General features: G+C 42.6%; 1 long non-coding RNA gene across 2 annotated transcripts; it reads right to left on the bottom strand.

Moving 5' to 3' along the window:
* Positions 1 to 15,494: 15,494 nt before the first annotated feature.
* Positions 15,495 to 19,209, bottom strand: LOC106385893. 2 transcript variants are annotated; one of them, XR_002656477.2, is made up of 8 exons: positions 18,194 to 19,209; positions 17,624 to 18,109; positions 17,453 to 17,522; positions 17,038 to 17,213; positions 16,517 to 16,704; positions 16,365 to 16,450; positions 16,076 to 16,285; positions 15,495 to 15,923 (listed from the first exon to the last, which is right to left on the bottom strand). It is a non-coding gene; the product is annotated as an uncharacterized LOC106385893 (long non-coding RNA). The 2 variants fall into 2 exon arrangements; XR_002656476.2 differs by having other exon boundaries at positions 16,365 to 16,439; positions 18,194 to 19,201.
* Between the last annotated feature and the right edge of the window lie 41,739 nt (positions 19,210 to 60,948).

Raw genomic sequence — 60,948 nt, 5'->3', positions numbered from 1 at the left:
GAAAACATTTGTGACGAAGAAAACTCGAGAATAGATGTAGCATCGTGCACAAAGAGACGCTTTCCTCTCGATGGTGGCTAGATCCACGTCTGGTCGACCAATTCGTTCCAGAAACGAATGTGTCATGAGAATCCTTTAATAAAACCTATGAAAAACGTTCTGCGACTAGATCGTAATGAAATAAACTTCGGTAACACTCCATGAGTAACTCCAAGCAAGTTTCACCTAGGATCGAAATCATAGCAGAAACATTTCTCGTGAAACCCACAGAAATAACGCTACTTTAACATATGTTTACATATGACCGATCTACAACCTTCGTAAAACCGGTCCCCGTTACTTACGCGAAAAATCCTTCGTACAATCAGACCAAGTCTTACGAAGAAACTTTCTAAAGTTAACATAACAGGCTTTACGAAGAACCATGCGGCTTGCTGGCTTATGCTTTTCTTTTTCCTCGGTCACATCCGAGAAGGCAGTCGTCCTGCCACTGACTCCACACTGGTTATGTAGCAAAACCTCTTGGGCTTCGTCTTCCTCAGGCAAAAAAGATTCGATTTTCATAAGACTACAGGTCACATTATATGAAATATTCGTCGTATAACTGAAACCTAGAGCGGAGAATCGTTTTCTACGGCTATCGGCCATATTAGCATGGATAACCCCAGCAAACTTGGCCTATCAATCTCAACAAGCGCTCTTTGGCCCTCGGTCAATTACGCCTTCCACTAAAGGTCCAAACCAATATTTGCCATCCCCAGGAAGAACAATCGTAAACTAACATGACCTTAAATGTTAAAGTACCATGGTATAATCTTTGACCTACAACATCCTTGGCTATCTGAGTGAACATATCCCTCACGCCAAGCCAAACTATTTGAGAAACCATCGCTCCATCATTTAACGGCTAAATGACAATCTACGATTTGTCTAAAAACGTCGTGTAACTATTAAGAGAATAATTATCGTATAGCCTACAGTCGGAAGTCATATGATAAATTCTTCGTAACGAAACTCAGTCCTAACAACCAAATGGTTAAAGAAAGATCTAAACTTTTCGAAAATTGACCGAGTTCAATACGCTTGACAATTCACTTTAAGCCCGCAACGTTTTACCCATAATACGCGGCATGTAAGGAAAAATCCGTAACAAAGCTTCAAGAGCTATACGAAATATCCTAAAAAATGCACGAAATAGATCTCGGAAAGCCAACACTTCACAAAGCACTATAAAGGAAAACGCTTCTTCCCATGAAAAAATTTACGCGACACCTCAGTCCGAATTCCTCGATCGCAAATCAAATTATTAGCATCCAAACAGGAACAACAATTTTGGCTGCGAACAACCGTAGTCAAACAATAACGTTTCTCAAACGCAGGGCTAAGACTAAACCCTTGCAACATCGCAAAACATCTTCAAGCCCGCGAACATTTCAAGTACGAAACGCGGCATACAAAAGAATAACAAATCTTCAGCCTCGCGAGACGTCGCAGACGCCTGAAGATTTGTTCATTGACGAAATTTCCTTCCTCGATAAAAACCCTTTCTTGGAAGACCAGACAGTCGTACGCACTAACATCTTCTCAAAACATATCCTTCGCGAAGATTCAAAACGGTATTTTTTACCATTAAGTTTGTTGCTGATCACAACGAACTCTTAACGTCCTAAATAGACTTAGCCATCTCGTGGAGATGACTCACGTACATCCGACAAGGATAATAGCGTTACAAAAGAAACCCAAAATTTTTTGTCAGCACTTCCAGGAGGCTTAAAAATTGTCCTTGGAGAGATGCTCGGTTCCAACCATACAAGTCGTATAAGACGAGAACCTATCGCGGACTTTAAATCGGTATGGAATACGGATGAAACTGAAATGGGATACGTAAGTCGAATTAGTCATCGCACCCTCTAAAACCAGGAGTAAACCTAGGTCTTGCCCTAAACCCAGCGCACTGGTCTCTAACATCTCTAGGCATAGTATCAAAAACCTTGATACGGGATCCCAAAATTTGTCTCTTTGCCAATATTCGAGCGTCTTCTGAAATCCCGCAAGATTTACACACTGCGGAAAACTCTCGAAACAGATCACGGATATAGCAGTTCAAACAGAGTTAGATTACGAGATGACAACTCGTAGTCTTCCTTCTACACCCATATAAAATGCCATCGGCAGTAGCACGCCTGATAACCGCTACATAAAAACTAGACCGTAAAGGTCTCGCTGGAAAACAAGTCATAAGAACCTTCACTCCAAGACGAACTACGAAAGGCTTGATCCCTTCAACAAGGGTACGTAGGCAGCCGTCATAAGGCGCAGCCCCAATCTTATCGCGTTCTACTCTTTGAAGAGCGAGAAGACCACTTACCACGAACCTTTTCGACCATTAATTCCGCCTAACTCACCTAACTTGCTAAGCCACTCGCTAAAACCTCACGCTAGAAGCTCATGGTTCTAACAAGCAGGGGGGCTAACTGTTGGGGTCAAAATCGGTCACGATGGAATCAATGTCTGAAAGTCCGTAAAAATCGGCATGAACATTTTTACGAAAAATAAATCTTAGAAAAAGATTTATTTTTACGAAGAATCTTGCGGAGAAAACACATTCACGAAAAATCAGAGAAAGACTCGAACAAGGTTGCCGCGTAGCAACCAGCGCAAAAGCTGGTCGCTACGTAGCTACCAAGCACATACACGGCTCGGTCGTTAACCAAGCTCTCACCGAAGCTCGGTCGCTACGTAGCGACCGAGCACGTACATGGCTCGGTCGCTACGTAGCGACCGAGCTCTCCCCAAAGCTCGGTCGCTACGTAGTGTTGGGGTCAAAAACGGTTACGACGAAGTTAACGTCCAAATCCCCGAAGAAGAAAAACGTAGAAAAATTCTTCGACAAATACTTTTTCGAAATAGATTCTTCTTTACGAAAAGCTTTGCGGAAGAAACGCGAGTCATCGGACAAGAGCTCGAAAAGGATCGTTACGCAGCAACCAAACACGTGATCCGCTCGGTCGCTACGTAGCGACCGAGTTCGAGCCAAAGCTCAGTCGCTAAGTAGCGACCAAACGTCCATTCCACTCGGTCGCTACGTAGCGACCGAGCTCTTCCGAAACGTCGATACGACATCAGTTCATGCATTCTCGTCTACCCTTCGATGCTATCTCCCGAATACCGTAGCAAACCCATCTCACGTTCCCCGCCATTTCTAAGTTATCAGTCAAACTTTACCGTAAAAACCGCGGAAAGTTCATTCTTTATCGAAAGAAGCCGTAATAAACACTTCGAGTCGGAAGACGGCCCAAAGGGACCTAAGACATGACTCGAGGCCCAACTTACGATTTCTTAACCAACAGCCCGTAAACCGCATGTCGGTTTACGCTTGGTTTGCAAGGGAAGATAAATGTCAAGTTTCTGCGGATAAATACAAAATTTTGAAGATAATTACGAAGATCGGAAAAAATGGAATATCTCCATTTTTATGCTATGGCGGCTTAAGGGCAGAAGAGGAAAAGCGTAAACCGACCTTGGAGCCAGTATATAAGGGGTCCTAGGCGAGAGGCATGAAGAGGACTTTTTTCAGAGCAAACTTAGCACTTTGAGCAATTAGGCAACTTTCCGTTTTTGTTATTTCGAGCTGCGACTCAACTAGGTTTTGCAGTCTTAGGTTTTTAGAACTAGGAATCTCGCCGACAGCTCTCGTAGCCAAGGCTTTTACCTTGTTGTAACGCTCATACGTGGATTCAGAATAAAACTCCTTTTGCTCTCTTTTACGATTTCTTATTTCTTTTGGTCTTTAATCGCGTGTTCTGATTGCTTGGCGTGTGGTTTAACAGATATCCGGGACCTCTGGGAAATTAGGGTTACTTTCAAATCTTTCATATTGATTGTGTTGTGCGTGGCCCATCAGATAACCGAGACCTTCACGGAAGGCTAGGTTAACTTGGCTTTCCTCCGATTAACAAAACTCGACGGTGTGAATTTCGGTTCCCACAGTTTGGTGCTAGAAGGAGGGGGGGGGGGGTACGGATTTATCTCTCTCGCAACCACACACGCTCAGTTCGATATGACGACCAACGCTGACAAAGACCCGGAAACGCACAACGGGACTCCCGTCGATGCCAACGCTGATAAAACTCCAGCTGGAAACGTATCAACGGTCACTGCCGACACCGCGATACTAGACCAGATGAAGGAAATGTTCGCCTCCGCTCAGAAAAATACGGACGAACAAGGAAAACTCGTGGCCTCTCTCGCAAAACAGGTGGAAACCTTAACGGCGAAGGTCTGGAGCAAAGCCCCGCGCGGAACCACAAGAGCCCGCAGCGGTAGAAGACTTGATTTCAAGACTCCGGGCAATCAAGCTGCACACGCGGACAAGGCTTCCTCAAGCCAAAACCATGATGAAACGCTCCACCCAGGTGCACAGCCAACTGCAGAAAACCTTCCACCTCCTACCTAGAGCAACGAAGGAGAAGAAATCGAGCGCATCGACCTGGATATAAGCGACCAGTCCGATCACTCGGACGACGGTGCTGACATCCACCCAAGAAGAACGCAAAAACCAGTTTGCTCGGCAGGACGCGTCCTTCGAAAAACCCATGACCAAGGAAGAAGAAAACCTTTATTGGGTAGAACAGGAGGAGCTGGCCGAAAAGCAGGCCAGGATCCACCGTGGCCAACACAGACAAGCTCGCAAGGCTGCCAGAAATTCTTATGAGATCCACGATCTCCGCGAGTAGATCGCGAAAACCGCAGCGGAGGTGAAAGCGGTGAAATCACAAATCCACCACGCGACAAGCGCTGCACCCGAGATCGACAGACTTCTCGAGGAAGCACGCAAAACCCCATTCACTGCCCGGATTACTGAGACCAATGTCTCGGACCCGGGGAAGATCAAAATTCCCATCTACGATGGCACCACCGACCCGAAAGCGCAGCTGCAGTCTTTCCAGATCGCGATGGGGAGGTGCAAACTCAAGGAACGCGAACGAGACTCTGGCTACTGCCTCCTCTTCGTCGAAAAACTCAAAGGAGCCGCGCTCGAATGGTTTTCTCGCCTAAAACAAAATTCCATCGGAAGTTTCCGCCAACTTGCTTCAGAGTTTCTCAAGCAGTATTCCATGTTCATGGACAGAGAAACCTTGGACGTCGATCTCTGGAGCCTGTCTCAAAGAGAAGACAAGCTACTTCGCGAGTTCATGAACAGATTCAAGCTAGTAATGGCAAGAGTCACCGGGATCAGCGAAAAAGTGGCAATCGATGCTCTGAAGAAAACTATCTGGTACCGGTCGAAATTCCAGCAATGGGTATCCCTCAAAAAATCGAGAATGATTCAGGATGCTCTTCATAAGGCAACGGACTTCATCGTAATGGAAGAGGAGATGAAAATCCTCTCCAAGAAGTACAACCTGCAGAAGACGCCCACAAAAAAAGAAAAGCTCTCGAAACGACAAGTATGTCCACCACGAGGGAGAAGACATCCAGGGCGAGCACAACTACACTATCAATTCCGAACAAGGGAAGACCTCCGGAAACACCTGGTCCAGGAACCAGCATAAGGATAACTCCTACAGCAAGTTCCACCAGACCAAAGGTCATTCCACTACGAACTGCAAAGTTCTCGGCGCAAGGCTAGCCGCAAAACTCCTCGCTGGTGACCTCTCGAAGGTCACTAGCATAAAAGACCTCATCATGGATTCCGACCGCCCTCCCAGGACTGATAAAGAGTCTCCCGAGAGGGACGTACGGGCAAATCAGTATGGCGATAAACATGGAAGAAGGCAGGATGACCTTGGAGACAATAGTACCCGCCGGAGGATAAACATGATCACTGGAGAATCGAAATTCTACCGCGACTCTGTTTCATCCATCAAGGCCTACGAAAGAAAGGCGGAAACAAGTTCTAACTGGACGACTCGGTCCCTGACCGACAACGCTCCAAACGATACAATTGTTTTCGAGGAGGAGGAAACCGTCGGACTCGATAAACCTCACTGCGACCCGCTGGTCATCGACTTGGTGATTCGAGACCTCGAAGTGGGAAGAATCCTCATCGACACAGGCAGCACGGTCAATGTCATTTTCCGCGACACTCTCCGGAGAATGAACATCAAACTCTGGGAAATCATCCCGGAACCAAAACCACTGACCGGTTTTTCGGGCACAACATCAATGACCCTCGGATCGATCAAAATTCTGGTCATGGCAAGTGAAGTCACGAAAATCGTTGACTTCACCGTAGTCGATAACCCGGCCATCTATAATGTTATCATGGTAACCCCATGGATCAACGCAATGAAGGCGGTACCGTCGACTTACCACCTTAGCATCAAGTTCCCAACACCAAACAGAACAGCAGTAATCTGGGATGCCCGAAATAATCTAGGCTTTGCTTTTTGGCCGAGCATATGCTACGACAAACTCGGAACACCCCTTCGGTTAGCCCGAAGCGAGTCAGGAAAACTCAGAGTACTCCTGAAGGTTCCACAAAGAGCGATTCGGAATCACTCTCCCAGGTAACAGCTCCGGACAGCGACGCGATCCCGGAGTTCATCGCCCTACCAGCGGAAAACCCGACTCACGAAACGGCCGCCGATTTAACTAAAGCCTCAACGGCCAAAGTAACAGAATAGGCCCTATCCAACGAGTAGGAACGCCCGCAACAACAAAGCAGAACTACGAGATGGCTTGATCCTCGAAAGAGGTACGTAGGCAGCTTGTCCTATTGACAAGTTCAGCTATCCCCCTCTCCAAAAGGGGGGGGGGGAGTGGGTACGTATACTCGTATACTCCCACAAAGTTCGGAATATCAAAACATGTACTCGATATTTTCGAAACTTTTCCAATAAACTCATTTCATTTCGGTCTCCTGATTCACTTGCAATAAGCCATAACAATCGGAGATTGACCAGAGAAACACCCAAAACAAGGGTCGCCAAAAACGCATACCTTTCAAGCAGTCCTTGGATGGGAACTAACTTAAACAACAATCACTGCGTATCAATGGTCAAGCAAGACCAAATGCATCTTCTCTACAAACGAAGATCGTAAATTTCTCACTACAAAGGATACACCTTTCGGAAAAAGCGAGACGTCGTAAATATTTTCGAGAGATATTATCCAAACACACGGTCCGTCCGCGACTCTAAAAATTTCCCGTCGATTGCCCCGATGGACAAACCCGAAACGTTCTCAAAAAAAGAACTCGTAGTCTAACCTTTCGTAAAAATAAAGGTTCTCTTACATCCGACGAGGATACCATAGCGCGCTATACAAGAAATCCGTAATTTTGGTCAGCCCTCCAGATGGTCTCTGGAGAGTGCTCGGTTCGTTCCATACAAGTCATATAAGCCGGCGCCAAGTCGCGGATATTAAATCGGAAAGAACCAGGTGGAAATCGCCCACAGGCAAAACCAGAGCCGATCAGTCGTCACACAGCCTTAGAGCCGAAAGTAAACCTAGGTCTTGCCCTAAACCCAGTCCTACTGGTCCACTAACATCTCAAGACATGATATGAGATCTTAAAAGTTTATATCTAATATGCTCACGAAACTTCGCGAAACTCCTAAAAGTTTCCGAACGCCCTCTTTCAGTAAGAGAAAACAAACAAGACGATAAACTAAGAGTTAAGATACGAAGTGACTACTCGTATCTTTCCCTCACACTTGGCAGAAGTATATACTAAAACGCACAGAATGTCAATCATTCATCATATATATAGAAGCCGCAAAATAACGGCTAGGACCCAAAGCCACCAAATGGCCGGTCTCAAAAATATAGTTCACATAGCCTCGCAAGGCCATAACACACATAAATCAAATACGGCCACACTCGGCCTAGATACATCAAACCTCGAAATAAAACTAAGGGAAATAATCCCAACAATCCTCAAAGCTCGAAGTCGAGGAACCCGGACATGGAGATCCTGAACGACCTCACGGGCTGATCCACCTCTCCGTCCGCGACTCCGGCACCTTCATCACCGACACCGATTCCCGCTTCCGCTGTGTCCTCTGAGACCTCGATGGAATCCCAAAGTTGTCGGACCCTTCCTTCGATCGGAGGAACCAAGGATTCGGCATGGGCACACCCGTTCATAAGACCCGACATCTCAGCGACCTCGGCAGGAAAAGAGAAGTCCTCGTTCTGTGACTTGTAGAGGGTAGCAACCGAGCCATGGCACTCACGAAAATTGCCCACGAATTCTTGAGCGTCCTTAAACTCTCGAATTATGTGGCAAACAAAGCAGCCCTCCGCTTCATTTCGGCGACAATCGCTCTCTTTCCTCTCCTCTCCGCACGGACAAGGGCCCGAGAATGGAGCTCAGCCTGTCTTCGGCTCTGTTCTTCGACCTCCTTCCAAAACCGAAAGAGTTCTCTTTCAGCCTCCTCGGCTTTGAAGTGAGAGATACGCGACTCCCAGAAACTTCCGTCGAGCGCCGCATTGAACACCCTCATCCTCTGCACGAACTTAAGATCGGAAAAGGAAACAAAAAAAAAATATAATTTGGATCAAAGTTCAAAGGATAAACCTCGTTGATTAAGCTGGAGCCTTCGGCGACTACTTTCCTCCTCGACTCTTCGTCCAGCAACTTATGAGTAGTAAAACCGGAAGGGAGGTCGACAAAAAAGTCACTAGGACGGGGAACCTCTCTGGTTCCACTCCATTCCCATGGGGAGAAACTAGGGTTCCATTCTGGCAGCGGAAGGTTTCCCAAGACGTTCCCGGAGGCGACTCCCTTGCCTTTCCGAGACCTGATTCTCTGCCTCTGAGCGGGCACGACATCAATGACCGGTTCTACGTCATACGGAACGTCCAGAGGCTGAGAGACGGCTCGAGATCGACGGAGCTCCACGGCGCTTCGAATCCATTCGATGGTGAAGGAATTCCAGAAGAACGGCCTGCTGCGGAGAAGATCTCGCTTGGCAAAAAGATCGGTAGGAGTCGGCGGAAGGATCCTGTCACTGGAAGATAATAAAAAAATCATCTTCGCATGTCTTCAAGGTATCAAATCGAAAAATATAGCTATTCGTATTACCACGGGTGAAGTTCCACTCCCGACGGAATAAGTGGAGGTAGCTCTCCTCGACAGACTCCCCATCTATCCGGACAAAGAAAAAGCGCTCGAACCATGCCTTAGGATGTGAAGTGTGCCCCTGAATTATAGTCATACCCTTCTTTGGCGCCATGCGGTATGAGCCATCGATCCCCGTTCCTCTCGTAAACAAAAATCCCTCGAAGTCGCCAGGGTTAAGATCCATTCCTAGCTCGTAACTCGAGATCAACACGCCGAGCCAATGCTGCAAGGCCGGAACGCTTAGCTGGCTGATCGAAAGCCCAAAGTGGCGAAGCGCGCGGACGATGGTACCAGGGATCGGAAACCACATACGGCAATACACCAGGAAGGCCTCGTAGGAAGTAAAGAAACCTTCTGGAGGGTTCTTCGCACTCTCGTTGCCACTCGGGATCCGAAATACGACTCCACTTGGGATCTGGTAAAAGTCCCTGAGAGTCGTGAGGTAGAGTCGGGAGAGACCATGCTCGGCGTAAGGGGCGCGTTTGGCGACCTCACGGGCCTCTTAAGAATCAGAATTTCTTTAGAAGGCGGAGGCGAGCCGCAAAGAGCTTTGTAGTACGCATCCTTTGCTTCTTCCTCAACTTCAAACTCTTCTTTCAGGGCGATCACCTCATTGGCAGAAGAGTCACCAGAAGATGAGTGTGAGGAAGAATTCCTCTTTGAAGATCCTTTTCTTGAAGACATTTTCTTTGAACAAAGAGAGATCTTGGAGAAAAAATTTCTATCTTGGAGGAATCTTTTCTTAAGGGAAGAAGTGAGTAAAGAATTTGAAAAACTTACTAATATAATTTTTTTTCTTTTTTATTATTCACCTTCAATCTTTCGACAAACGATTACGTCTAAATTTCACCTAGAACAGACCATACCGCAAGCTAGGACCTAACACCCAGGTCCACGGATCCTAGCTAGCTGGGGGGCTAACTGTTGGGTCAAAATCGGTCACGACGGAATCGATGTCCGAAATTCCTCAGAAAAAAACCGAATCTCAGTCAAAACTTCAAAAGCCGAGAAAACAAACAGCCGAAGCGGATTGCCAAAGGAGCTCGGCCGCGACACGAGCCAGCTCGCCCGGCGAGCATGGCCGTGTTGCCGGTCGAGTCGCCGGCGGGCTCGGCCGTGACACGGGCCAGCTCGCCCGGCGAGCACGGCGGTGTTGCCGGTCGACTCACCGGCGAGCTTGGCCGTGACACGGGCCAGCTCGCCCGGCGAGCACGGCCATGTTACCGGTCGGCTCGCCGGCGAGCTCGATCGTGCCACGGATCAGCTCGCCCGGCGAACACGACCAATTCTCCATGGACCATTCCGAACCCGGTCCCATCCCATAACCATGCATCTTCATCCAAAGTTTCCGTAACTCAGTCTTCGGGTCCGTGGATACGACACCAATGTTCCGTCTTAAAAACATCATCGAAAGTATTCAGGAAGTTGGGAAGGTTATGTCTCTCGAACAGTTTCCTATTCTTCGTAGTTGAGCAGGTTACGGTTAACTTAACACCAACTGCCTCGGCTATGCGAAGAAACAGGGTTCCGTTGGAAGAACCATGCCTATACCAACGGCTACTTCTCGAGTAAAATCGTAAAAATGCTTAAGTCTCGATACGGCCCAAAGAGGGTCCGAATTGCGGACAACGGTCCATCTTTGGTCCCAAAAGACTTGAACCCAAAGACTGGTAAGACGGTTTATCTCGTCCGCGGGGAGAGATAAATGTCAATTTTCCGAAGATAATCACAAAGAAGAAGGAAATATAGAAAAACCCGCTTCACGACAAATCTGGCCCGAGAAGAGATAAACCGGCCTAAGGAGGAATATATAAGGAGGACCTGGGACGAAGAGAAAAAGGGGCATTCTAAGAGCAAACTTAATATTTAGAGCAATTTAGGCTTTTTTCCGTTTTTACTATCGAGCTGCGACTCGACTAGGTTAGAACTTAGGTGGCTAGACTAGCGAACATACCGACAGCTCTTGTGGCCTAGGATCTTACCTGTTGTTCACGCTCAAACGCGAATTCGGAAATAAGACATCTTTGTTCTCTTTTCGCTCTTTTATGATTTATCACTTTCGAATCTTTCATATTGATTGTGTTGTGCGTGGCCAAACAGATAACCGGGACCTTCAGGGAAGGCTAGGTTAACTTGGTTTTCCTCCGATTAACGAAACTCGACTGTGTAAATTTTGGTTCCCACAAACTCCATTAATATCTATTTACTGCTCTAATGAAGTTTTCATACTTAATTTCTGTTATGAATTGCTTAGCGATGTTTGAGTAGTTCCATTTTTAGATTTTAGGGTTTAAATAGGTTAGGAGGGATTAGCCCCAACTATAGATTGATTAGTTGTGATAATCATCTTTAGGATTGTTCATTAATGCTTGTGCCTAGATTAGCTACTTAGAACCTGCCCTTGGTTTGATTGATAAAAGCGAGAGCTTTATTCTCATCCTGAAAACATTCTAATAGAACTATGTTTACTGCTATGAGCAAGGCGAGAGCTGATCTAGTGAGCTTAGTAAGCTATTATTCAACCGGCGCATAAAGCTTGACTAGAGCGCGTCGATCGATATCACACTTGAATAATCGATCGACGGAGTAAAATGTGTATCGATCGATATCCCTATAGGATTATCGATCGACACTTTCTATTGATCAAAATACGACAGTTGAGATCAATAAATCTAGTTAATAGACAAGTCAATACATGCGAGAGCTGATTATCAAGTAGTTGAGCTTTACATTATCATGCATGCAACTCATTAGGCATCTGTAGGATTATAATCCCAATTATCCTGAATAAAAATCCTAAGCCTAACTATTTCCTTTTTAAGCACCAAAACCTCAAACTAGCAATTTATATTAAAAACTCTAAAACCATCTTGCTTAACAAATCATATTAGATTTCTTAGGTTCCCTAGCTCCCTGTGAATTCGATCCCTAAGTACTACAACTCGACCTCTTATTTGAGAGAGTATAAATCACTCCTTAGGGTAATTTGAGTGGTATCAAATTTGGCGCTGTTGCAGGGGAGCTTTTGATTGCCTATTTATCTAATTTTTGTTAAGTTTCTGACATAAAATTTTTCTTGGATTTTCAGGTACATGCCCAACAATACCAGAAGCAACAAGGAAACTCAACTGCTATTCTCACCAGATCCTGCAAGTTTGGAACGTTTGATCCGCAAGGAAGCGCGCTCCTCATCGAGTGACAACAACACTTGTGTGTCGCTCGATTCTGCTCAACCATCGTCGACCCTGACTGATACTCGCTCACCACTGTCGACCGACAACACTCACCTTTCGTCGACCAACATCCTTCATCCGACATCGATCGATACTGAGCCGCAAGAGATTGTGTTGCCTTTGATACTTGTACAAGATAACAATGGAGACCTGCATGACTATGAGGGTCATCAGCGTAATACAGCAAGTCATAGGATAGATGCTCAGGGGGCTGCAATCCCTGAGCCTAATGTTAATGCTACAGGTACTACTTTACCTGTGGATGAGGCTGCGCAACCCAAAACGTTGGATGACTACAACCGTCCAGATCGATACTACACCAAAAGATCAGCCATTCGTTCTCCCACTATCGAGAGGGATTTTGAGTTGAAAGTGCAGTACTACACGCTTGTGGGACAGCTACCCTACCATGGATTAGCCCACGAGCATCCTATGAACCATCTGGAGAGGTTCGAAGATCTGATTTCTGCTATTAGAGTCGAGGGAGTCTCTGAGGACTACCTGTTATGCAAGCTCTTCAGGTACTCACTTGCTGGAGAAGTTCTGCATTGGCTCAAGCAGTTACAACCTAGATCTCTTAAATTCTAGAGAGACATCAAGAATGCATTCTTATGCAATTTCATTGATGAAGTGCGTCTGAGGACTTGAGGAGCAAGATTGCTACATTCACTCAGGAGCCTGCAGAATCTTTCAAGGGGCTCTTGGATCAGATTCAAGTTCAATCAGAGAGACTGTCCACACCATGGATTCAATGAGGTACAACTGCTCAGTACTTTCTGCAGAGGCATCGCAGTGCAGTACCAGATGGCTCTTGATGCTTCCAGCAATGGAAACTTCAATACCAGGAATCCAGAGGAGGCAGTCAAGGTTATTGAAAACCTAGCATCCAGCAAAAGCACAAAGAACATTGATTTTGAGAGGAAAAGATCTGCCACCATCCTTGGGAATGATCAGATGGTTGAGGTGAAGGCAAAGCTGGATAGTGTTCACAAGCTTCTCAGGAAGCAGGTTAGCTTTGTTGAAGATGCAGAAGCTGTAAAGGGTAGAGCATAGGAAGAAGAAGTGAACTACATTGGTGGAGCTAGATTCCAAGGTTCTGGAAGCCAGGGTGGAAACAGAAACTCCTATGGAAATAGGAGTAATTTCAACCAAAATTCACAGTACCATAAACCCTACAACAACAGCTACAGCAACAACAAGAATTATGGAAGTTCCTACTATCAGAAGCCACCGCCGCCTACTCAAGAGAGCAAGATTGAAGAGATGATCGATAGGGTTCTTGAGGCACAGTAGCGAATGACAGTGGACTGCAATGGGAAGATAGATTCTGTCTACACCAACCTGAACACAAAATTTGAGACTTTGAGCACTCATGTGAAGAAGCTGGAGATGCAGGTTGTGCAGACAGGAGATGCTGTTAAGAGGCAGGAAGCTTCGACAAGAGGAGTAGGGGATGATGTGATGAAACACCATGTGAATGCCATCATTGAGGATGATTTTTGGCAAGTGGTGAAGGAAGAAAAGCTGCAAGAAGTAGATTTCGAGATAGAAAGTTTGATGAGTTTCGGCGGATCACACTGGTGTCGATCGACGCCAGACCTCGAACATCGATCTACATACACCAGTCCAAATCGATCGACAGGAACTCCAGAGCATCGATCGACGACGCCTAAGGAGTCAACCGCATCTTGCAATGTCGTGAAGATTCTAACTCACGAGGAGTCGCACCAAAATAAACACATCCGCCCAGCCCTGTTAACGTACGAATCGATCGACATGCTAAAAATAACATCGATCGATACGAAGAGGCCGACATCGATCGACGACCTCCAGCGCCTATCGATCGACGAGCACCTATTACCTAGCAAGTGCAGATGCCAAAGATAGATGTTGCACGACTTAATGCACTCATGCCCAAACCCAAACCTTCAGAATACCCACCAGAGCCCGTCAAGACACTTTCAGATGATGGAGAAGATCCTATGGAAGATGATAAGGTTCCTACTGGAAGAACCCTAAGGAGAAGAAAAAAATGTGGCGAAACATCTGAAGAGGGGGGCCAATGATAAGAAAACGGAAAGTTTCCGGAAGAGAGTCTTCAGGATTCCTATAGATAAGCCATTCGAGGATGCTTATTAAACCCACAAATTGTGGATGTTCTTCAGAGAAACCAGAGAGAAAGACGAAGACATCAGGAGAATGTTCTGTGAAGCTGGAGAAAAGATGAGGAAGAGGGTTACACTGAAGAAGAAGAGTGATCCTGGGCAATTCGCAATACCATGCACGGTGAAGGGTATTGAGTTCCCACATGCCTTGTGCGACACAAGAGAATCAGTCAGCATCCTACCTTGGGTTATGGCAGACCATCTGGGTGTGCAGGTGGAGCCTTCGCATGAATTGTACACTACAAGAAAATAAGGGTATTGTGACAAAATTTTCCGTCACAATAGAAAAGAATTCGTAACAATATCATCATTGTTACGTTTTTGTTACCAATTATTAATGGTTGCAATACGTGTGTCACAAATGTTCTGGAGTAACAAAAATGTCACAATTTCTTGCGACTAATTTTTTGTAACAAATCGTCACACATAGTTACGTTGTATATTAGTAACATAACCGTTACAATTTCTTACTTATCAAATTGTCTCAAACTGTCTTAATTTGTGACTGTTTAATGTGACAACTACGTCACCTGTAGTGAAGAATCTATTGTCACAAAATGTCACTAATATAGACGACATAATAGTCTTTTTTACCGTCACCAATTCTGACATTATATATTGTCCCAAACCATCACTATTCATAACTAATTTAAAGTCTTAATTTTGTAGCCTATTATAACCAAAAAATCAGTCACAAACGTAATAATCAAAGACTAAAAAAGGTATGTATCCGTCTTCAATACATACTATAATTGTGTTAAAAAATTGTTGTATTTTGTAACATTCATTATGTTATTAATTTGTCACTTTTTATTACGAAAGCAATGTAACTAAATGTCACAAACTATGACCGTAAAATGGTAACATTTCAGTTTGAATTGGTTACAATTTCATAACGCAACTTTTCTTTATTTAAAATCTGTCACATATTTTTAAAATATTATTAAATTATTGGAACACTAGAAACTATAAATAAAAACTGAAATCAAATATCAAATTTGCAAATAATATGATATACATAAATTTCTCATAGAACTGCTTGAATTTTATTTAAATAAACGTAAGCATAAAACAACAATTCGTTTACTAAGTAAACTGAAACTGCTTGGTAAACAAAAGAAAACCAAATGAAAACCAAACTAGAAACACCAAGCTAAAACACCAAACTGAGAAACAACTTCATATGGCTGTGGTAGTATCTGTTGGAGTCAACACATTTTCACCAAAAGCAGACATCAATATTTTCTCTATTGCTTGAATCCTATTCTGAAACTGAACATTTTCTTCATTACTCTTTTGCAAGTCTGACTCCAGCTCTTTGACTCGGTGAGTTAAAGTACCATCATCTTCATCAGCTTGTGGTGAAACTGTAGAACCATCTAGTGGCATATAAACTCCACATTGAAGTGATCCAAGTCCAAACACCCGACCTTGTTTTGATATTCCAGCAACCTACCAAACATATAACAGTTACATAAACACATATACAATTAAAATGCAAAGACAACTTTAATTAAGCAAAGCTATGCAAAGAATCAATCGTATCTCCAAATATAAGAAAAATCAGGAAAAAAAAACAAATTTGAAATGTGATAGAAAATTACCTTCACATAGATTTCATTTCTTTCCTCGACAGTAAGAGGCTCTGTCAAAACCTCTCCATTAGAAGGCTCAACCAGTGACAATCTTTCTTGCACATATGCATCATATTTTTCTGCAATTAAGTATGCTCTTTCATCAACATATGTTCCATCAGATTTCTGGTGGGTTTTCTTCATCACAGCAATGAAGGAAGAGTCTTCGTTGTTTGCCACCTAAAAAATTAACATAAGCTGTAACTTCATTTTAAAAGTAAAAGTAAATTATTTTGAAGTAAAATAATATGTACACTACCAGATTATCTTGAAATTTAGCATAGGAACGTGAGCCTGATCTGTGGCTGTTGATATTTCAGTGTTGTTCTTGAACCTGTACGGATACTGTTGAGTTTGTTATATATATACTTTGTAAATCAGAAAAGAGTAATCCAGAATATATCACAATACCATTTAGCTCCATTCTTTCTGGATGAAGCACTCGAGAGTCGAGAATCTCGTTCAACAGGTACGAATTCTTCCCTTTGTTCACGTGGTTGGGCATTTGCAGCAACTCCTTCCCTCTGTCTTTGGAGACCAACAGATTGAATAGATGATCTTCCAAACAAGCGACCGCCCAACATCATTGGTGGACGCATCTATAATAGTACAAAAGAAACCATAGAAAAAGATGCAGCTCAAAAGTATTAGATCATGACATAACAAACAATAAACAAAAACAAACACGATTAACTGCAAAAAAATAAAGAAAACCAATGAGATCTGAGACCTTGACGGCTTTGATTCAGTCTAAGATGTAGTTTAGGTTTTAGGTTTAACGTGAGAAGAGGTAACTAATATTACTTCCTTTATATACTAGTTAAAAATCTAAATATCTCCACAACTTAAAAATGTGCCATTAAGAGGTTAAGGCGCGATTAGGAAAAAGATAGCAAAAAAGAAAACAAAATAAACAAGTAATCAAAGTATACCTATCTAGTCTATTCAACGGCGTTGACCTGGCACAAGATAAAAGCAATTCGTTCAGAATCTGCAACAGACGCCATATAACTTCTTCGAGTCTTTTCCCATGGGAGAGATCATCACCTTGATTAGTATAAGGTCCCCCTTTCCGCCTCACAGATGAAATCATAGCTTTTATATATTCCTGTTAATAACACATGCTATGAGACGAGCTAAACCATAAATTGTAGTCTATACAATTAGAAATTCACAAGACAAGGGAGAAAAGCTTCTCAATTTGAGATCAAACGTCACTCTGATATGATTTCTTTCAAGTTAACTAAGAGACCCAAGTACTGTTCTGCCCTAACATTTCTATACACAAATCAACCAAACCAAGATTGACATAATTTTCAACAAGCGCTTAGTTAGAATCTCAAGTACCTGAAGCAAACAAACCAAGATTGACATAATCTTCTCCTTTTGTTAGAAACTCAATCTCCTCTTCACAAATCTTACAAAAAAAAAAACAAATAGCAAAGCCAAGTTTTTGATTTGAGAATGAATGAAAGGAGAAGATATGATTTAACCAAACATATAGATAGAGCAGGGCACCTTAATGATATCAGCAGTATCCCAAGTTCTGAAGATTTCATCCCTAGTGTTGTCTGCATAAGGCCACAAGGGGATCCTAAGGTTAGGAGGGTCATATGAAAGGATCGCACCAACATCCTTAGCAGTCTTTGCTGCAGCTATGTGAGCTGACTTGCATTGTGATAAGACTTATCGAACCGTAATGTAATATCTTCGCCTGCCACAAGATCAAAATGATGATTTCATAAAAGTAAAATGTTTCAAGTAACAGCTAAAAATGTTTTTATAGTTAATCTTTTTAATCAAATCCAAATCAAGCGTAGATAGTTAGCCTCAGTTACAAAAAAAAAACACATTCACAGATAGTTCAAAATCCAAAAAGGGAAACAATGGTTTTTATCTCTTCACTTTGCCAATGAAAGCTGAAGAACCACCCAGACGAGCAGTCCCAATCAAAGAAGACTGAAGCTGCTGCATGCCAATCTTCTCCACAGAAGAACGCCTGATCTGTAAAAAAAGTGAGCTTTTTAAGACTTGTAGTTGTTTCAAAATCAGAGATGAATCCAGAACAAAACAGAGATGAACACTTACTTGAACCAAAACGAAGAGTCCCACAGTGAAGTGCCTGGCTTCGGAATTCATGGTTTGATCTCCGACACTGAACCTGCTTTACGTGCCAATCTAAGAAGAAATCAAGAAGCAAATTCGATCTCTTCCTCTATTAGTCTCTGGTCGAGATTTGGATTGATTCTTCATTTCTTCTTCGTTCCGATCTAAAAAGGGTTAGTCGAAAAAAAAAAAGTAAATGAACAATGCAAGCTGCCTTTCAGTTATATAAACCATCTCAAAACTTAAAAGACATCAAAGATTAAATAAATAAAATAGTTTAAATTTAGTTCCAAAACCAACACCATAATCATATAAAATATAAAACTATAACACCAAATTTAGTTAGATTCTTCATCTGTTAACTCATAATCATTATTTTCATCATCAGCATCTGATCTTAATTCCGCTTCTTCTTCTTTTACATCTTCGAGATTTTTAGTTTGACCATTTTGATTGACTAATGTCTCGACATGTAGTACATCAGTAGAAACAACCAAATTATCATCGCTATGTTGCATTGCAATGTTATCATATGTGCATATCATGTTTAAATACAGAGAAGAAGAAAACTAAATGGGAAAGTATACAATCATAATCACGAGTAATGAGATAATATACTAATTTAATGATTCCTAACTTTATCATTGAAATCTTGAACAAGATGAGATCCAACGAGCCACTTGCATAGTGTAGCGAAACCAGCTATTGTAACGTATTTGCTATATTTTTAAGTCACAACTTACAACATTTTTTTTGTCATTGTTTCGTAGGAATTCGTGACAACCATTTAATTTTTCTATCGTCATAAACGACGACACAAGATACAGTCACATATTCGTCGTATTGGTAATAGTAAACGTAGTCACCATTTTGTCACGACAATTATTACGTTTATTTTCGTCTTATATATGTCACTAATTGTGACAACATTTTGTTACAAAACAAACAGTCACGATATTGTGACGAAGAAGCTACTTTTTTGTAACGTAAAATATAAGTAACAAAATAGTTTCTATTATGTCACAAATATGTGACTGGAAATTTTAGTCTCAAAAAATTGTAACAATAGCCCCTTTTTTTTGTAGTGTGTTCACTTTTGTGGATTGTTCCCAGAGGAATTCAGGAGGAATTGTGAGAGACCTAGAGGTGCAGATTGGTGATGCTCTAGTTCCAGTTGATCTCCATGTATTGGACATCAAGTTAAATTGGAACTCTTCTCTACTACTTGGGAGAGCTTTCTTGTCAACAGTGGGAGCAGTGTGCAACTTGCAAACCAACCAGTTGTGTCTAACACTCATCGATCCTAATGCCCACTACGACCCTATCCTAGTCAAGACACCACAGACGATCTTCAGAAGAATCAACGTACCAAGAATCATTGGAGCTTGCCATTGTGGAGCCGAGTACGAGACAGAATACTCAGCATCGATCGAGACTCACACAGCAACATCGATCAACAGTGGCCATCAGAAATCGACCGACATACCACAATGAGAATCGGTCGATAGTCGTCCAGATGATTGGGAGAATGACTACTACAATCCCGCTATTGCCGCATACACCAGACAACACATGCACACAGAAGAGTCTGATGAAGACTATGTTGAGGAACGAGCTACTGAGTACAGAGCCATCCTTGATGAGGAAGATAAACTATTACATCATTCCTCCTGGAAAAGGAATGCACCATCGATCGACATGACAAGCTGGCCATCGATCGACACTCAACCTCATCAACGATACATAAAACGAGCATCGACCAACACTGAAGTCAACCGTGCACAAGAAGGAGACTACTCGATTGGCAGTTTGGCAGATGAACACCACCACGAAAGCTTTCAGTAGAAACAGCAACCTACACCAGTAGTAGATAAACTACAAGACAGTTTCACAGACGAGGAGCTGCTCAACATGCAAAGACGCGATGAAACAGATCAGATTCTAGCAGAAGCTGCTTGGGAAAGAACTCGTTTCAGCCATTCGATCAACAGGGCAATCCTCCCATCGATCGACACTCATTACCAACAATCGATCGACAACAACAATGCAACATCGATCGACAACCGTCCAATACCGAAAACCACCGTAAGCGAAAAAAATAAATTCATTAACCAATATCTAACTCCAGACGAATTTGGTATTTTCAGAGAACCTGATGGCTACGCAAAAGCAATAGACGGCCGCACACTACATGTATCTCGAGAAGATATCGCAGATATCCTTCAGACAGCCAATGGGGCAGACAATCTGTTCATGCATCAACGCAGCAATCCAGAACAGAAGGCTACAATGGAGTTCTATGACACAGCTGGTGGCATAGACAACGGATTCATACAAAGATCTCGCCATCCAACTTAAACATCGATCGACGTTGCCGTCCCAACATCGGTCGACAGACAGCTAGAATTCTGCAGAAGAGCTTTTGATTCCCACAGTACCAGGAGATTCTACTGGGAAGAAAAGGATCAGTATGGCGTCTACAGAGATGAACAGGGATACGCCCGAGATCTAGATGGAAACACCATTCGCCTTCACAACACGGATGTCAGAAGAGTTCTGAAAGAGCTTCGAGAGATGATCCAAGCTACATATGTCTTTCTAAACATGCTAACCTATTCACACAGACAAAGCTGGTACCAGAGATCTACACCAAGGGCGAGATCAATGAGATGTTCTATAGAGTATGTGGAGAACATGAGAAGAACAAAGAAGCTTTCCAGATGAAGCTTGATGGTGTCTACTATCCATTGAATGATAGTATCAGTTGGCTAACTACTTGCATCGAGGAGATGAAGCAAGACATAGCCAGAATTCAGCACGCGACCGACGTTGCTCGACCTCCATCGATCGACAGCAGACAACCTCCATCGATCGACAGCAGACAACCTCCATCGATCGGCAGGCATCATCGCACATCGATCGACAATCAGATGCCAACATTGGTCGACAATGATCCACCACGCCCACATACGATGAAGTCTCAACAAAACTTTCACACCAGGGAAGAGATAAATCAGTTGGTAGAAGAGATCTATAGAGCTCTGGAAACTACAGAAGAGATGCTTGATGGGAGATGTCATGACATCTATTTCCCGCTGGATCTTAGCATTGGTGCTTTGACTTCCAAGATTGAAGCTATACAAGGGGAATTGGTGTAAATTCAGAGTTACATTGCCCGTCGACCAGAAGCATTGTTATCGATCGACAGACGCAATAACATATCGACCGACATTCGCCATCGAACATTAGTCAACGACGCTACAAACGAGGCCGGCTAGTACCAAAGATGACATCAGACAAGTCCGACACACATTACCATGGAGAGGAGATCTCAGCTGATACTTACGCCACACTTAGGAGACATCAGTTCAACCTGGGGGTCTTGAAGAAAGATTGCAGAGGATGGAAAACACAACTACAACAATGAAAGAAAAATGGCGTAGAGGGGATGAAGCTATGAGAGACTTCACTGGTACATGGTCCAACAAGCGCAAAGAAGAAATGGATACTTGTTTTCCAACAAGTCCCAGTTCTCAACACTATAGCCAATTCACCTCCAAAGTCAAGCTAAATGACTATAACAAAGCGTTGAGTGGGAGGCAACCCACTATTAAGTAATATTCATTAAGTTTTTATTAATATACTATTTATGTTGGTTTTTAATTATTGGCATGAGAAGATCCAAGTAGACGATTGCCATGAGAATCGACGAACGAGAAGCTGTCGACATCGATCGACATTTTCTAACCTGCCGTGACCAATATCAACATCCCTACATCGGTCGATATCCATTCCGGTCTGGTATATCGTTCTTACTTGTTACATTGAGTCCTTATGATTTATTTCTCACCATAACTCCGACTGAGTTTACACTGGGGACAGTGTAGTTTAAGTCTGGGGGAAGGTTTACTGATATTTATTTACTTATTAGTCTTATCAATATGTTTTCAAAATTAGGTTATTATTGAGTCAAGAAAGGGATTATGAACTTTTAGATTTTTCTAGATATCTAACCACTCTTTAGCACCATTCTAGCCTTACTAGGTGCAGATGGTACTAAAGATACTAAAGTGGATCAACCTGTCAAGTATCCACTCTTGCTGAGAATGTTTTGAAGGAACCAAAGCTGACCTCCAACACTAAACTTGACACAACTACTTGTCTTGGGGCTTGGTATGCATGGGATCAGATTCTTCAAACAAGTCTGGAAGGTAAAGCCTTGTGTATATAGATTTACCACCTTTTCTCTCTCTATTTTCGAAATTATAGATATATAGAATTAAAAAAAAAATTATTATTATAATATATATATAGAGATTTATTAGAAAGGAATTCGAACATGACTTGGTGGCTACAACCACTAAGGCTTGCTTCATAAGAATTTCATAGGTAAAGGATTAGAACAAGACTTGGTGGCTACAACTGTTGAGGCTTGCTTCACAAAGAATACTAGGATATAGGTCAAAAAGAAGTGAACAGGACTTTGTGGCAACCACCATTAAGGCTTGATTCATGGAAGCATGTCCAATCTTGGTCAATGATCTTGCTAATATAATCAGACTTTGCCTAGGAGAGAAAAGTTAGTAGAGAGAGAGAATAGGAACTAATGTTTACCTGCAGGTCCAGATACTTGTTTGAAAGTCCTTGCATCCTGTGATCGATACCCCCAAGGTAAAGCCTGCACTTTTATTTATGTTAAGAAATGATGTTGGTAGAGTGGAATGTCAGACAAGATTTGCTAAGTTGTTGGCTACATGAATTTGGTTGCTAAGTTAGGATATGGTATAATGTGCTTTTGGGATTAGGACTTCTCAGATGTGGATTGCAATATTGTAGAGGTGATGATTCTAAGTTTTAAATCATGCGAGTCCCTGCTATTTTAAACCTCTTTCAGAGAGACTGCCTGTTTGTTGTGCTTGAGGACAAGCAAAATGGTAAGTCTAGGGGAATTGATTGACTATGGATTTGACATATTTTCATCCATTGTTTATATGTGTTTTTACTAAAAATTATTATATAATAGAGTCTATTTATTATATTAATAAGATCAGGAGTGTTTCGGAGATAAATGATGATTTTAGAACATTTTGGAGATATTTAGAGCAAGCACCCGAGATGACCATTGAGCTCGACCACCGGTCGATATTGGAGAGGAATAATCGATCGATACTCACATCTGTGTATCGATCGACAGCGAAGCGCGCAGAAAGCCGGTTCGGTCACAGCCGACTTGAAGCCCAAGCCTAATTATATAAGCTTTGCCGCCATGTTAGAGGGAGAGTGTGCTTTTCTTGTTTTATTATTTTCACAGCAAGTTTTTTTGGATTTTGATAGATTGGAGAGAAGATCCAAAGTTATAATTTGTGATTGGAACTCCATTAATATCTATTTACTATTCTAATGAAGTTTTCATACTTAATTGATGTTATGAATTGCTTAGATATGTCTGAGTAGTTCCATTGTTAGATTTTAGGGTTTAAATAGGTTTGGAGGGATTAGCCCCAACTATAGATTGCTGAGTTGTGATAATCATCTTTAGGATTGTTCATTAATGCTTGTGTTTAGATTAGCTACCTAGAACCTGCCCTTGGATTGATTGATAAAAGCGAGAGCTTTATTTTCATCCTGAAAACATTCTAATACATAAAACGAGCATCGACCGACACTGCCTACTACAAATCGATCGACACTGAAGTCAACCGCGCACAAGAAGGCGACTACTAGATTGGAAGTTGGGCAGATGAACACCACCACGAAAGCTTTGCAGTAGAAACAGCAACCTACGCACCAGGAGCAGATAAACTACAAGACAGTTTAACGGACGAGGAGCTGCTCAACATGCAAAGACACGATGAAACAGATCAGATTCGAGCAGAAACTGCTTGGGAAAGAACTCGTTTCAGCCATCCGATCGACATGGCAATCCGCCCATCGATCGACACTCATCACCAACAATCGATCGACAACCGTCCAATACCGAAAACCACTGTAAGCGAAAAATATAAATTCAATAACCAGTATCTAACTCCAGACGAATTTGGTATTTTCAGGGACCCTGATGGCTACGCAAAAGCAATAGACGGCCGCACACTACACGTATCTCGAGAAGATATCGCAGATATCTTTCAGACAGCCAATGGAGCAGACAATATGTTCATCAATCAACGCAGTAATCTGTTCATGACTTTGTGGCAACCACCATTAAGGCTTGATTCATGGAAGCCGGTCCAATCTTGGTCAATGATCTTGCTAATATAAGCAGACTTTGACTAGGAGAGAAAAATTAGTAGAGAGAGAGGATAGGAACTAATGTTTACCTTCAGGTCTAGATACTTGTTTGAAAGTCCTTGCATCCTCTGATCGATACCCCCAAGGTAAAGCCTGCACTTTTATTTATGCTAAGAAATGAGGTTGGTAGAGGGGAATGTCAGACAAGATTTTCTAAGTTGTTGGCTAGATGAATTTGGTTGCTAAGCTATGATATGGTATAATGTGCTCTTGTGATTAGGACTTCTTAGATGTGGATTGCAATATTGTAGAGGTGATGATTCTACGTTTCAAATCATGAGAGTCCCTGCTGGTTTAAACCTCTTTCAGAGAGACTGCCTGTTTGTTTTGCTTGAGGACAAGCAAAATGGTAAGTCTGGCGGAGTTGATAGACTAAGATTTGACCCATTTTCATCCATAGTTTATAGGTGTTTTTACTAATAATTATTATATTATAGAGTCTATTTATTATATTTATAAGATCAGGAGTGTTTTGGAGATAAGTGATGATTTTGGTGCATTTTGGAGATATTTGGAGCAAGCACCCGAGATGACCATCTAGCTCGACCATCGGTCGATATTGGAGAGGAATAATCGATCGATACTCACATCTGTGTATCGATTGACAGCGAAGCGCGCAGAAAGCCCGTTTAGTCACAGCCGACTTGAAGCCTAAGCCTTCACCTTCACCATTTTACAAGATTACCTCTAACGAGTTTTACCCTATAAGCTTTGCCGCCATGTTAGAGGCAGAGTGTGCTTTTCTTGTTTTATTATTTTCACAGCAAGGTCTTTAGGATTTTGATAGATTGGAGAAAAGATCCAAAGTTATAATTTGTGATTGGAACTCCATTAATATCTATTTACTATTCTAATGAAGTTTTCATACTTAATTGATGTTATGAATTGCTTAGCCATGTCTGAGTAGTTCCATTGTTAGATTTTAGAGTTTAAATAGGTTAGGAGGGATTAGCCTCAACTATAGATTGCTGAGTTGTGATAATCATCTTTAGGATTGTTCATTAATGCATGTGTCTAGATTAGCTACCTAGAACCTGCCCTTGGATTGATTGATAAAAGCGAGAGCTTTATTCTCATCCTGAAAACATTCTAATAGAACTATGTTTCTTGCTATTAGTGATAGACTATGGATTTAACCCATTTTTATCCATTATTATATAGCCTATTTATTATATTTATAAGATCAGGAATGTTTTGGAGATAAGTGATGATTTTGGAGCATTTTGGAGATATTTAGAGCAAGCACCCGAGATGACCATCGAGATCGACAATCGGTCGATATTGGAGAGCTAGAATCGATCGATACACAAGTCATTGTGTCGATCGATAGTGAAGCGCGCAGAAATCCCTTTAGGTCACAGCCGACTTGAAGCCCAAGATTTTACTATTTTACAAGATTGCCCTGACGAGTTTTACCCTAATTATATAAGCTTTGCCGCCATGTTAGAGGCAGAGTGTGCTTGTGCTTTTGTTTTGTGGTCTTTTTGTGTTTTATTGTTTACTGATAGATAGGAGAGAAGATCCAAAGTTATAATTTGTGATTGGAACTCCATTGATATTTATCTTATTTATTCTATGTAGTTTTTATATCTAACCATTGTTATGAATTGCTAAGCCATGTCTGAGTAGTTCTCTTGTTAGATTTTAAAGTTTAAATAGGTTAGGAGGATTAGCCCCAACTATGGATTGCCGAGTTGTGATAATCATCACTAGAATTTGATACCACTCAAATTACCCTAAGGAGTGAATTACTCTCTCAAATAAGAGGTTCAGTTGCAGTACTTAGGGATCGAATCCACAAGGAGCTAGGGAACCTATTAAATCTAGTCAGGTTATTAATTCTAGGTGTTTGTTGTTTTATGGGTTTAAAAGTAAATAGCAATCCTAATTGAGCAAGTCTATTGCTCTACTAACAAGATGATTGGGTGTGTAACTTTATTGGAAGGTATTAGATGCAGGGTTTCTATTCAGGTGTTGGAGATTATAATCCTATAGATGCCTAATAGTTGCATGCATGATATATTAGAGCTCAACTCCTTAATCACAGTGATCAGCGATGACAATGTTTCATTGGTTAACTAACTAGATCTTGGATATCAACTGTCGTCTTTTGATCACAAGAAATTGTCGATCGATGATCCTATATGGATATCGATCGATACACCTTTCACAATATCAATCGATTGTCAGATGACGATATCGATCGATAGCTTCTAGTTAAGCCATAGGCGCAGGTTGATAATGTTCACTAGTCTCCTAAATCAGCGGTTAGCTCTCTCTAGCAGTCCTAGCATGACAGATTAGATTCAGGACAGGATGATCAAGGATGCTTAACATATGCAAATTCCTAGGTTCAATATTCTAGTTAGCATGGCTAGAACAAGCATTAAGAACAATCAATCAATGAATATCACAACTAAGCAATTCTATAGTTGGGGCTAATCCCTCTAACCTATTTGAACCATGAATCTAACAAGTAAACTACTCAGACATAGCTAAGCAATTCATGACACAAAATATAGATAAAAACTGCATAGAATATAATAGATGAATCAATGAAGTTCCAATCACAAATCTCTCTATGATCTTCTCTCCTAAAACTCTCTCTCTCTCTCTTGCTGAAAGTAAGAATACAATGATGGTAAAAGCTCTCCTTGCCTCCTAACACTTAGGCATGTATATAACTATTATGTTAAAAACTCGTCAGGGGTAATCTTGTAATTTTGTGAAGCCTTGGGTTTAAAGTTGGCTGGAACCAAGTCGCGCGTTCCGCATCTCGACATCTAATGGTCAGCTCGGATGAAATCTCTTTTAAGCTTCTAAAGGCTCCATAATCATCACTTTACTCCAAGATACTCCTGAACCTGAAAACATACCTAATAGGATAGAATATATAATATATAGATTGTAAAACACTTATATACCATGGATGAAAATTGGTCAAATCCATGGTATATCAACTCCCCCAGACTTACCCTTTTGCTTGTCCTCAAGCAAAACAAATGTGTGAACCAAAATTCGCACTGTCGATTTACGTTTAAATTAGGAAAGTAGGAGAACCCTAGTTTCCCAGAGGTCCCGGATATCTGCTAATACCACACGCCAAGCAATCAGAACACAAGAATAACAACGATAAAGTATAAGAAATCGAAAAGAGAGCAAAGTAAATCTTATTCCGAATTTGCATTTGAGCGTTACAACAAAGTAAGAGCCTGGGCTACGAGAGTTGTCGGCGAGATTCCTAGTTCTAAAACCCTAAGACGGCAATAACATAGTTGAGTCGCAGCTAGAATAACAAAAACGGAAATATGCCTAATTGCTCTAAGTGCTAAGTTTGCTCAGAAAAAGTCCTCCCATGACTCTGGCCTAGGACTCCTTATATACTGGCTCCTAGGTCGGTTTACGCTTTTCCTCTTCTGCCCTTAAGCCTTCATAGCATAAAAATAGAGATATTCCAATTTTCCGATCTTCGTAATTATCTTCAAAATTTCGTATTTATCCGCGGAAACTTGACATTTATCTTTCCTTGCGAACCAAGCATAAACCGTCCTACGGTTTATGGGCTTTTGGTTAAGAAATCGTAAGTGGGTTTCGAGTCACGTCTTAGGTCTCTTTGGGCCATTGTTTGACTCGAAACATTTATTACGGCTTCTTTCGATAAAAATGAACTTTCTGCGGTTTTTATCGTAAAGTTCGATTGATGACTTCAAATGATGAGAAACATGAAATGGGTTGGCTACGGTCTTCGGGAGATAGCATTAAAGAGTAGACGAGAATGCATGGATTCGTGTCATATCGATTTTTAAGAAAGCACGGTTGCTACGTAGCGACCGAGCAGTGTACGTGCGACCGAGCTTTGGGGAGAGCTCGGTCGTTACGTAGCGACCGAGCCGTGTACGTGCTCGGTCGCTACGTAGCGACTGAGCTTCGGTGAGAGCTCGGTTAGCGACCGAGCCATGTACGTGCTTGGTCGCTACGTAGCGACCAGATTTTCCACTGGTTGCTACGCGGCAACCTTGTTCGAGTCTTTCTCCGATTTTTCGTGAATGTATTTTCTCCGCAAGATTCTTCGTAAAAATAAATCTTTTTCTAATAATTATTTTTCGTAAAAATGTTCATGCCGATTTTTACGGTCTTTCAGACATTGATTCCGTCGTGACCGATTTTGACCCCAACAGTCAGCCCCCTAGCTCGTTAGAACCATGAGCTTCTAGCGTGAGGTTTTAGCGAGTGGCTTGGCAAGTTAGGTGAGTTAGGCAGAATTAATGGTCGAAAAGTTTCGTGGCAAGTGGTCTTCTCGCTCTTCTACGAGTAGAACGCGATAAGATTGGGGCTGCGCCTTATGACGGCTGCCTACGTACCCTTGTTGAAGGGATAAAGCCTTTCGTAGTTCGTCTTGGAATAAAGGTTCTTATGACTTGTTTTCCAGCGAGACCTTTACGGTCTAGTTTTTATGTAGCGGTTATCAGGCGTGTTGCTGCCGATGGCATTTTATATGGGTGTAGAAGGAAGACTATGAGTTGTCATCTCGTAATCTAACTCTGTGTGAACTGCTATATCCGTGATCTGTTTCGAGATTTTTCCGCAGTGTGTAAATCTTGCGGGATTTCTGAAGACGCTCGAATATTGGCAAAGAGACAAATTTTGGGATCTCGTATCAAGGTTTTTGATACTATGCCTAGAGATGTTAGATACCAGTGCGCTGGGTTTAAGTTTGAAATCTTGTGAGTCCCTGCTGTTTTTAAAACCTCTTTCAGAGAGACTGCCTGTTTGTTTTGCTTGAGGACAAGCAAAAGGGTAGGTCTGGGGGAATTAATAAACTATGGATTTGACACATTTTTATCCATAGTTTATGTGTTTTTACTAATATTTATATTATTATAGAGCCTATTTATTATATTTATAAGATAAGGAACGTTTTGGAGATAAGTGATGAATTTAGAGCATTTTGGAGATATTTATAGTAAGCACCCGAGATGACCATCGAGATCGACAATCGGTCGATATTGGAGAGCTAGAATCGATCGATACAGAAGTCATTGTGTCGATCGATAGCGAAGCGAGCAGAAAGCCCTTTTGGTTACAGCCGACTTGAAGCCCAAGATTTCACTATTTTACAAGATTGCCCCCTGACAAGTTTTACCCTAATTATATAAGCTTTGCCGCCATGTTAGAGGCAGAGTGTCCTTGTGCTTTTGTTTTGTGTTTTTTTGTGTTTTATTGTTTACTGATAGATAAGAGAGAAGATCCAAAGTTATAATTTGTGATTGGAACTCCATTGATATTTATCTTAATTATTCTATGCAGTTTTTGTTATGAATTGCTTAGTCATGTCTGAGTAGTTTTCTTGTCAGATTTTAGGGTTTAAATAGGTTAGGAGGGATTAGCCCCAACTATGGATTGCCGAGTTGTGATAATCATCATTAGAATTGTTCATTAATGCCTGTCTCTAGATTAGCTAACTAGAACTTGTCCTAGGATTGATCGATAAAAGCCATAGCCAATTCTCACTCTGAAAACATTCTAATGGAACTTCGTTTCTTACCTATGAGGAAGGCGAGAGATGATCTAGTAAGCTTAGTAAGCATTCATTCAACCTGTGCATAAAGCTTAACTAGAGCGTGTCGATCGATATTATACTTGAATAATCGATCGACGGTGCAAAAGGTGTATTGATCGATACGCCCATTGGATTATCGATCGACACTTTCTATAGATCAATATAACGAGAGTTGAGATCATAGATCTAGTTAATAGTCAACTAGTCAATGCTCGCAAAGGCCGAAAGACTTTTTGACTAAATAGTTGAGCTTTACATTATCATGCATGCAACTCATTAGGCATCTATAGGATTATAATTCCAACTTGCTTTTTCTTTTTTAAGCACCAAAACCCCAAACTTGCTATTGAACAATTATTTGTTCAATATATAAACTGGAATTTACTTTTAAAACTCGTAAAACATCTTGCTTGACAAATCATATTAGAAACTCTAGGTTCCCTAGCTCACTGTGAATTCAATCCCTAAGTACTACAAGTCGACCTCTTATTTGAGAGAGTATAAATCACTCCTTTGGGTAATTTGAGTGGTATCAATGAGCAAGGCAAGAGCTGATCTAGTGAGCTAAGTAAGCTATTATTCAACCCGCGCATAAAGCTTGACTAGAGCGCGTCGATCGATATCACACTTGAATAATCGATCGACGGAGCAAAAGGTGTATCGATCGATATCCCTATAGGATTATCGAACGACACTTTCTATTGATCAAAATACGACAGTTGAGATCAATAGATCTAGTTAATAGACAAGTCAATACATGCGAGAGCTGATTGACTTGTTGATGAAGTAGTTGAGCTTTACATTATCATGCATGCAACTCATTAGGCATCCGTAGGATTATAATCCCAATTTTCAACCCTAAGTCTAACTATTTCTTTTTTAAGCATCAAAACCTCAAACCAGCTATTGAACAAATATTTGTTCAATATAAAACTGCAATTTATATTAAAAAAAGTCTAAAACCATCTTGCATAACAAATCATATTAGATATCTTAGGTTCCCTAGCTCCCTGTGAATTCGATCCCTAAGTGCTACAATTCGACCTCTTATTTGAGAGAGAATAAATCGCTCCTTAGGGTAATTTGAGTGGCATCATGTGTCGACCAATATCCTTGCGACATCAATTATTCTGAATTGTCAGCTCGACGACAAGGAGATCGTTGAGAGGTTTGTCGGATCGATCGTTGCTCTTTCCTTGAAGGAGATGACATTGCCACCCGTTTGATTAGGCATATCGTGTCTCAGTCGTTTGGCGATCTTTGAGTTAGAGAATCCGACGCCCTCCTCCTTCTAGCGCCAAACTGTGGGTACCAAAATTTGCACTGTTGATTTTCCGTAAAATAAGGAAAGATTGAAACCCTAAATTTCCCAGAGGTCCCGGATTATCTGTATAAGCAACGAAAAACGAAAGAGACAAAGATAACAGAATATCGGAAGTAAATTGCACGGCGGCGTATTATTGATTGACAAAAGAATGAGATTACAAGATTTTCGTGAGACAAGACGGACATAGTTTTGCTAGCTAGGTTAATCGTAGAACAAAAATGAAAAGAGTCTAAGTAAAATCGAGCCGCCAAAATTCTAAGTTTTCCTAAGCTAGCAGACTTTTTCTAGGTCTCCAAAAAATCCTCCTCTTTCGCCCCTGGATTTGGCTCCTCTTATATATCCTCTTAGGTCGGTTCCTCCTTCCTTTTTTGTCGATTCCGAAGAACATTCAAATTCCTCGTATAGGCAATTCTAGGTGTTTAGCTAACAATTATCGCCATATACGATCAATCCGAATGTTATTCGAGAAAACAAGTTCTTGTGGTTTCTAAATCGTAAAGTTCCAACAAAATTTCCGATCGAGACGAAACAAGAGCGAGTTCAATACAATCTTGGGAGAGGAGCCTTCTGGACAGGACGAGAATAGCGCGATCGTTCCAGCTCAGCCATCCGCCGAACTGGACTGATCCAGTTCGGCGGATGGCCGAGCTGGTTACGCGTTCGATCCAGCTCGGCCATCCGCCAAACTGGACTGGTCCAGCTCGGCCATCCGCCGAACTGGACTGGTCCAGCTCGGCGGATGGCCGAGCTGGTCGTGCGTTCGATCCAGTTCGGCCATCCCCCGAGTCGGATGGGATCATTGTGTCGAACGGATGAGCTGGACTTTTTTTTTTTAGTTTCGGGGTTCGTCTCTCTTTGAAACCTACGCTCGAGAACTTTTTTCGAGAGTATATCGAGCAAGTCTTCGTGAGGAATGGTGATTTTAGATGTTGATTTCGAGATAACCGTTTTTTACCCCAACAATGATGTATTTGGAGCAATTTGGAGACTTTTTGAGAGCTTTGCTGGAAACAGAGAGTCTTTTATTTGTCAGAATATCGACCGAAGATTACCAAGCACAATCGATCGATGAAGGACTCGTATCATCGATCGACGGCGAAGCCACCCGCGAGTTAATGACAGATTAGAAGATTATAAGTTTCATAAAAGTTCCAATAATTACATTTTAAGTCTCTGGCCGCCTGTTAGGCTATATTATTAGGGTTTTGTATTATTTTAGAGGCAGACTTGCCTAGAGACCTTTGAGACCTAGTTTGGAGAGAAGCAACAAACCACCATTGGAGGGAGAGAGAGCTTAGGATTGGAGAGACAGATCTGAACTACAAAACATAGAAGATCTTGAACTCCCTTGCTTCTATTTACTCTATTGCTTACTCTTGTTATTCATTTTATTTAAGTATTATTCAGACCATCATAACCATGTGCCTTATGAATATGTCTAAGTAGTCTTACTGTTAGATTTAGGTTTCTCAATAGGTTGATATATGTATTAATAACTTGTACTGTTGCTAGGGTGTTTAAAAATATAGTTCTTCATCTAGTTATTCTTAAAGCTAAATTTAGGATTGATCACCCTTTAAACTTAGATCTTAGGATTAATTGAGAACAAGTCATAGCTTGACTCAATACCAGAAAATAAACTATCATGATCGAACTGACTAGATACACACGAGAGTTGTTCTAGTAAGTTAGAGAATACTTATCAAACCCGTCCGTAAAGCTTTCTGGAAGAAGCATCGATCGACGCAATGATAGTTCTGTCGATCGATATTTTGAAAAGTGTATCGATCAATATTCTTTACGAATCATCGATCGACACTTTCTCGCGATTAACATGCGAGAGTTGAAATCCAAGATCCAGATTAGATAATCTAATTGATTATACCTAAGTTTGAGTTCGAGAACAATTAATATCAATAAACCCCTAAAATCCCAAATTAAGTTATTTATTTATCATACCTGGGAAAATACCTGAATCTAGCTATTTTACCAACTGTTAACAACCTCAAATCAAACCAATCGAGCAACTGCCTTGCTCACCAATTCATTTTCTGCTTTAAAACCTATTAATCTAGCTTTATTTGGAAGACTATCAATCTATTGTATAATCCTAGAGTCACTGTGGATTCGATCCCTAAGTACTACATCTGAACCTCTTATTTGAGAGAGTAATTCACTCCTTAGGGTATTTTTGAGTGATATCAATCCCTAAAACCCGATTCATAGAAACCTTCATAAACTGGTACTTCGTCGACATCAAAGTCCGAAACCCTATCAATAGGACCCATAACTCGAATGTCGACGTCGTCGGAAAGCTGATACTTCTCTCTCCAGCTCGCGACCTCCTCCACCCTTATTATCGAAAGGGAACCAACGAGGTGCAATATCTCCGCCTCAGCAGCTGGCGGCGCGCCGTCGACGATAGCATGACCAAGACTTTCGATTTCAGAAGTCAGATCTGTTAGGGTATTTTTGTGTACAAGCGATCCGTGCTCAGCTCTAAGGAATGATAGGAGGAAGGAGACGCGTCGTTGAGTGTATTCTCCTGGTTTGATAGTTGATAAACCATGAGATCCTGCTCTTAGGATACTGCCATATGGGTATAGGCCAGTATATGTCGTTGGTGCCTTAGTAGCAGCAGGGGAGATTGGTCGTTAGGCAGGGGCTGCCTACCGATAGTGAAGATCTCAGGGTCTTCTTGATCTATGATTGATGATTCCGAATACCAGGGTCGGTCCTTGGGTGCCTCCTGATCTGTAATTGATGGTTCCGACCATTAAGGGCGGTCCCTGAGCGTCTAGGTGTGGAACCGTGGAAGGTGTTTGGGTTTATAGCTGCATCCTTCAGTGGGACTTTCCTACGTACCCTTCAGTGAGGGATCAAGCCGTTCGTAGTTCATGTATATGGAGGCACGGAGCCTTGATGGGCGCGGAGCCTGATGGAGGCACATAGCCTGATGGAGGCGCGTAGCCTAATGGAGGCATGTGGCCTAGGGAGCACGGGGATCTAGGGGTCACATAGCCTAATGGGCACGTATCCTTGGGAGCACATAGCTCTTTAGTTGGTAGGAGTTATCTGTTCTAGGGGGCACATGGCCGGAACAGAAGGTAGACCTGTCGATATGCTGTAGTGAGCATGATGTGTCGAGGTGCTTCAGTGAGCATGGCGGGACCGTGCTGATGAGCTGGAGATCGTGGCCTGAGCCAGTAAGTAGAGTTGTAGACGTGCTGCAGGGAGCATATATCTTCATCTAGTTGAAAGTAATCGCATGGATTCGTCGGTTATAAGCCTGTAGATGAAGATGGTCTTCTAGGTGCGAAACCTTGCCTTCGCGGCTGTAGAATTGGTGTTTCTCTGGTTATGGACGTCTTGGACCCCTTTCTTTTGGTTTCGAAACCTATATTTATAGTGGAGGTCGTGCATCTCTCTTTGGATTTGAAAATATTCATTATATCCTTAGATAATATAATATATCCCTTTTTCTTAAGGGAGGTCATATGTATTGGAATACTTCCTCTTTCCCTCTTGTCCAAGCTGGTTATCTTATTAAAGGAAGATTTTCATTTATCCAAAGGCAGGATAAATCACTCGGCCTGGAAGCCGGAGGCTGTAGGCAGGGACCCGGACTCGGGGGCAGGAACCCGGAACCTGGAGGCGGGAACCTGGAAGCCGGAAGCTGGAGTAATCTCTTAATGGAATATTTTTCTCCAACAGTATGCCCCTTATTTTCTGGTTTCATGTTTGAAGGTAGGAAATAACATGGTTTTCTTTATAGGACTTCGTGAGTTGCTCCGTAGTATCAAGTTCCTCGTTGAGTTTGGAGTAGGACGTCGGCTCGTAGCCTGGGCCGTCAAACTTTATTATCGATAGTGCTCAGATGTACTTGCGCTCGGTCTGAAAGAATTCACAACCTGATTGGAGATGTATGGCCTGGAGAATGGGTAGTAATCCTTGACTCGATACAGACACGTGTTCTAGATCAGGTAGTGTATTCGTCGGTTAACCCAATGGGCATGTTGTCATGGCCTGGACGAATGTATATAGACTTACAGACATGCTTCAATGGGAATGTGTTTGGTCTGAGTGAGGATGGTCACATGGATGTAATTTTACCCTCGATTCTGATGGCCTTGAAGTGGATAATCAGGAAGAACCACCATGTAGGACCTAGTAAATGCTCTAAGGGCGGACATCGCTGTTGCGCAGGATCAAGTTGAGCCTGTAAGACTTTCCTCTTCTCCTTTATAAGGATGAGACGTTGCCCCCATGGTGGGGATTGGTCGGAGTTAGCCGAAAGTTTGATGGAGAAGCCATGAACGTCTGCATAGAGGGTGATGCTTCGGCTAATACCCCAGATGCTTGTGATGCTCCTGTAGCTATACTCGGCCTTAGTTCAAGCAGGACTTCAGTTTGCATTTCTTGAGGCTCTCTGAATCGTGTGGAGGAGTGTATGGGTCAGGACCCAGGAGTTCTGAGAGGGAGAATCTTGGCGAGGCTAAGGATTAGGGGGATGAGGAGGTTTAATAAGACCCGGAGGCCGAAACTGAGGATCCTCATGCTTGATTCCGCTGGCCTTGCTTGCGCCTCTTAAGCTTGTAAAAGCTGTAATGGACTTTCATTCAGGTCTTCGCACCGGTCTCCTTATTGCGTTTAGCATACTTGATGCTCCTTGAGGTTATGATGTTATAGTTGTAGCTTCTTGCGTTGTCTTAGAATTGTACCCTGACCTTCGGCAGAGGGACGTTCAGCGTGTTCGTCTTGGTACTTGGAGATAACCTAGTTGATTCTTTGTACAGGAGTAGAACTCTTGGACATGTTGTTTGCGGTGAGCAGTAGTGCCCATGCCGAATAAAGAAGGTGGAACCATTATTTGAACTCTGCCATTGATTCTTGGCCACTCTCAATTATGTAATATTGCAATCTGCACCCAGAGGTAGGCTAAAATCAATGCTGCGATGACCTTGTGTCGTGCTTTCTTGGAACCCGGAGGATCCTGGGCGTGTTTTCCTTCTGAAAAACATGGCTTGTGGATGCGATTCTTCATAAACCGGAGGTTTTATGGATTTTCGTCCATGAAACCGAAGGCTGGACGGACTTTCGTCCTGGAACCAGGAGGGTGGACGGACTTTCATCCTGGAACCCGGAGGATGGATGGACTTTCGTCCTGGAACCCGGAGGATGGATGGACTTTCGTCCTGGAACCCGGAGGCTGGATGGACTTGCGTCCTGGAACCCGGAGGCTGGTTGAAGTTTTGCCCAGAAACCTGATGGTTATGTGAACCTTCAAGGGGACCTTCTCATATATCTTTTCGACTCGAAGTCGCCTATGTCGGGTAGACTCTCGTTGATTGATAGGTAGGCTTTTTAGAGCAGTGTCTTCCTTTATCAAAACCTGGGAGCATCTTCCAATGCGTCGTCCAGCTACCCTTAGGAAGACTTACAGACGGAACTAGATGTGTTAAATTCGTGAACTTGGAGTATAGGGATGCGTCACATTCCACCTTCCGTAGATCGGTTACTCGTGAATTTTTCCCAAGAGATAGCAGGTCTCTCTTATGGACCCGGGGATTCAATTGCTGGATCATGGGATCGAACGAAACCGTGGTATTGTTTCCGAACCCGGAGATGTTGTTGGGACCGAAAGGTCGTTTCTGGAGCCTAGAGGCTGCCCTAGACCCGGAGGTCACCTTTAGAACCCGGAGGTTGAGTAAGGATCCGAAGGTCATTTGGGAACCCGGAGGTTTCTTCAGACCCTGAGGTCGTATTTAGGACCCGAAGGTTGTTTTGAACCCGAAGGTTGCTCAGGACCCGGAGGTCGTTTGGGAACCTGGAGGTTCCTCTAGACCCAGAGGTTGTTTTGAACCCGGAGGTTTCTTTTAGACCCGGAGGTCGTTTTGAACCCAGAGGTTCCTCTAGACCCGGAGGTTGTTTTGAGCCCGGAGGTTTTGGACCCGGAGGTTTCTCTGGACCCGGAGGTTGTTTTGAACCCGGAGGTTTCTTTTGGACCCGGAGGTCGTTTTGAACCCGGAGGTTGCTCTAGACCCGAAGGTCGTTTTGAACTCGGGGTTATGTAAGAACCTAGAGGTTTACCTTTTCCAGGCCCTGAGATTTTTTCAGGACCCGGAGACTGCATGGGGACCTGAAGGTTCTTAATAACTTGGGGGTTCTCATCTAATAACCTGAGGTTATCTTTAGACCCGGAGTTCGTAAGAACCTGAATATTTGGTTTTGCAGGGACCGTACTCCGCCTTCCTAGGGAAGACTACTCCCGGTACCTGTTCAGATTTCGCATTCTACCGCTCGGAAGCTGGCCACTATCGAGTTCCTATGTTGTATTCTACTTCTGCAGGAAGTCACTGACAGGCTTAGAGGGTGCTGGTGTGGGTGTTATGACCCAAGTGCAGGCTTCGCTGCTTTCCACGTCTGGAGAAGCAGGGTTTTAATTGCTCCATGTATTTCACAATACTTTTGCAATAATAATACCACTAGGATAAGACCAAGGCGCAGGGTTAGTTTATTTGTATATATTATCGATAGTTTTTTTTATATATGTGATCATTTTATTTATATATATAAAATATTTTTTGTTGTTAGTATATAATTTCTTTTCGATGGATCGGATCAATTTTTATTAAAAATAATAGAACAAAACTATAATTAATAAATCATGGGTTGATCGGATTGGACATTAAACAAATTATGACATAAAAACCTTATTTTTTCCATCGATCACATTCTTGAAAAAGTGAACAGTATTGTTTTCTCAGTTGAATTATTTTGACTTTTATCTTCCATATGGTTTTGAAAGCTTTCAAATCAACCATCGAATTGATACATGTCATTTTAATGTTTTTAGTCGTATACTTAAAGAAAACTTTCATTTTTGTAATTTAAAGTCGTTTTAAAAAATTCAAAATATAACATCTAAGAAAAAATCTAACATATAAGAAAAATCTAACATATAAGGTGTCCTCATTTTGTATTTTAAAGTCGTTTTAAAAAAAAATAACATATAAGGTTTCCTCATTTTTGTAATTTAAAGTCATTTTAAAAAATTCAAAATATAACATATAAGAAAAAATCTATTTTTTTATTATATGGTTAATGTGATTGTTTATTTTTTTTAATAGTATAAAAATAAACAAAATGAAGAAGGAAGCAAAAATTGTTATCAAATCTTTATTATTTATAATTATTAATTTTCATATATATGTAAATCACATTAGGTAATTTCGTAGCTTTTATTTAGGAAACAAATACACACTTCTTATATTTTAGGTTAATATAATGTTCTCTAGTTGACATTAAACAAATTATGACATAAAAAACTTATTTTTTTTCTCGAACACAATTTTGAAAAAGTGAATAGTATTGTTTTCACAGTTGAATTATTTTGATTTTTAACTTACATATGGTTTTGAAAGCTTTCAAATCAACTATCGAACTGATACATGTCATTTTAATGTTTTTAGTCGTATACTTAAGGAAAACTTACATTTTTGTAATTTAAAGTTGTTTTAAATAATTCAAAATATAACATATAAGAAAAAAATCTAACATATAAGGTGTGCTCATTTTTGTATTTTAAATTCGTTTCTTTAAAAAAAATAACATATAAGGTTTCCTCATTTTTGTAATTTAAAGTCATTTTAAAAAATTCAAAATATAACATATAAGAAAAAATCTAATTTTGTATTATATGGTTAATGTGACTGTTTATTTTTTAATAATATAAAATTAAATAAAAATGAAGAAGGATGCAAAAATTGTTATCAAATCTTTATTATTCATAATCATTAATTGTCATAAATATGTAAATCATATTATGTAATTCTGCAGCTTTTATTTAAGGAAAAAATACACACTTCATATATTTTAGGTTAATATAATGTTCTTAAACAAATTATGACATAAAAACCTTATTTTTTCCAGCGAACACATTCTTGAAAAAAGTGAACAGTATTGTTTTCACAGTTGAATTATTTTGACTTTTATCTTCCATATGGTTTTGAAAGCTTTCAAATCAACCATCGAATTGATACATGTCATTTTAATGTTTTTACTCGTATACTTAAGGAAAACTTACATTTTTGTAATTTAAAGCCGTTTTAAAAAAATTCAAAATATAACATATAAGAAAATTCTAACATATAAGAAAAATATAACATATAAGGTGTCCTTATTTTTGTATTTTAAAGTCGTTTAAAATAAATATATAACATATAAGGGTTTCCTCATTTTTGTAATTTAAAGTCATTTTAAAAAATTCAAAATATAACATATAAGAAAAAATCTAATTTTTTTATTATATGGTTAATGTGATTGTTTCAGTTTTTTTAATAATATAAATTTAAACAAAAATGAAGAAGGATGCAAAAATTGTTATCAAATCTTTATTATTCATAATCATTAATTCCCGTATATATATATAAATCATATTAGGTAATTCCGTAGCTTTTATTTAAGGAAAGAATACACACTTCATATATTTTAGGTTAATATAATGTTCTCTAGTGTTATATAACTATGTAATAATGTGACACTATTAGATTAAACTATACTTTATATTAGATGCTCTAGAATTCTTTGAAATGGAATTTAGAAGGCATTTATAGTGCCACCTAGGATTTCGGGTTTTTTTTAATTAATACAAAATTAAGGTTCTAATTTTTCAAATGCTTCTCAATTAATATATAGGGGATGTGTTCCCTGTATTGTGTAGCATGTACCGTTTTAATACATGTACTGTTCACAATGGTACTCTAGGGACCCCGATGCGCCTTAGGCTGCACAGGGGTTCAACAGCATACTCATGCTTGCGCAGACCCATTCATGCTTTATGTCTCATAACAAATATCGCTCTCTGTACAAACTCTGAGTTTGAATACAGTACTTTTGCGTTTGTATTTAATATGCTCCCTACCTGAGAGTAAGAATGTAAGCTCCTCAGGCAGTACCTTGCATTATATGTAATATGCTCCCTGCCTGAGAGTGAGCGTGTAAGCCCTTCAGGCAGTACCTGAGAGTGAGCGTGTAAGCCCTTCAGGCAGTACCTTTGCATTATATGTAATATGCTCCTTGCCTGAGAGTAAGCGTGTAAGCTCCTCAGGCAGTTCCTTGCATTATACGTACTTCGTATCCCTCATGGGAGTAGGCTCTTGAGAAGGAGTACTATATTTGACCGCATACTATGGCTTGTGCTAGCCCATTCCTGCGATTGTCAAATATTTTCCATGCGTCATATTTGTGGGTTTCCACTTATGCGCAAGATCATAGGATCTAGTAATCCCTTTTATTGATCTGGAGGCAGGGATGGATGCAGGGGTCGGAGCCGGAGCTTCTCTCAACAGGAACCTGGAGGACGGTGTCCTGCCCGAGGCCTGGATGATTTTTCCCAACCAGTTTGCCCCTTATTTCTCGATTTCGTCTTTGAACTTGGGGAATAACCTGTGCACTCAAGTCAACCGGAGTTGCTCATTCTCAACAGGCTTCCCCTGGACAGGACATCGCTCCAGTAATCCTTCTTTTCCAGGTTCTTCTTAGGTCTGTACCGTGTTCGGACCTGGAGGAGAACAAATTTTCCCGAGACAGACCGGGGTCTAGTTGATGTTTCCGGGTTTAAGGGGGCTCGTGGCCTGAAGTAGTTCTCTCTGGTTGGCGCGAGACCTGATGGAGAAACGCTCGATGCTTCAGTGGGCATCAACACCGGCTTGTCGGTGGCAGGTCCTTTGGGCTTGGCATGAACAGGACGTCGCTCTGAAATCTCCTTTTCTGGGTTCTTTTTAGGCATGGGGCGTGTTTGAACCTGGAGGAAAGTCGATTTCCCCGAGATAGACAGGGGTCTAATGGATATTCCCAAGGTTGTGGCTTGTTTAGGTCGACTGACCTAGGGAGATTTAGGATTCTGGCCTTGCTTGTCGATGGATGGCAAGAATCATAGATTTGGCTGGTGAAGATCACTTGTATCAGTTGAAATCTGCTGTAGGTGATCTGTTGCCCCGCTCCGAAGTAGGAATTCTTGATCTTGGATTCACATTGCAGTGATAAGCGAGATCGGTCTTCCTGGCGCAGGACCTCAGGGCGCATAGTCACATATTTCCTGGATCCGAATGGCACATGACCAGGGCGAGGAAACAAATTATCGACTTACTTCTTGCTTATGTGCCCCATGATTGGATATCGGCTGGAGAATGTCTTCTGAAGAACCTACACCCTGACTCTAGGATGGAGAAACCCAGAGTTTGTGGCACTGGTTCGCTTGGAACCCGAAGGTTTTGGGGTAGACCCTTCTGAAACATGGAGGTTTGTGGGCTTCGTCCCCTAGAAACCCAGAGTTTGTGGAACTGGTTCGCTTGGAACCCGAAGGTTTTGGGGTAGACCCTTCTGAAACATTTAGGTTCCTGGATGTTGGCGAGCTCCTTTGTCTGCCTTGCCAATGACCTTTGTACCTCTGGCGTATGGCGCAATATTTTTGCTCTTTGCACTAGGATGGTACTCCCTGTGTGCTTTTTTTTTTCAGGTAAAGTGATAGTACTTCTCCGTCCCTGGCTTGGAGAGTGTGGGTTGACATGATCTCATGTGATCTTTGACCCAGATTGGTCTATAGGCAGGAATTGGCCTAGGTTTGGAGCCGGACTCGGTTGTTTAGATAGCAGGAGTTGTCCAGGATGAGGTGATTCTTCTCTTGCTTCACAGGGGTTAGCGTTTTCTTATGCATACTAGGACATGATTAGTCCTTTCCTGCTGTTGATCATCTACGGATATTGATTTGCTCATATTCCTTGGATTTCCTTCTTTGTAGGCATCGTTCGATGACTCGTTCTAGCTGCTCTTTGCCCCCACTTGGGTGAGCCACTCTCAGCGTTTTCTGGACGTCAGTTTATTATTCGTCGCCTCTTCTTGAATCTCCTTTGCCACGGGCATGTTGATGGGAGTTGTTGATGTGTGTAGCCCCTTGGGTTAACGCTTAGCTCATCTGCCCCTGTTTTCCTCGTGGTCGTGTTTCCTCAGAGGTATATCAGGGTACATGGCCAGGAAAAGAGGTGGTAAGGAGGTCGGAACCTTGGATCTGGAACCTGGAAGCTGGAACCCGGAACCCAGAGGTTTTGCTTTTCCTTTTGAATGAATAGTAGCGGGAACATGTGTTCTTAGGCTTCTTTTACTCCCATTTGCTCCAAATGAGTAGAGGGTATGAAGACCAGCACTCCTTGATGTAGTACTAGAATTTTCCCTGGCTCCTTTGCAGGAGGCAGAGCGGTAGTGTTCCCGACCCTTGGGCAGGGTTCCTTTCGCAGAACGACTCCAATGGAATTTGACGACTAATCAAAGGCGTTCTATCCACCTAGATATCAGGCTTATCTAGGATTCCATTACCACTTAGATTCTAGAACCTAAAGAGAAAGATGGTTCTCCAGTTACCTCTTAGCGGTTTTCTGTGATCCTGGATGCATTCCTGGTGTCTAGGGCTTGCTAGATTGTTGCTGGTGGATTATCCATGAATATTGATGTTAGTGATGACTGCTCCTAGTCGGGATCATTAAATCCAAAGGTTGCAGGGGCCTGCTTTGCAGTTGAGACCCAAACCAGCAGGAACAAGAGAATGTAGAAGTGTGATTCCTTCTTGGGATCTGGAACCAGCAGGAACTAGCACGCACTCGTAGGTAGTTCCTCCGTTGAATCATGCTACTGCTATCAGCAATGTGTTATCCTCTCTTGAAGAGGTGTTTCCAGCTGCGTGAGCTTGAGATCTGATGAGAATACGTCGTTTCTTGCCCCCAGGTGCTGGGGTTGAGAGATTTTGTAGGAATAGATGTAATGTCTCTTCCGCCTATCACATTATCACGTAGTTTAAAACTGCCCCTCCTTCTAGCGCCACACTGTTAGGGTATTTTTGTGTACAAGCAATCTGTGCTCAGCTCTACGGAATGATAGGAGGAAGGAGACGCGTCGTTGAGTGTATTCTCTTGCTTCGATAGTTGATAAACCAGGACATCCTACTCTTAGGATACTGCCATATGGGTATGGGCCAGTATTTGTCATCGGTGCCTTAGTAGCAGGAAGAGAGATTGGTCATTAGGCAGGGGATGCCTACCGATAGTGAAGATCTCAGGGTCTTCTTTATCTATGATCGATGGTTCCGAATACCAGGGTCGGTCCTTGGGTGCCTCCTGATTTGTAGTTGATGGTTCCGACCATTAGGGGCGGTCCCTGAGCGTCTAGGTGTGGAACCGTGGAAGGTGTTTGGGATTATAGCTGCATCCTTCAGTGGGGATTGCCTACGTACCCTTCAGTGAGGGATCAAGCCTTTCGTAGTTCATGTATATGGAGGCACAGAGCCTAGATGGGCGCGGAGCCTGATGGAGGCACGTAGCCTGATGGAGGGGCGTCGCCTAATGGAGGCATGTGGCCTAGGGAGCATGGGGCTCTAGTGGGCACATGGCCTAATGGGCACGTAGCCTTGGGAGCATGTAGCTCTGTAGTTGGTAGGAGCCATCTGTTCTAGGGGGCACATGGCCGGAACATATGGTAGACTTGTCGATATGCTGCAGTGAGTATGATGTGTCGAGGTGCTTCAGTGAGCATGGAGGGACCCTGCTGATGAGCTGGAGATCATAGCCTGAGCCAGTAAGTAGAGTTGTAGACGTGCTGCAGGGAGCATATATCTTCATCAAGGTGACAGTAATCGCAGGGATTCGTCGGTTATAAGCCTGTAGATGAAGATGGTCTTCTAGGTGCGAAACCTTGCCTTGGCGTCTGTAGAATTGGTGAGCTCTAGTTATGGACGTCTTAGACCCCTTTCTTTAGGTTTAGAAACCTATATTTATAGTGGAGGCCGTGCCTCTCTCTTTGGATTTGGAAATATTCATTATATCCTTCGATAATAGAATATTTCCCTTTTTCTTAAGGGAGGTCATATGTATTGGAATACTTCATCTTTCCCTCTTGTCCAAGCTTTTTATCTTATTAAAGGAAGATTTCCATTTATCCTAAGGCAGGATAAATCACTCGGCCTAGAAGCCAAAGGGTGGAGGCAAGGACCCAGACCCGGGGGCAGGTACCCGGAACCTGGAGGCAGGAACCTGGAAGCCGGAAGCTGGAGTAATTTCTTCATGGAATATGTTTCCCCAACAAGATCCAAAGAAAGATCCAAAGAATTCATAGATTCACGAGGTTCAACTCCGACCTTACTCCTTGATCGAACCCTACTACCTATCGAAGAGGAACCAAGGGTGGGGTCCAATCTGTCTTTCATTCTAAAGACTCGAAACAAGAAGAAAGAGGGGAAAAGGAAAGGTTACCTGGAATAAATGGAGATATGAGCTTGGAAGAATAGCCGAAGATCTTTAGGAAGGAGAAAAATAAGGAAGATGGAAAGTTTCACTAGGCGGCAAAAAAGGCTAATGTCATAAACCCTAGACGAGTTTCCCACGCGCCGTAAAAGGGACGCCACGCGAGGGAACATATTTCTAGGCTTCTTCAAAGACGTCTTCCCTCCTGTCGAATACAGAGACCTGAAAGCTCCACCAAAATCCTACCCCCGGTCCAGAACCTCAAAATGGACAAGCATATGACATGCCCCCTTTTAAAAACACCTGGAAAATCTTCGACAAAATCTGGCACCAGCCTTGGATCCACATGAAGATTCAAATTCAGCGATCCAGCCTTACTTCGGGTGAGACTGCTAAAGCCCTGAGCTTCACCATCTTCGACAAGAATCAGCGGTTCAAGAAGATATTGCTAGGCCCCGGCCTACCTCAAGGGAACCGATCCTCCTCCGGATTCAGAGTACGGCTCCGGCCTGAGAAGAACCCAGGATAGCGGGATTATTGGAGTGATGTCCTTCCTAAGGGAAGCCTGCTGAGAATGAGCAACCCTGGTTGACTTCAGTGCACAGGTTATTCCCAGAGTTCGATTATGAAATCGAGAAATAAGGGGCAAACTGTTGGAGAAAAATACTCAGGTGTTGAATTCCTCCATACCCCAGGAAGGACACCGGCCTCCGGATCCCCACTAGGAGATGCTCCGGGTCCCTACTAGGAAACGCCCTGGGACCGACCCTCGCTAGCATTCCCTCCTCCGAGAGAAATGGAAATCTTCCGATACGGGGATCTTTCCATATTTCTGAATATGGAAGAGTTTAACCCTATTGGCCATCTAAGACCGACCTAAAGACGACTATATAAGGTGAGACCAAACCCTAGAACAAGGGATCGACACTTTGAGACTAAGTGATTAGAGCTAGGCGGCTAGAACTTGGGTTCATACACCAATCTATTGTAGTTCCTGCTCTTTGATCTAATAAAACATCTTTTTCAATATCTTTACTCATAAATCCTAACGAAATACAAGGCTTATCCATCATTTCGTAGTACTCACAAAGATCCTACACAAAAATCCCTTAACACCGGTGGCTCTGAAATAAGCGGCATAAGCCACGCGGCCGCAAAGAAAAGTACCTGAAATGCCAAGAACGGTCAGGAGACCGAATGAGATCAGTTTCACCGCAAAGAAGCAGGAGAAGGTCCTGGCCCCCCATCATGACTCCTTAGTCATATCTCTCACCATCGCGAACTGCCTAGTGAAAAGGATACTGATGTACAATGGGAGCTCTAGCAAAATTCTTTTCCAAACCGCCTACCATGACCTCAGGCTGGAAGAGAGCGCGCTGACACGAAGGATTACCCCGCTCATTGGGTTCAGCGGAGAGGTCAAACAAACATCCGGAGAAGTCACTCTCCCCGTGTACACTGAAGGAATCAAATGTCTACCAAGTTCCTCGTCATCAATTGCAAGTCCTCATACAACAAGATACTAGGGCGACCATGAATTCATGATATGGGAGCCATTCTCTCGACACTCCATCAAATGGTCAAGTTTCCTACTCCCTGGGGATTTAGAGCGATTGTAGGGGATCAGGAAAACTCCCGGTCTTGCTATCAAACCACCCTGAAGGGAAAGACCCATGTCCTATAGAATATATAGAGCAAACTTACGACTTTACATGCCGAAGAGCCGGAGGTCGAAGAGATGGATAATGTTCCATTAACCGAAGGAGATTTCACTCGGAACCTGAAGATAGGCTCCAAACTCACTGAAGGCCTAAGGCAGAGGTTAATAGACTTTCTCTTGTCTAACTACGACTGCTTCGCATGGTCCCACGAAGATATGCCAGGAATCGACCCTGAAGTGATCGTGCATAAACTCCATGTTGATTCTCAATATCAACCCGTCAGGCAGAAAAGGAGAAAGTTCGCTCCTGAAAGAGATGATATCATGAACGAGGAGATCAAGAACCTGCTAAATGTCGGGTTCATCAGAGATATCCAGTACCCAGAATGGCTAGCTAACGTGGTGGTTGTGAAAAAGAAGAATGGGAAGTGGAGAGTCTGCATAGGCTTCACCGATCTCAATAAGTCATGCCCAAAGGATCCTTTCTCATTACCACATATCGACAAACTCGTCGATGCTACAGCCGGACACCAGCTGATGAGCTTCATGGACGCGTTCTCCAGCTACAACAAGATATTAATGTATCCCAGAGATCAAGAGAAACGTCGAGGGGTATCTACTGCTATAAGGTTATGCCGTATGGCCTGAAGAATGCATGATCTACCTACCAAAGGCTGGTAAACATGATGTTCGCAGATCAGATCGGCCAGACCATGGTGGTCTATATCGACAACATGCTGGTCAAATCCTTAGACGCCGAAGACCACATATCACACCTACAGCAAGCCAGCGAAGATATAACATGAAGCTCAACCCAGCGAAGTTCTCCTTCGGAGTTAGTTCCGGAAAATTTGTAGGGTATATAGTGACGCAACGGGGCATCGAAGCCAATCCCGAGCAAATAAGGGCCATCCACGTGATCCCATCTCCTAGAAACGTGAAGGAGGTCCAAAGACTAACCGGGAGAATGGTGGCCCTGAGCAGATTCATCATCAGATTATCCGACAAGTCTCACGCCTTCTTTGAAGCCCTTAGAATCCGAAGGATTTCGAATGGACTGGTAAATGCGAGTCTTCCCTCATTGAGCTCAAGGCTAACCTGACGATACCTCCTCTGTTGTCAAAACCGTTGAACGGAGAAACCTTGATCTTGTACCTCGCTGTATTTGAGCATGCCGTGAATGTTGTCCTGGTACGAGAAGAAGGAAATAAGCAACTGCTGGTCTATTATGTCAGAAAGTCCCTTCTCGACGCAGAAACCCGCTATAGCCACCTGGTGAAGCCGTCTCTAGCTTTGGTAGTAGCAGCTCGGAAACAAAGACCCTATTTCCAAGCTCATCAAATCATAGTGGTAACTTCGCTTCCCATCAAGATGGTCTTGTACAAGCCGAAGTGTCATGACGATTAGCTAAATGGGCAGTAGAGCTGGGGGAATATTATGTGGCATTCAGACCAGCTACCGCCATCAAGTCGCAGGTCTTAGCTGACTTCGTAGCAGAGTTCTCCCCTGCTATGCTCCATGTCTTACAGCAAGAGATCGAACTCCGGAGTGAGAAGAGAGAAGTCGAAGAACGGACACTTTACGTAGATGGTTCCAGCAATGTTCGAGGGGCCAGAATAAAAATATTACTAACTTCTCCCGCTGGAGATACAGCCTCCAGAGCAGTAAGATGCAACTTCAATGCAACTAACAATGAGAGTGAGTACGAAGCTTAAATCGCAGGCCTATCACTCGCCAAGCAAATGGGGGCATAGCATGTTCAATTCTTCAGCGACTCCCAACTGATAATCAGCCAGATGTAGAGCGAATACCAGACCAAAGACGCCAGTATGATTAGATTCTGGTCGATAGCCAAACGCCTGATCGAGAAGTTTCAAAGGTACAACCGAAAGGTGAGAATCAGGACCTTCCAGGAAGGGGATTGGGTTTTACGATGAGTCTTTAGAGACACGAAAGACAAAGCAGCAGGAAACCTCGCCTCTGGATTGGAAGGGCCCTATAAGGTAATTGAGGTGCAGGGGAGCAGGAGCTTATTGGCTTGAGGATTGCCACGGCAAGGTTCAACCCAACTGTTGAAATGCCATGCACCTAAAAACTTAGCATTTCTAATACGATCTCTAGATCAGGCTTTACAATAGCTTTAATATTTACTATCTATTTAAGTATCCTGATTTTCCGACTACTATATATGCTAAAGAGTTTCTGGACCAGATTTACACAATAAAGATTAGTTTCGACTAACAAAGCAGAAGGGAAAAACAACATCCATAAAGGGGCATACGAGCTGGATCAGATCCCAAGGGACTTCCGTTCCTGGCCAACCTTTCATCCAAAGTGATCCGTTCACTAGAAAAACTATGGGTATACGACTTAAGCAGGAGTGGGTCTGCGCAAACCTGAGTATGATGTCAAAAATACCTAAGTCCCTGCACATAGCCACAAGCTCAAACATGTGCAGGGTGTCCAGTACGAAATATGTCTAAACCTGCATCAAAAACACTACGTGCTACGAACGATGCAGGGGAATGAAGTACATTTGCCAAGTACTGTGCAAACCTCATGGTAAGTACATGGAGCAAAAAGTGTGGGCCCACACACTAATCTCTATTTGACCAAACATAGAAAGTAGAAAAGTCTGGTGAATGAGTCACTCCTCCAGGTAGACTCACACCAGCAAACAATAAAAAACTGGGAGTGGCTTTTCTACAGAAAGCAGAGTGAAGCATAACAAGATCTTGATAGTGGCTTACTTCCGAGTAAGCAGAAAGCGAATCCTAAGCCGAGATCGATAGTAGCTTGCCCAAGGATAGTGGAATGCAATCTCGAAGAAAACAACCTCCGGGTTTAACCTCCAGGTTTAAATAAAGCAAACCTCCAGGTTCAACCACCGGGTTCTAAACAAATCAACCTCCGGGTTCATCCTCCTGGTTTTAAGCAAATCCTCCGGGTTTAAATAAAGCAAACCTCCGGGTTCAACCTCCGGGTTTAAATAAAGCAAACCTACTGGTTCAAACCTTCGGGTCTTGAGTAAGAAAACCTCCAGATTCAACCTCCGGGTTAAACCTTTACGTTTAGAGCGACCTTCGGGTTCAACCTATGGATCTGACATCCCGACTCAGTTAAACTTATGAAATCCAAGTGATCTCCAAGTTCCAAGTGTATTCTCTGGCTATCAGCATAGCTTCCAAGCTAGAAACCAGGATCCAAGGGCTCTTAGCTGTTATGTCATCAATAACCTACCTAAGGGAGGCAGAATGTGACATCCAAAAGCGTATAATCGATAGTGGCCTACCTCCTGGGTGATGTAATTCACTAAAGTTGCCTCCGGGCTTAAAAAATCATAACTTCCTAACCAATCTACAGCGCAACGTTCGAAGATGTCAGAAGATCCTTAAGAGATATAAAACCTAAAGGTTTACTACTCTCAAAAGCAAGATCTCCCTGTGGTATCAACTCAAGCAAGAAAAGCTACTCAAAGAAAATTAACCCTGAAGAGTGCAGAAAGATTAAAACTCAAAATGCATTCAAATAGAAAAGGAGCCGCGAAGGGCCATTATTCCATAAACAATAAATATTCGTTCAAAGCAGAGAAAGAAGAAAAAAAATGGAATGTATACAAAAAATTGATTATGGCCCAGGCCCGACCACAGAGGGTGGAGATGCTGTCAATGGAAAACTCCCCAACGGGCCACTTCCTCCAACCACGACCAAATATCTGTGATACTCCTCCTCAGGATTCTTGTGATCAACACTCTTCTCCAGCTCATCTTCACGAATTTCGGAACAAGGAGCATCATCATCCGGCAACTGGGATCGATGTTGTCTCAATGGGGCCACTGGGACCACCTCATCATCAGCTTCGGGAACATTCCCCCAAGAAGGTACGGGAGAAGAAAAGGGATCTGCAAAGAGGCGACAAGGTCGTATAAATCCACCCACGAACGAGGCTGGGAAAGCGGGAAGGTTGGATGATTGATCCATTCAAGCTCGAGGGAGTTTGAATCTGAGGAATCGAGCTGAGAATAATGGCCTCCCAGATCCGCGTATATATAGGATTTCCCCCATCGGATGTCCTGGAAAAATGGAAAGGACGGATTCTCCAAATCTCTTCTAAAAAGGCAAGAGGGTAAAGTTATATTTCTGAAACACCGGCAGAAAGGAAATACGGGTCCCATCTCAAAAAGAAAAAGAAAGTCTCGAAAAGGCAATCGTAAATCTGTAAATTACTATGGTATTTTGGGCGCGTCTCGCCCCAGATTTCTACTTCAGGTCCCGAGACCAAGCCTTCAGAGTACCAAAACCGACTCATGGAAAAACCTCCCTGATGATTCTCATATCAGCTCGAAAAGGGTGGTTCGTGCTCGAACATCATGAGCGTCGACCTTAACATCTGAAGAAATCCAAGACCAAGGTCCATAACCCTGCAAAGTCATCTCCCAATAGGTTCAGCACCTGCTACAGACCCCGGTCTACTCAGGGGAAGCCGGCTCTCCTCCAGGCTCCCGCATGATCCATGCCTGAAACGGAACCTGGAGAAAGGGTTTACTGGAGCGATGTCCTGCCTAAGGAATGCCTGCTGAGATAGGGCAGCTCCAGCTGACACAATTGCACAGGTTATCCCCCGACTTCGATGACGAACTAGAGTAATAAGGGGCAAACTATTGGGAAAAAATACTTTGGTATGATTACTCTCCAGGCCTTGGGTAGGACACCGGCCTCCGGGCTCCTGCGATATGAGAACCTGGCTCCGACCCTTGCTTCCAGGACCGCCTCCGGACAAAATGGAATTTTTCCACTAAGAACGATCCTTCCATATTTTAGAATATGGAAGAGTCTGACATGTCCAACCGACCTCTCCACGACTATATAAGGGGAGCCCATACCCTAGAACAAGGGATCGACATTGAGAGACTAAAAGATTAGAGTTAGGCGGTTGGAACTAGGGTTTATACACCAAACGTTGTAGTTCCTGCTCGAATCAATAAAACCTCATTTAGTCTCGATTTCTTATACTTGTTCTCGCTCTTCTATTTTTTCGTAGTACTCAAAAAGATCCTACACAAAAATCCCCTAACACACTATATCTTCGCGAAGGACCTCTTAAGACAACATACCAGCTGGATGTATCATCCTTCGTTGAGTAAAACACTTGTTTAGCCTGAGAAGCTAAAATGTAGGGATCCCTATTAAAGGAAACTTGACACTGATTCAAGTTAACAAGTGTATACCCATCTTCCACCTTAACTCCGTTTCCTCTTACTGCCCATTGACACCGGAATAAAGGTAGATTTAAGACATTATAGTCCAGCAAGATGATCTCTGTGACTCTCCCATAGTATGATACCAAATCAACAACTTGTGAAGTGTCTTTCGCACTCGCTCTACACATTGTAGTTGCCTCATGAAATACTTCATTGTTTTGGGTTTGCCTATGTGTGTGCGAAACCGCTGGCCATTAACTATATACCCAGTATATGACCTTGCACTACTCCGGGGTCCATATGCAAACCATTTTAGAGTGTATTCATGTGTTTTAGAATCAATAGGTATCTAACATAAGGCATAAACAATAGTTAGAATACAAGAACATTTAATTCACAAAACAGAACAAAAGTGAGAGACTTGCCTGTTCTTTTATCCAAGAAGCAAAATTCTGAGTATGTGTACTCCACAAATGTGTTGCATCATGTCTACATCTTTCATTTGTGTCTTGTAAATATTGTAGATGCATGCTTATGAAACATGAAAAATGTATCAGCCAGTCTGGTACTTATCTTATAGATGAAAAGTTTTTTAAAGAAAGCATTTACATACTCAACATAAGGGTCTACAACAGATGTGTTCTGAAGGACAGCAAGGTGGGCCATTTTCTTCTCCATTTCAGACAGAGTAATTGATGTGGCAGCCGATATTGGACGTCCTTCTAGGATTGACTGGCTTAGTCAGTAATCCTATCTAATTGATCCTCCACACTCGTTGTCTTTTTAAGAAACTCACTACAGAACCGCATGCACTCATCTGCTAGGTAGGACTCAGCAATACAACCCTCTGGCCTTGCAAGGTTTCTAACATAGTCATTCAGGATCTTCATGTGCCTACATAGAGTAAATTCAAGTTTTTTAAAGTCTGAAGATTTTAAAATTTAAATAGCATATAAAATTAAGATACAATATAGGTTACCTCTCAAATGGATACATCCAACGAAAGTGGACTGGACCGCAGAGTCTAGCTTCCCTTCCAAGATGAACTGTCAATTGAACCATTGTGTCGAAGAAGCTTGGAGGAAAAAATCTCTCAAATATACATAGAGTTTCCAAAAATGCTGCTTCCATTCTTGAAATCTGCTCTATATCTATAACTCGCTGACATAGGCGGTTAAAGAATGCACACATGTGTAGGATTGCTAGTCTCGGGCCTTTAGGTAATAACCCTGTAACTGCAACCGGGAATAACTGTTGCATCAGCACATGATAATCGTGTGATTTGAGACCTGTAACCTTTCATTCTTCTACTGAAACTCCCCTTGATATGTTTGAACTATATCCATCAGGTCCTTTAAAATCAAAAAGTCGCTTGCAAAAGACTTTTTTCTCACTCTTGGACAAAGACCAAGGTGTTGCTGGCAGGTAAGTCCTTTCCCCTTTGGCCCTCGGGTGCAGGTCATTCCTAATACCAAGATGTTCCAGATCTTTACGGGTATTGAGACTATCCTTTGAATTCCCACAATGCAGTAACGTTGACACAATGCTCTTTGCTACATTTCGTTCTATGTGCATAATATCCAAGTTTTGCCGCACGGGGAGTTCCTAAATATCAATACACAAGAAACAAAATCAAAATTATAAGGTATTTCAAAGATAATCAGTACAACCGGAATGTTAAGTGTTTAATATAAGGCTTACCTCCCAATAAGGCAGTTGAAAGAATATTGACCTTTTCTTCCATCTTGACAACTCCTCCTCATCTACTTCATCTTCTTCCTCTGCCTCAGATTCACTGGAAACGTCCCCAATATCACAGTCTTCTTCAACACTGACTATCCTTTTTCTATTTGTTCTACCTTCTTTAAAATTCCCAAAAGTGTTCTCAAAGTTCTTCAGGTTTATGGAGATGTGATGACCAGATAGTATCCTAGACTTTCTCCCATGTTCAGCGTGTCCATCAAACCAAGCCTTCTTCGACCTATACCTATGCGTTGGTTGGAGCCCTTTCTATGAGACATATAAACATGCTTTCTACAGAACTTCAGCCACATACTATCAGTGTGTTTTTCGCATACATGACAACCCATTTTAAACTTTGATAGACTATGGATTTGACCCATTTTCATCCATAGTTTATAGGTGTTTTTACTAATATTTATATTATTATAGAGTCTATTTATAATATTTATAAGATCAGAAATGTTTTGGAGATAAGTGATGATTTTGGAGAATTTTGGAGATATTTGGAGCAAGCACCCGAGATGACCATCGAGATCGACAATCGGTCGATATTGGAGAGCTAGAAACGATCGATACACAAGTCATGGTGTCAATCGATAGCAAAGCGCGCAGAAGCCCGTTTGGTCACAGTCAACTTGAAGCCTAAGATTTCACTATTTTACAAGATTGCCCCTAACGTGTTTTACCCTAATTTTATAAGCTTTGCAGCCATGTTAGAGGCAAAGTGTGATTTCTTTGTGTTTCATTATTTTATTGATAGATAGGAGAGAAGATCCAAAGTTATAATTTGTGATTGGAACTCCATTGATATTTATCTTATTTATTCTATGAAGTTTTAATACCTAACCATTGTTATGAATTGCTTAGCCATGTCTGAGTAGTTCTCTTGTTAGATTTTAGGGTTTAAATAGGTTAGAAGGGATTAGCCCCAACTATAGATTGCTGAGTTGTGATAATCATCTTTAGAATTGTTCATTAATGTTGTGTCTGAATTAGTTACCTAGAACTTGCCCTAGGATTGATTGATAAAAGCCATAGCTAATTCTCATCCTGAAAACATTCTAATTGAACTTTGTTTCTTGCTATGAGCAAGGCGAGAGCTGATCTAGTAAACTTACTAAGCATTAATTCAACCTGTGCATAAAGCTTAACTACAGCGCATCGATCGATATCACACTTGAAGAATCGATCGACGGTGCAAAAGGTGTATCGATCGATACGCCCATTGGAATATCGATCGATACGCCCATTGGAATATCGATCGACACCTTCTATAGATCAATATAACGAGAGTTGAGATCATAGATCTAGTTAATAGTCAATAAGTCAATGCTCGCAAGGGCCGAAAGACTTGTTGATCAAATAGTTGAGCTTTACATTATCGTGCATGCAACTCATTAGGCATCTATAGGATTATAATTCCAACTTTCCTGAATAAAAACCCTAAGTCTAGCTATTTCCTTTTTAAGCACCAAAACCCCAAAACTTGCTATTGAACAAATACTTGTTCAATATAAAACTGCAATTTACATTTAAAAACTCTTAAAACATATTGCTTAACAAATCATATTTGAATCTCTAGGTTCCCTAGCTCCCTGTGAATTCGATCCCTAAGTACTAGAACTCGACCTCTTATTTGAGAGAGTATAAATCACTCCTTAGGGTAATTTGAGTGGTATCAAATTTGGCGCCGTTGTCGGGGAGCTTTGATCGCCTGTTTTCTAATTTTTGTTAAGTATTCTGACAGGTTATTTTTTCTTGGATTTTCAGGTACATGCCCAACAGTACCAGAAGCAACAAGGAATCACAACTGATATTCTCACCAGATCCTGCAAGTCTGGAACGCACGATCCGTAGATCCGTAAGGAAGCGCGCTACCTATCGACCCAAACACCAGTCCCGTCGACAGATTCTCGCTCACCCCTATCGATCGACAACAAAAACCTTCCGTCTACCGATACCCCTCACTCGGCATCGATCGACATTCCATATCAGACATCGATCGATACTGAACTGCGAGCAATGGTTACGCCTTTGATACTTGTTCGGGACAACAATGGAGACCTGCATGACCAGGAGGGTCATCTGCGTAATTCAGCAGGTCATAGAATAGATGCTCAGGGGGCTGCAATCCCTGAGCCTGATTCTACTACTACAGGTACTACCTTACCTGTAGATGAGGCTGCGCAACCCAGGACGTTGGATGACTACAACCGTCCAGATCGCTACTATACCAACAGATTAGCCATCCTTCCTCCTACCATTGAGAGGGATTTTGAACTGAAAGCGCAGTACTACACACTTGTGGGACAGTTGCCCTACCATGGACTATCCCACGAGCATCCTATGGACCATCTGGAGAGGTTCGAGGATCTGATTTCTGCTATTTGAGTCAAGGGAGTCTCTGAAGACTACCTATTATGCAAGCTTTTCAGATATTCACTTGCTGGAGAAGCTCTGCATTGGCTCAAGCAGTTACAACCAGGATCTCTTAAATCCTGGAGCGAAATCAAGAATGCATTCTTATGCAATTTCTTTGATGAGGCGCGTGCTGAAGACTTGAGGAGCAAGATTGCTACATTCACTCAGGAGCCTGCAGAATCATTCAGAGGCACTTGGATCTGATTCAAGTCTTACCAGAGAGACTGTCCACACCACGGATTCAATGAAGTATAGCTACTCAGTACTTTCTACAGAGGCATCGCGGTGCAGTACCAGATGGCTCTTGATGCTTCCAGCAATGAAAACTTCAACAACAGGAATCCAGAGGAGGCAGTCAAAGTGATTGAAAACTTAGCATCCAGCAACAGCACCAAGAACACTGATTTTGAGAGGAAGAGATCTGCCACCATCCTTGGGAATGATCAGATGGATGAGCTGAAGGCAAAACTGGAGAGTGTTCAAAAACTTCTCAAGAAGCAGGTTAGCTTTGTTGAAGTGCAAAAGCTGTAGAGGGTAGAATAGAGGAAGAAGAAGTAAACTACATTGGTGGAGCTGGATTCCAAGGAAACCAGGGTGGAAATAGAAACTCCTATGGAAATAGGAGTAAATTCAACCAAAACTCGCAGTACCAGAAACCCTACAACAACAGCTACAGCAACAACAGGAATTTTGGAAGTTCCTACTACCAGAAGCCACTGCCGCCTACTCAAGAGAGCAAGATTGAAGAGATGCTCGATACGGTTCTTGAAGCACATAAGCAAATAACAGTGGACTTCAATGGGAAGATAGATTCTGTCTACACCAACCTGATTACAAAGTTTGAGACTTTGAGCTCTCATGTGAAGAAGATGGAGATACAGGTTGTGCAGACAGGAGATGCTATTAGGAGGCAGGAAGCTTCAACAAGAGGAGTAGGGGATGATGTGATGAAGCACCACGTGAATGCCATTATTGAGGATGACTTTTGGCAAGTGGTGAAGGAAAAGAAGCTGCAAGAAGGCGATTTCCAGGTAGAAAGTTTGATGAGCTTCCGCGGGTCACATTGGTGTCGATCAACACCAACCACCGAGCATCGATCGACATACACCAACCAAGATCGATCGACAGGCGTACCAGAGTATCGATCGACAACACCTACGGAGTCAACCACATCTTTTAATGCCGTGAAGATTCTAACTCACGAGGAGTTCGCAGCAAAACACCCACATCCGCCAAGCCACAATGTCTGAATCGATCGACATGCCAACAGCAACGTCGATCGATACTCAGAAGCTAATATCGATTGACAACCATCACCTCCTATCGATCGATGAGCCCCTATCACCTACCGAGTGCAGATGCCGAAGATAGGTGTGGCACGACTTAACGCACTCAGGCCAAAACCTAAACCTTCAGAACAACCAGCGGAGCCTGTCAGGACACCTTCAGATGATGGAGATGATCCCATGGAAGAAGATAGGGTTTCTACTGGAAGAATCCTAAGGTGAAGAAAGGAAAAAGTGGCAAAACATCTGAAGAGGGGGGCTAATGAAAAGGAAAAGGAAAATTTCCAAAAGAGAGTCTTCAGGATTCCTCTACATAAGCCATTCGAAGAAGCTTATTACAGCCACTGATTGTGGATGTTCTTCAGAGAAACCAGAGAGAAAGAAGAAGACATTAGGAGAATGCTCTGTGAAGCCAGAGAAAAGATGAAGAGAAGGATTACATTGAAGAAAAAGAGTGATCCTGGGCAATCTGCAATACCATGCACAGTGCAGGGTATTGGATTCCCACATGCTTTGTGCGACACAGGAGCATCAGTCAGCATCCTACCTAGGGTTATTGCAGCCCATCTGGGTCTGCAGGTGGAGCCTTCGCAGGAATTGTTCACTTTTGTGGATTGTTCCCAGAAGAGCTCAGGAGGAATTGTGAGAGACCTAGAGGTGTAGATTGGTGATGCCCTAGTTCCAGTTGATTTCCATGTCTTGGACATCAAGTTAAACTGGAACTCTTCTCTACTACTTGGGAGAGCTTTCTTGTCAACAGTGGGAGCAGTGTGCAACTTGCAAACCAACCAGTTGTGTCTAACACTCATCGATCCCAATGCCCACTACGACCATATCCCAGTCAAGAAGCCACAGACGATCTCCAGAAGAATCAATGATCCAGGAATCATTGCAGCTTGCCACTGTGGAGATGAGTACGAAACTGAATATTCAGAATCGATCGAGACTCATACAGCAACATCGATCGACAGCGGTAACCAGAAATCGACCGACATACCACATGACGAGTCGGTCGATAGTAATCCAGATGAGTTGGAGAATGATTACTACAACCCCACTATTGACGCTTACACAAGACCATATATGCATTCAGACGAGTATGATGAAGACTTCGAGGAGGAACGAGCCATTGAGAACAGAGCTATCCTTGATGAGGAAGATAAACTCTTACATCATTCCTCTTGGAAAAGGAATGCACCATCGTTCGACATGGCAAGCTTGCCATCGATCGACACTCAACCTCAACAACTATGCCGAAAGTGAGCATCGACCGACACTGCCTACTATAAATCGGTCGACACTGACTTCAACCGTGTGCGAGAAGGAGACTACTCGATCGGTAGTTGGTCAGATGAACCCCACCATGAGAGCTTTGCAGTAGAAATAGTAACCTACACACCAGGAGCAGATAAACTACAAGATAGCTTCACAGACAAGGAGCTACTCAACATGAAAAAGCGTGACGATACATATCAGATTCAAGCTGAAGCCGCTTGGGAAAGAACCCGATCGATCGACACTCGTCACCAGCAATCGATTGATAAGCTTCCTCAACAATCGATCGACATCAACAATACCACATCGATTGACAACCATCCAATACCGAACATCACTGTAAGCAAAAAAGATAAATTAGATAACCAGTATCTAACCCTAGACGAATTTGGTATTTTCAGGGACCCTAATGGTTTCGCAAAAGCAATAGACGGCCGCACACTACACGTATCTCAAGAAGATATCGCAGATATCCTTCAGACAACCAATGGAGCAGACAATATGTTCATGCATCAACGCAGCAACCGCGAACAGAAGACTACAAAGGAGTTCTATGACGCAGATGGTGGCATAGAAAACAGCTTCAAACAACGATCTCGCAGTACAACCCATCCATCGATCAACAAAGATGTTCCAACAGTCACCAGACAGCCAGAATTCAGCAGAAGAGCTTTTGACCCTTATGGTAACAGAAAATTTTACTGGCAAGAGAAAAATGTGTATGGAGTCTACAGAGATGATCGAGAATTTGCCAGAGATCTAGATGGACACACCATCCCTGTTCACAACAAGGATATCAGAAGACTTCTAGAAAGAGCTTCAAAAGATGAGCCATCCTACATATGTCTTCCTGAACATGCTAGCCAATTCACACAGACAAAGTTGGTACCAGAGATCTACACCAAGGACGAGATCAATGAGATGTTCTATGGCGTCTTTGGTGAACATGATAGGAACAAAGAAGCCTTCCAGATGAAGCTTGATGGTGTCTACTATCCATTGAATGATAGTATAAGTTGGCTAACTACTTGCATGGAGGAGATGAAGCAAGACATAGCCAGAATTCAGAACGCGACGGATGTTGCTTGACCTTCATCGATCGACAGAAGACGACCCCAATCGATCTACATCCGACAATCACCATCGCTCGACATCCACCATCACGCATCGATCGACAACCGCCTGGCCGCATCAATTGTGGGAACAAGAATTCACATCATCGAGATTTGTTAATCGGAGGAAAGCCAAGCTAACCTAGCCTTCCCTGAAGGTCCCGGTTATCTGCTGTGCCACGGACAACACAATCAATATGAAAGAGTCGAAAGTAATAAATCGTAAAAGAGAGAAAAGAGAACAAAGAGGTCTTATTTCCGAATTCGCGTTTGAGCGTGAACAACAGGTAAGATCCTAGGCCACGAGAGCTGTCGGTACGTTCCCTAGTCTAGCCACCTAAGTTCTAACCTAGTCAAGTCGCAGCTCGGTAGTAAAAACGGAAAAATGCCTAAATTGCTCTAAGTATTAAGTTTTCTCTGAGAAAGCTCTCTCTTGCTCCTTGCCTTAAGCCCTCCTTATACTCTCTCTAGGTAGGTTTGCACCTCTTCCTGGGCCGGATTCGTCGCGAGACGGGCTTTTCCATTTTTCATCACCGTTCATGATTATCTTCGGAAACTTGACATTTATCTTTTCCTGCGAATAAAAAATAGACCCTCATATCAGCCTTAGGCTCAATCCTGTTCTAAAATCATAAGTGGGCCGTTTAGCCGCGGTTCAGGCCCCTTTTGGGCAGTTTTGGGACTTAGACGTTTTTACGATTTTTCCTAAGGACCAGCCATTGGTTTTTCCGAAAGGATTCCAATTCCCCGTATAGTTAAGGCAACTGGTGTTCAAGCTAACCATAGCCGCTTTATATGGCAGGCAGGAATCCATTTCGACGACCAAGTTTTTATAGCTTTTCCCGAAGCTTTTCTTTGATAATCCTAAGCGAGACGAGACATGGGTATTGCGTCCAAGGGCCCGAGGATTGTGTTACGGGAACTTAGAAGAGGATGCACGGTTTCGGGACAGGAGGTCGGTCCTCACCCATGGGCGAGATGACCTCGGCGTGGGTCGTCCTCGCCCATGGGCGAGGTGACCTCAGCGCGGGTCGTCCTTTCCCATGGGTGAGGTGACCTCGGCGCGGGTCATCCTCGCCCATGGGAGAGGTGACCTCGGTGCGGTTCATCCTCGTCCATGGGCGAGGTGACCTCGGCGCGGGTCATCCTCGCCCATAGGCGAGGTGACCTTGGCGCGGGTCGTCCTCACCCAAGGGCGAGGTGACCTCGGTTGAGATGGTCCTCGCTTACGATCGAGACCTCATCCAGACTGATCCCCTTCTCGACATTCTTCGGTTCGCATTCGCGAAAAACTGTCCTTTACTTGATTAACCGTATTCCGGGAATGTCTAGTTTTCAAGGATTGATCGAGAGTTGGTTCTCCGGGAACTTTCAGGCATTGATTCTGTCGTGACCGGTTTTGACCCCAACATCAATCGACACCAATCCGCCACGCCCACACACAATTAAGTCTCAACCGGATTTCCACACCACATAAGAGATAGACCAGTTGGTAGAAGGGATTTATAGAGCTTTGGAAACTACAGAGGAGAGGCTTGATGGGAGATGTGATGACATCTATTTTCCAATGGACCT

This window comes from Brassica napus, chromosome C9 (assembly GCF_020379485.1).
Source record: "Brassica napus cultivar Da-Ae chromosome C9, Da-Ae, whole genome shotgun sequence".
NCBI classification, from domain to species: domain Eukaryota; kingdom Viridiplantae; phylum Streptophyta; class Magnoliopsida; order Brassicales; family Brassicaceae; genus Brassica; species Brassica napus.
The sequence above is the reverse complement of the archived record's forward strand: the minus strand, read 5'-3'. Positions and strand labels throughout refer to the sequence as shown.